General features: G+C 40.8%; 1 protein-coding gene across 2 annotated transcripts; it reads right to left on the bottom strand.

Moving 5' to 3' along the window:
• Positions 1 to 17,327: 17,327 nt before the first annotated feature.
• Positions 17,328 to 56,477, bottom strand: ACP3 (acid phosphatase 3). Of its 2 annotated transcripts, none has more exons than XM_079794506.1 (11): positions 56,291 to 56,477; positions 46,818 to 46,913; positions 45,255 to 45,341; positions 44,647 to 44,799; positions 39,302 to 39,400; positions 38,000 to 38,092; positions 36,263 to 36,395; positions 31,957 to 32,039; positions 29,073 to 29,176; positions 26,982 to 27,151; positions 17,328 to 17,827 (listed from the first exon to the last, which is right to left on the bottom strand). In XM_079794506.1, exons 1-11 carry the CDS (start codon positions 56,402 to 56,404, stop codon positions 17,709 to 17,711), a joined length of 1,251 nt encoding a protein of 416 aa, XP_079650632.1. In that variant the 5' UTR covers positions 56,405 to 56,477; the 3' UTR covers positions 17,328 to 17,708. The 2 variants fall into 2 exon arrangements, with proteins under 2 accessions (XP_079650632.1, XP_079650633.1); XM_079794507.1 differs by lacking the exon at positions 17,328 to 17,827 and adding an exon at positions 20,510 to 20,918.
• Between the last annotated feature and the right edge of the window lie 15,612 nt (positions 56,478 to 72,089).

Below are 72,089 nucleotides of genomic sequence, written 5' to 3'. Positions count from 1 at the left end.
GTCCAACGTAACCCGAGGACTGCCTGTATTTAAAAAAATATATCATGAATAAGCCCAGGTTTTGCAAAATGTCCCTGATGAATAATATAGTAAGAAATTAAAATAGACTATGGCTCCATGGTGCCTTAGTTCTGAAACAAGCAACATGTGGTAAATCATTATTTAGCACCTTCCAAAAAAAAGTATTAAGTTTTTCTAAACTACCTCAAATAGCCCAGGAAAGTTAATCCAAAATTCTGGTTAACTTCAGACCAGTTTTCAAAAAAATATCATGTCATATATCATCCTGTCTTATATCTATCATTTATTGAGAAATTATTTTTGTACTATTACTTTGTGTATGGACTTCAATGTATTGTCTCATTTAATTTTCATCATAACCCTTAAAGGAGCACATTGTTATTATCCCATTTTAGAGGTCAGGAACCCAAGGCTTTCGAGAAAGTATTCATCTCGAAGTGTCTTATCACTAGTAAGCCACAGAACCATTCAAACCAGGTCTCTTGGATTTCAAAGTCCCTGGTCTAAACCACTTATATTTCACTTAACCCACAAGCTCTAATAGCCATGATTTTATCTTTCCTTGATCATTCGGGAGTCACTTCTGGTTATACTTCTACTAAAAACTTATATTGAGATTTTTAAATGAAGGAAAAACAAATAATTTTACTCACTTTGTTTTCAGTGCATTTTCATGAAATAACATGGAAGGGCCTACAACTTGCGTTTTTTTTCTTATCAACTTTATCATACTGATTATCTTTTTATGAAAATTTGACCTAAAGATAAAGTATCTCCTCCAAAAATACCATGCATCTGTAATTTTAAGTAACAGAAATATGCCTTAGCCTCATCTGCAGTCTCCCTCATTTCCAGCCCATTTGTGGCCTAAATCATGAGTAACCGAAATGGAAAGTAAATAGCCTGTTTCTATGAAATCAAATAAATCACAAAGGGGAAGTGAAACTGCAAAATAATACAGAGTCAACTGAAATTAAACTGCGTAGGGTGGAGAGTAGAAAGGTCATATATCGATTGGTTGCCTCCCTTACTCAACTCGACCAGGAATCAAACCTGAACATAGGCTGTGACCTGACCGGAAATGGAACCCTCAGCCTTGTGGTACACGGGACCGCAGCGCTCCAACCAACTGAGCCACACTGGCCAGGGCAAATTTTTCTTTTCTTTAAAAGTAAAGTGGCTGTCTCTTAGTGTTAATTTATTACATTATCAGTTGACTTGGGTCCAAGTCTATATGGTACCAGGAGATTAAGAAATCAGATCCTGGGAGCTGGTGACTCTTTGTTTCCCTTAGTTTCACTCCTTTACTCCACCTGTTCCTCCATTCGGTAAAAGATATCTTAGAAAATGGGGAAAAGCCAGCTCAACATTGGGGAAAATCTTCCAATATTTTAAGTGAGCAGACAGATATATTACACATGGGCAGTTAACAGTGGAGATGACCCAAACAAAATAACTGGTTTTATCTCCAGATATGTTTAATTGATCTCTCTCTCTCTCTGTCTCTCTCACCCACTCTCTCTTTCTTTCACTCTTCAGCTTTAATTTTTTCTTTTTGCTTCAATTTTTATCACTCCCTCAACTTTACTCAAGGAGTCTTTTATATAAAAGATGACCAAAAGGCATTCACCCATCAACAGGGTTAAAGAGGCCTCATACATAGTCCATTCATTACTCACCCAACATTTATCACAAAAGCACCCTAATTAATGTTCTTTGTCAGAGTCTGTGTTGCCTTGAGTGGCATTTTGATTATCCAATTTCAGACTGTTAGAGTGGTTTTTGTTGAAAAATGCAACTGACCATTCCTTGCTGCTGTCCCTTTGTGACTATGATCTCGATTATCTTTCCCACTGCAGACTTCCTGGAAGATGGCAAACCCAGTGCCACAAACTAGACAGGATGGGTGGTGACTTGAATGTCCCAAAGGAAGTTTGATTCCCTCCAGCTCAGAATGCTTTAACGGTTAGTATGAATCACCACTGTTAACTCATAGTCCTGGGGGCTTACTCAAGCTTCTAGCAGCTTGGACTGTGAGAGCTGAACTTCAGTTCTGCCATTTAAGGGGCCAGAGTGAACCATGTACCATCCCCCAGACCCTAACATGCCTCTGGATTGGGGGCTGCTTATCTAATTTGAAACCTTGACTGTACTTATTAGGCAGAGTCACTACAATCTTAAGAACCAACCAGTCAAAATTTCCAAAGAGGTTATGAAGATAGCAAAAGGATGTATTGAGAATGGTCAAATGCATTCTGTTGAATGGGAAGGATGGGGATTTTATAAAGCATCAATTTATATGATAACAAGTAAAATAACTGCAAAACATGAAGTAGGAAGCTAATAAATAATTCCATTCGTGCCTCCCTGAGGAACTGATTTGACACCAGCCCAAATAGCCTTCAAAGTGCAAGTCAGTTTCTATACCTTTCTGATTTCTGTTACTCCTCTTTCCTCTTTGTGACTGTGCAAGACTCCAACAGAAACTGTCTAGGATCATTAAAGCAAGCTGTTGCAGAAGCTGGACTGTTGATTCAGCATTTGGCAGAAGTATAGAAGGCTGTTCGGTGAAAGCCTTGATTTCATTTTTGTTAGGCCAGCAAACAATAGTTGCACACAGGCCTTGCTGATAAAAAGAACAAAGAAAACAAACCAATACCTTTTGCTGACATTTCTATTTCTAGTGCAAAAAAAAGGGGGTGGGGGGTGGGGGGTAAGGGGGGAGGTGTTTTCTCCCTTTTTCACCCTTTTCAGGCATCACGAAGTTTTAAGTAGCCAGACCAAAAACATGGCCCATCTCTCTGAGTAAAGGCTTAACAGCAGAATTCATAAAAGTCAATAGATACAATAAATGTCTTTATCCCAGCTCTTCACTTTTGACTCTGTTCTGCTCAATACAACTCTCTTCATGAGCCACACTATTTAGAGAGGAAAGATGTTTATGCCTTGGGATCTTCCTGCTGCCGTAAGCAGTGTTCTGGCTCACGGTTCAGAGCTGACTGTGCTGAGAAAGGCCTTCAGTGAGCAAGTCCCCGTGCCCTCTCACAACAGTCTACCATTTTCTTGCTTGTGTTTTACTAAAATATCAATGCTGCATATTTCACAAGCCCAGGTTTTACAGGAGAGGGAGTCTGAGTCCAAAAACAAAGGGCAAAACCTCCAATACTCTAGGCAAGAGGTTTGCTCTAGAGAATAAGGAGGTTGCTAATTTGTTCTCTTTGAGTAAAATGTTTTGATAATCTCCCATAAGAGACATATCAGCATTAGGATATTTCATAATTTTCAGAATTATGCCCATTCTGAGCCAGCCCTGTCCTTATTAAAAGTAGAGAGCTATGAGCCTTAGCCAGTTTGGCTCAGTGGTTGGAGCATTGGCCTGAGAACTGAAGGGTCCAGGGTTCAATTCCAGTCAAGGCACCTACCTCAATCCCCAGCACCAGTCTGGGCATATGTTGGAGGCAACCTATGGATGTGTCTCTCTCACATCAATGTTTTTCTCTCTCTCTCCCCCTCCCTTCCACTCTAAAAATTCATGGAAAAAATATCCTTGAGTGAGGATTAATAATAATAAAAAAAGAAAGTAGAGGGGCTATGAAACAGTTTGGCTGGGAGAGAGAGATAAGGATAAGAGATGGATAGAGATAGACATTGCTGGTTGTCAGTGGGAGCTATTATTGTTTGTTTGTCATCTTTTTCTGTTTCTTTAGTCACTCCTTATTGTCTCTCGTGCCCAGGACCTCTCTTAGGAATTTCTGCTGCAGTTTTCCCTCAATTGGAGTTTTCTCTAGACTTAATGTAGAAAGGGAACTAGCTTTCCTAAAAAATGCATGAGATCCAAATAGAAAAAGGATTTTTCTTGTTTTACAAATACCAGACATGTAAATGGTAATATCACCTGTATTGAGATTGTAAGACCTTGTCTGCCTTAAGTATTTTAGAATCATAGAATGCATTTCATTTTCCTTTGAGATGTTAACACATTTCACAAATGTTCACCTCCCAGTGCTCAGTAAAGCTGTATTGAGGTAGGGTGATGCAGGCATATCAAATGCTGTATTCAGTGTGACCAAGAAATTTATTCTGGCAGGGGTCCTGCTGATTTAAGACAAGAACTTTGATGATAAAAATGGTACTGGCTGTCTGTTGTCCTTGATGAGTGAAGAAACACAGTCACCGTCCCCACTTAAGAGAGGGAGAGAGTTAGACAAGTAACTTAGTCTCCCTGTGCCTCAGTTCCCTCATCTTAAAATGAACAAAAGTAATATGTACTTCATAGAGTTATTGTGAGGATTGCTGTGCACTTCTAAATTGCATGAAAAATTACCTGGGACATAGCAATAGCTCAGCAAATGCTACTGCAAATATCAGTACTAATATTGGAGTTATAATTTGTTTCATTGAAGTACCAGTAAGGCTAAATTCAGACCCCTAAAAAATAACACTTAAGACTGATAGCACTTAAAATTTTCTTCGTGTTTTTTTAATCCCAGCTACTCTTTGGTGTTACAAGAATGAGAATTAGAAAGCATCAACTGTTCCATTATTCAGAACACCTTATATGCATACATAATATATATACATGAATAATGGATATATTTGTGTATATATGTCTATACACACATATATACACACATGCATATATCCATGTACAAATATACATGTTTGTATATATAGTTGATTTTTACATAAGTGGTAGTAAACTATAGTTTCCTAGTTCAATATCTTACATTTTTTATTCACAATATATCTTTGAAATTGGTCTGTATAATTTGCCTCATTCTTGTGAAAGCTGAAAATTATTTCATTGTATAGATGAAATGTACTTAGGCTTTTCTCCTATTAGAAGACATTTAGGTAGACATTTAGGTTCTTTTCAATCTTTTACAAACACGGCTGGAATGAACATCCTTGGATACAGGTCATTTCAAATAATGTGCAAGAATATCTCTTGACTTTTTTTATTATTCAATTTGCTATAGTTGTTTCTTATTCTGCAGTAAATTGTGGCCTTCCTTATTGTTTAGAGTATTTCTACAGTTGTATTTTGTAGAAATATGTATATGCAAGATGTCTACTATGTGTAATTTATTAGTCTATATTCTATATGCTAAGCACGTAACAAAAATAAAGTACATAAACACATGAGTAATGTCTGGAAAGATTTCCTGTGAATAGCTATCCCCAATTCTGGTGTTGATGCCTTTACGTTTCAATCTTGTGACCTAAGTTTCTTATCCTTTTAATGGCAATAGCCTCCAATAATGTTTTACCCAGATCTTCAGGCTCTCTTGGAGTTGGAATCGGCTAACTCACTTGATCGTTTCCCATTCCTTTTATTTTATAGTTTTTTTAATCTCCAGAAATGATGATGATGGGGTTTGTTTGTTTTTCTCCTTTTAACTCTCTCCAAAAGCAAGAAAGTACTTCAAAAACATTTTAAAGATCAAAGAATTTCCAACAGCATAAGAGAATCCTGAGAAATTCAATATAAAAAATCACTGTTGAAAACACAAATTTAAAGTCACATAGGAAAAAAGATTGTATTCCGTTGCATTGAAAAAGAGCATGATATGGGTTGAGAAGTCTCAAATTCAATGGAGGACAGTAAGTTCATGATGGGCATTGCTTAGGTTCAGTTGTATGCCTTTCCGGCAAACAATCCTACACAATATCAGCAGCTGATGCTTATTGAGTACTTACTTTTTTCTAGGCACTGCTCTGAAAACACTGTTCCTACTCCAGCCTCAGGCAACTTCTGATTTGCTTTCTGTCTCTATGGATTTGTTCTTTCTAGCATTCCATTTAAATGGAATCATTTACTATCCAGTCTTTTGAGTCTGGCAAGTGATTAAACCTCTTTATGCTTCTGCTTCCTCATCTGAAAAACATGGCTAGGAATACTATCTTTCATGTTTGATAGAAATTATAAGCCAGTTAATATTCATGAAGTACTTAGAACAGTGTATGGCATGTAAGAAAGTGTTTTCTATTCTTCTTCCAGGATTGTAGCAATATATTACTTAATGTTGCTGGAATCTGCAAACCCCAATAGGGAAGGAAGCATGTATCTCACATCAAATAAATATCATATTCATTTATGCATTCATTCATCAAATATTATTGAAAATCTAAGTTTAAGGCATGATTTTATGTTCTGCACATTTTGAGGAACTAACTCATAATCTTGAAAGACACATTTAAAAGTGCATGATATTAGTCAGCAAACCAGATGACGGTCCCTGGATCAGCATGGGATGGATAGAAAAGATAAAAATCAATGCTACATTAGAGAAAAGATTAGGTTTAACCAAAAACAGAACAGAAAATAAATGTAATACCCACCCCCATCAGTTAGAATTTCTAACCTTGTCTTAATTTCTTTCCCAATTACAATATTACTTTCCAGGCAACCATAGTGGATTAGTATATATTCTACTTTGGTTTTGTTAATTGTGCTTATTTAAAAGAAGGGTATGCAACCCAATAAAAGATATTATATCCTCTATTCAACTGATTTTGCTCTTCCCATTTTATTTCCACTAACTACTTTGCTTGAAAATCTTGGTGAATGGGTGGAAACTTTGCCTTTATGGATCAAAAGCTACCTCAAGATTTGGATTGTAGGGTGTCTTTTTCCCCTTTCTACCTATCCCTCTGATCCAGGTACCATTATCTATTCTGATTAATATAATTCATTCTTAAATATGGCTCTTAGGACAATGAGTTAGTACCTTGAAGTGTAATGTTTTAAGCCTATTATATTTTCATCAAATTTGATGAATGTGCAGATGAATGATGTGACAATTGTTTGATAGGGGATATATACTCTCCTATATACTTTTCTCTCATTTTACTTTTAATCGATGTGCATCATACTTGAACTGAGTTTCTTGTAGATGGCATGAAGTTGGGTTATATTTTCTTATCCATTCTGATAGTTCTTGTTTTTAAATGAGTATGTTCAGATCATATACATTAAGGTTAGTATTTATATATTTGAGTTTAAATTGTGGTATTCAGAATTCTGATGTTCTTTCCCAATCTGCCTATTGTTATTTACTTTTCAGACTAAAAAGTATGCTATTTCCCCATGCATTCTGTCCAAGTGTCGTGATTATATTCAGTAGGTGTGGAGTGTGCTTACTCCATTTTTCCTATAACTGGAATTCTGGAAATAATTACTTCCAGAGTTCCTCTGAATCTGGGGATCAGATTCCAAGTTTCTGACAGTCACATTAATGTTCCTATTAGATCTCAGAATATCAAATTTGCTATTAATCCAAACTATTCATATAAATACTAGAGGCCCGGTGCATGAATTTGTGCATGGGTGGGGTCTGGCCAGCCCACCCCAATCTGAGCGATCAGGCCAGGCAGCTGTGGAGAGGGGCCCCGGGTGGTTGATCGGCCAGCCCCGCCCCCTGGTTGAACTGAACTCCCTGTCAAGGGGACAATTTGCATATTAGCCTTTTATTATATAGGATGTTCCTTCAGCAATTACAACAACAAAAAAATACCCTTGAGGACTCCCAGGACAAGCAGCTCATAAAATTCTTCCCAGCTCAGTGCTGCCAACTCAGAAGGTCCCTCTAGTTCAGGGATGCTTGAGGTGAGCATTCATGATGCAGACTTTTCTAAGACCAAACCAAACAGAATCTCTAGGCTGGCAGGTGACTGATGTCACAAAATAATTGTATCTATTAAAATTTTAAACTAATATTATGTATCAGGTCCTATTCTAAGTATTGAGAATGTAGCAGTGAACAAGGAAATGGTCCTTACCTCTGGCAGGAGGTGAGGTGGGGTGTGGTGGAGGAGGACAATAGACACCTTGAAAAATAAGTGAATCAAATAGTTTCAGTTACGGATAAGTGCTGTGAAGAAATAAAAACAGGGTAGGGTGGAGGGAGGGCAGAAAGGCTCTCTAGGAAGTGACATTTAAGTTGAGATCTGAATGTCGGAACCTGGGGAAGATGTGGGGGGCAACAGTTTCCAGGAAAAGAGAAATGAAATTGCAAAGTCTTGGTCTACCTTTTTTGTATCTTCTCTTCTGCATTTGTGACCACAGAATTTAAATTTGGATGAGGAAAAGTTGTGTTTTTCCCCCAGGCAACAGCTGGAGGCCTTAATGAACCTCAAACTGTATATAGGTAATAAGCAACACCAGTGTTTGACTGATATAACCCACTTCCTCAGCAACATTTTTCTGCAGATCAATGAAAGCCCAAGTTCTGGCCCAATATTAAGGAAATAGTGATAGTGCATTTTAGCTAGATATGAGGTTTAGAATGAAGGAGGCAGATCATTGGATTGTGGATGAAATAATCCAGATTTGCTATTTCTTTCATTCATAGGAAACACTAAAATATAATTTGTATTTTGAATCATATTTTTCAACTATGAAAGCAAGCATGCAAAGACCACTTATGGACAGTAGGTGTCAGCCTATACCTACAAACTAGTGGTTGAGTCTTCCTGCAACCTCACAAGTATTTAAAAAGAAGAAGGGGGGGAGGAAGGAAGCTGGTGTGGCCGCTGTACCCTGGAGAAACAGAGCAGATGTTGAGGTGATGCAGGACTTACAGCACAGACATGAAGGGAAAATGTTTTAAAAGTTAAGGTCGTTCAAACACTCACTCAGCCAAGGGTAAAGTCCCTTCAGTTTTTTATATGTCCCTAGCTGACATACCACTTCCTGCCCACCAACACCACTGGGCACCTGATGCTATAACCCATCCTTATACAGAACCTCAAATCAGCCCTTCCCATTTAAGTGAGAGCATCTACTTCCAGTAATGGTTATGTGCCTTCTATGAGACTAACTTGCACAGATGACAACTATAAACTCTGAGCAAAATACATCTAATTGAAGATACTTGGAAGTGATCTAAAGCAGGCAAACACTAGAGGGGAATCAACAATAGGATCAAAGGGTGATTTTTATTTTTTCTGGCTCTTCACCTGCAGGCATGTTCAAGTTTGTGCCATGAAGCAGCAGAGAGTGGGGGTGGAATAGCTAACGTGTATGTGTGTGGGGTGTGGGGGGGGGAGGAATTCATAGTTTTACTAGTTTGAAGTACTAGAGGACAGAGTTTGAAGGCATCTACAGCCTCTAAAAGTGAGAAGAAAATCCCCCAAAATTGAAAGCCAGAGAGGGAAAACTATATACAAACTCCGTGGCTGACCCCCACAACTTGAACTAACCATACACAGGGAAGACTTCAAGCAGCCTAATTTAGATTAAAAGAACTGAACTGAGATTTGAGCTGCTGCCCTCTGCAGGGGAGACAGTTTGCAGTTTGAGTTCAGCCAACTTAACTGACTGCTTAAAACAAAAACAAAAAGAAAAAACACACCCAAATTTCTAGAGAAACACAATAAAATCCAGTCTTAAAATATCTCATTCACAATGTCTAAGACAATCCAAAATTATTCTATATACAAAGAAACAGAGAAACATAGCCCATACTTAGGAGAAAAGACAATTAAGACCAGTCCTGAGGTGACCAAGATATTGTATTTAGCATAAAAGAATTTTAAAGCAGTTATCCAAGAAGGTGTTTCTTGGGGAAATAGATATACAGAGCTAAAAGGGAAACAAACACTGGCCATTCCAATTAACTTACAAGGTTCTTCATTTGTGGATTATAATTCATACTAGAGGCCCGGTGCATGAAATTCGTGCACTTGAGGGGGTGTTGGAAGCTGCCCATTGTCTTCACTAGCAGAGAGGTGTGGACAAGGAGCCCTGAACGCTGGTGAACCTTGAACCCTGGCAAAGGTCAGAGCTATGCACTGTTTAGTCGAGATAATGGTAGCTGAAGCAATTTCCCGACCAGATAGTCATGTAAATCCTTACTGATAAGATAGTCTGTCTGTTACTGGAATTGCCTGCCTAAGGGCTATAGGTGTATCCCAAACTAAATAAAAGGATGGCAAGGCCTGAGCACAAGTGGAGTCCTTCCTCTTGCATTGGGCTCCTGCCTTGCCCCCCAATTTCCAAATCATTATTTATTGTCTCATCTCTGTCATTTGTGCGTGGCCCTTCTCCAGAGCCCGAATCCTGAACCACGCAGGACGTGGGTCATTCACAGAGGGGAGGTCCCTCAGCCTGGCCTGTGCCCTCTCGCAGTCTGGGAGCCTTGGGGGGATGTCCGACTGACAGCTTAGTAGGCCTAAGCCATCAGTTGGACATCCTTAGCATTGCCATGGAGGCGGGAGAGGCTCCCACCACTGCCGCTGTGCTTACCAGCTGTGAGCCCAGCTTCTGGCTGAGCAGCGTTCCCCCTGTGGTAGCACACTCACCACCAGGGGGCAGCTCCTGCGTTGAGTGTCTGCCCCCTGGTGGTCAGTGCACATCATAGTGACCGGTCATTCCACCATTTGGTCATTTGCATATTAGCTTTTTATTATGTAGGACATGCTGTAGATGAGACCTCCTAGAACCATAAGAAATGCAAAAAATTTACTGTTAACTCATTCTCAAATTGCCCCACTTAAAGTCAAATTTCCCCCTCTCTGGGGCGTGTGCTGCACCTTGGGAACCACTGGGCTTGACACTTTTCCTCTCTGAGCTTCATTTCTGAATGCATATGCATATACCATGGGAATTGTAATCTCTTCTCCGTCTACCTCACTGGGTTGTCATGAGGAGGTTCTGAGCTAATAAACCTAGAAATGTTTCATCAAGTAAGTGATGTCTAAGCGGGAAGGGATTGTTATTTTTAAGCTCATGGGCACCCTCACAGGTAGCAGGTGCTGATTAGGGGAGGAGGGCATGATTGTTTCCTGGGACTGTAGCTATGGAAGCTTTGCAGAGGGTTCCACAGGCCTCAGAGGGGCGGGCTCTGGCCAGCAGCTCTGTAGTGGTGGTCATTCCTGGAGGCGCTGGTGAGGGGCAGGGCATTAGGGGGGGCGCTAGGGGGACAGCGAGGCCAAAGGGGGAGTAACTGTCAAACCTTCCTGCTTGGCGCCATTCTTTAAATTGTACGTGGCTGTTTCGCAGCTGTACCTGCTCAGGTCAGGGCTCCAATCTCCTGGAGTGGGGTGGGGGCCAGACCAGGGCAGAGCCAGCTGGGCTAGGAGGGCAGGTTTAGCCACGCCCCCAGCGAGGTTCAGTGCACTTCTGCTATGGAGATGGCACTGCTGCTGTTGGGGGGAAGGGTCTGATCCTGGGGGGCCATTCAGGCCTGCCTCCACCCAGATCTGGAGTTGTAGGGAGGAGAGACATGCCTGGCCCCAGTGGAGGGGCCCGGCAGCGGTGCCTCGGGGGCGCTGACGGGTGGTCGCCGGCATGCTATTATTGTGGGTGCCCCTGGCGGGGGTGGTGGGGGAAGAGATTGGGAGTCGGAGGTGAGGGCTGCAGCTACCTCCGAAGCTGGGTCTTCTTCCCATCCGGTCAGCCTCCCCATCCCCCCGGGGGTGTGGGGGCTGGGGTAGGGTGTCGGTGCATGGGGATTGGAAGAGTTCCCTGTGGCTGCTTCCTCTTCCTTCTTTGCATTCCGGGCTCCTGTCAGGCACTCTTCTCAGACCCCCGGGAACTTGGCTCTGGCCACCCACCCCCTGCTGCGCGTGCAGCCTCCTGCTGGTCTGTCAATATGCAAATTGGTCATTACTGGGACACCGTACGGACAATTAGCATATTACCTCTTTATATATATATATATATATATATATATATATATATATATATATATATATATGAATTTGAGAAAAAATGAGGGCATGAAAGAAAAGGTTCAAAGTTAATAAATTCAAACAACTGAGCCCAGAGAAAATTTAGGGAGTACAGGAGAACTTGAAAAAATTCTTAGTAGTGTCTTTAAAGATATTCAAGAATAGATTGCATTCATAAGATACAAAGAGGCTGCTATGAAAAAGAAGCAATAGGTAGAAAAGAATTCCTGGGGAAAACATGAAAATAGATTTGCTAAAGACCAAGATGGTGTTCTAGAAAAAGGGATTTCTTAGGATGTAGAAAAGTAAAATAAAAAGCTGGAAAATATGAGAAAAAAATGGAGGCTTCAAGATAGAATCAGGAAATTCAAGTTCCAGAACACAATTTTCTTGAATCAAAGACACATGTAAGCCATACCGGATTAGACAAAACAAACAAACAAACAAACAAATACTTATGCCTAAATATATTCTAGCAAAATTCCAGAACTTCAAGATTAAAAAGAATATCTTAAAAGATTCAGCAATACATACACATGAACATATGTGTATACACTCACACATAAAATAAAATAAAATAGACAACAGCAGATTACTTACATTAGAATGAGAATCAGACTGATATCGGATTTGTCATCAGTAGTCCTATATGCTAGATGTCAACAGAATACTGCATTCAAATTCTAGAGGGAAGTGATTTTCAACCTGAAAAGTTTTATATCTAGCCAATTGACAGGTAAGAGGGCAAATATAAACATATTTTGTGCTCATGTATCTTTTAAAAATTATATCAATATAATTTAAAAAAAGAATACAAGAAAGAGGGCAATATGGGTTATATGAGCAGTGAAAGATGTAAAATTTCAGAAAATCCTTTCTAATAAAAGAGTAATATGCAAATTGACTGTATCTCTGCTACACCCACAAAGCCACGCCCACCAGCCAATCAGGAGCAAGTATGCAAATCAATCCAACCAAGATGGCTGTGGCCACGGAGCGAGCAGGAGCCTTGGTTTTCCCCGGTAATGGAGGAAGCCAAGCTTTCTGCACACCCTGCCCGGCCTAGGCCTCCACTCAAGGTACAAAGTTTCAATTATAGAAGATAAATAAATCCCAACAGAAATGGCTGCCAGCCATGGAGCAAGCAGGAGGCTTGGCTCTGCTCAAGGCTACAAAGTTTCAATTATAGAAGATAAATAAATCCTAGATATCAGGGCCTCTGCTTGGGTCGATGGGGGGCGTGGCCGGCCTGCAAACCACTACAGGCCCCTCGCCCAGATGGCCCCATGCCCCAAGGGAACCCCCACCCTGATCCAGGACACCCTTCAGGGCAAACTAGCTGACTCCCCCACCTGTGCACCAGGCCTCTATCCTATCTAATAAAAGAGTAATATGCAGATTGACCATCACTCCAACACACAAGATGGCTGCCCCCATGTGGTCAAAGATGGCTGCCCCCATGTGGACAAAAGATGGCCGCCACAAGATGGCCAGCAGGGGAGGGCAGTTGGGAGGGACCAGGCCTGCAAGGGAGGGCAATTGGGGGTGATCAAGCCTGCAGGGGAGGGCAGTTAGGGGTGACCAGGTCGGCAGAGGAGGGAAGTTGGGGGCGACTGGGCCTGCAGGGAAGAGCAGTTTGGGGGGACCCAGGCCTGCAGGAGAGAGCAGTTGGGGGTGACCAGGCCTGCAGGGGAGAGCAGTTAGGGATGACCAGGCCTGCAGGGGAGTGCAGTTAGGGGCAAACAGGCTGGCAGGGGAACAGTTAGGCATCAATCAGGCTGGCAGGGGAGTGGTTAGGGGGTGATCAGGCTGGCAGGCAGAAGTGGTTAGGGGCAATCAGGAAGGCAGGCAGGCAAGCAGTTGGGAGCCAGCAGTCCTGGATTGTGAGAGGTATGTCCGCTGCCCGTTTAACGGGCAGTCGGACATCCCTCATGGGGTCCCAGATTGGAGAGGGTGCAGGCTGGGCTGAGGGACACCCACTCCCCACGCATGAATTTTGTGCACCGGGCCTCTAGTAAAGGTATAAGTGTAGTTCATAAAATTCATGCTACTCACAGGGGAACAATGAGCAGATGTTGTTGACAGCACTGCCTTCGATGATTGGAAGTGGGTAGGAAGATCTTTTACTTTGTATTTTATGCTCTTCTATATTATCTGCACTTATTTTTGTTTTGAATATAATCACCTGTAACTGTATTAAAAATTACTTTAAATGACACCCTTCCCCCCAAATCTGGCAATACTTATTTTCTAAGCATGATGTCATTTTTTTCTTAAAATATTTGATAAGAAAAGGAACTTGTCCATTTAGTTTAGGGTAGTTTTAGAAAAAGTATATTTGCTACTTAGGCAAGTTTATAAAAAAAAACAAAAACATTTCAGAAAAATTTTTTATTGATTCAGCACCCATGCAAAAATAGTAAGAGATAGACATAAAAATTTGACTTTTATTTTTTTCACAATAACCTGAAAGTGGATTTTACAAATGATAACAAATACATTCTCTCTGCTTCAGAAGATTGCCATCTAATGGTCTAAAGTGGTACTGTCCAATATGGCAGCCACTGGCCACATATGGCTATTGAGACTTGACATATGCCTAGTGCAAATTGAGATGTGCTGTGTAACACTCATCAGATTTCAAATAGTTAGTATGAAAAAAACTGTAAAATATCTCATTAATAAACTTTAAAAATATTGATTATATGTTGAAGTGATATTTTAGATGCACTGGCTAAATAAATTTTATTATTAGAATTAATTTCATTATTTTTACCTTTTGAAAATTTGAAATCCCATACGTGGCTCTCATTTGTGGCTTGCATTATATTTCTATTACTCCTTTATTGTATATATGTAGCCCTTATTTTTCAAATAGAGTTTCTATAAAAAAAGTTTTAAAAGAGAAAACTAACAATTGGGCTTTCACTCACCAAGAAATCCCCCCTGGCTATGAAGAGAGAATCAATGCCAACAATATTACAACAAGACAGAAAACAGAACATTGAGAGAATAGGGAACATGATCAGGAGAAAAAAAAATGCCAATTTTAATATTAAAAACTTTTCTTGTTTGAATGACTTCCAGTAAAATGTTTGCCTCTAATGCTTGTACTCTTCTAATGCCACCAATTATTCTTTTTGTAAGCATGTTCTCTTAATACTTTCTTTATGCAATGCCATTCTAGCTAGGAATATTCTACCTCAACTCGTCCTTAGAACTTTCCTACATATACATTGCTGATAATTTGTATGGTAGGGAATGTCCCTATATTGATATAGTAATTATTGCAATATTCTAATTCTGCTCAAAGGCCTCTCCAGTGGTTCAAATGTGGGGAATACATTTCAGAGCAGAGCTCATCTCAACCCTAGCAATTGTCTTTCATACAATATTTGTCATCGTGTCAACTGGACCCATCTTTCCTGACCCACCTGAAAAAGTCCCTTTTATCAGTAGAGATAATTTCCTCTGGAAATTGGATGATTAACTTATTTCCTGAGGAATGTTACAGTACATTTGTGCTCTTTGCTTTATCACTATAGATCATTTGTCACTTTGAATTTTCATTTGTCACATGGGAATTCTTCCGTAAAGTATGAAAAATAGTTACAGCATTGATCAACAGCATAGTTCTGTGGAAAGTAAAAGTAACAGCTAAGTTGGGAGTGAGAACTTTCTTTACAGTAATCTAAAGATGGTAGAGGAAGAGAACGGGGGATGTTAAAAATCTCTCAGAACAATAGAAACTAGAGGTCCTTTTAGCCACTTATGGTAAGAAAAGATAAGAAGAAAAGGTTGTGAAAGCTTTTACTTTCACATTCTGTCAACCCTGTATAAGATAGTTGTTGGGCCAAACACCTTAATAAACACATTAGGGATGAACAATTTAGCATCTAGGCCAGAGATTAGCAAATAGTAGGTCTTCCATAGATGTTGGTTGAATGAGTGAGAAAATCCATGACTTGCAGTTCTGTTCATACTTCTATTTTAAAGTCTCATCACTTATTACCATAGGATATTGTGACTTCCTTAGTGATATGACTGGCTACTTTGTGGAGAAAGAAATGTGTTCTTTTTTCTTGCTGCTATAGATGTTTTGCCTTTCCCCAAGTTGAGAACGTAGTCAAATCTTGTATTTCTTGCCTATGTGCCTCCTGTATTCCCACAGAAAGCAGCAGGTGCCAGGCAAGAGAAGACAACTTCTCAGGCTTTTGTTTGCAATAGCCATATCTCAGTGAGAATTAAGCAGAAATTGAGGATGAGAGGTAAGTGCTTGGAGTTGTGGAAGCTGTGGAATCCAAGGGAGAGGAAGGTTTCTGAGACTAAGACCAAAAGATGGGGTAGGATTCTGGGGGCAGCGCGTTCTATGCTGGTGGGAGATCCCAGCAGGTAACACCGAGTAGGGGACTGGACAATGCCAGGCTGATGAGCTCCAAGTGTGTGACCTTGGGAGTCATGGCACCGATGCCCTCTGCCTACCTTCAGAGCACCACGTGGGCATGGAAGTGAGCTGATTGAAGACCAGTGTGGACAGCAATCTAGTGGACCCTTACCTGACTCCACTAGGTACACTCTGGGACTTTTAGTTGAACCTGAGGAGGTGAAGAACGCTACCAATGAAGGAAATCAAGTTTTCCACCAACTGGATGGTTGAAGCTCAATGCAGAAAATAATTGTTAAGAATAAATTTCAGACTCACTACAATGGTACCATTCATGGAAGTGTTTGCTTGGACAATGACCAACCCAGAGTACAAAATGAAGAAACACATTGTTCATAGACCATGAGAACTAGATGTGACTTCTGTGAAGAGTCGGGACTCTCATTTCGAGATTATGAAGCCACGGTTTTAGATTTTAAAACATTTGTTCCAACTTGGACTAAAGCTGGCACAGACCTGAGGCAGTTGGTAATAATCTTTCAGTCTACTTTTCTATCTACCTCACCACTTGAGAAATCCAGATCTATTTGCAGCAATTAAAATACATTATCATTTCACCATGGCTATGAATAGCCCTTATCAAAGTGAAATCTCTTAATTTTAAAATGAAATAAAGAAATCAGAACTTTATAAATATCAAGCTCTGATAGTTGAGGTAAAAGAAGAAGAAGGAGGAGGAGGAGGAGGAGCAGGGGGGGGAGGAGGAGGAGGAGGAGGAGGAGGAGGAAGAGGAGGAGGAGGAGGAAGAAGGAAAAAGGAAGAAGGAAGAAGGAAGAAGGAAGAAGGAAGAAGGAAAAAGGAAGAAGAACCACCACTACCAGGGGTACATAGATTTTCTAGTTATTCCCTATTATAAAAATTATGGGGAAAATGACCTGAGCTACAACTAAAGCAGTTGATATTATAGTTTCTGATAATTAAATATAGGCATTTTTAATATAGATATGTGTATGTATGTGTTGGCTATCAAACATTAGGTAGGAGTTTCTTTTCCAGAGTGTGTGTGTGTGTGTGTGTGTGTGCGTGCATTTGTATTAAACCTACTTAGTGGCTGAAAAAAACACACTACACAACCAAATTTATTAAACCTTCTGATTGGGTCTTATTTTATAAGGATCATCCTATATAATTCTACTGCTAATCTAATCACCGCCCCCCCCCCCCCCCCCCCCCAATTATCCAGGCTTCTTTAATCTATGTCTTTGCCACACCTTGTAACCTTTTGATCTTTGCAGGCTAAAGGTTGATTGGAGTTTGGCTTCTTGTTTCTGTCTGGACATCTGTGCCAGAGAATACAACTGTTTGCAGAGAACTTCTTCCTAGACGTAGCCGAATGAGAAGCCTGCACTGCGATGAGACCTAACCAAGCAACCTGGGTGTTCATTCATCAGTCAGTTCAGCAGCTGTCTCTGGGTCACTCACTGTGAGTTCCTGCTCTAGGCAGACTCAAAAAGAAGAGTGTGGGCAGGGTTGCACCCACATGGTGAAACTGTCCTTTGAATCCTGTGTCATTGAGAGATGCTGCTTCACAGAAGGTTGGCATGTCCGCCCTTCTTCAGCTGTCTGTTCAGATGTCCCGATAGGAGTCTCTCTGCCAGCAGGGCCCATGGCGGACAAGGGTAAATAGAAGCACCACTAGAATACCAGACACCAGGCAAAAGGCAATGGCAAGGACGAGCCTTAGGACTGTGGGAAAACAGGAAAAACATTAATGGGTTAGAAATATATGAAGATTACTAATCAATCAGTGTTGATTTCTGCCTTTAAAAAAATTCATGTTTTTATTGATTTCAGAGAGAAGTAGGGAGAGGGAGAGAGAGATAGAAACATCGATCGCTTGCCTCCTACATGCCCCTCCTGGGGATCGTGCCCCCAAACCTGCCATGTGCCCTGACTGGGAATCCAACTTGCAACCTGTGGGTGCACAGGATGACACCCAACCAACTGAGCCACACCAGCCAGGGCTCTGCCTTAATTGTAAATGTCAGTGGCATTTCTGAAGCAGCCTTGAAATCGGCATAGTGTGGTGAAAAGAGCAATAGACTAGGACTCAGGAGAGGACCTAGGTCAGTGGTCGGCAAACTCATTAGTCAACAGAGCCAAATATCAACAATACAATGATTGAAATTTCTTTTGAGAGCCAAATTTTTTAAACTTAAACTTCTTTTAATGCCACTTCTTCAAAATATATTCGCCCAGGCCGTGGTATTTTGTGGAAGAGCCACACTCAAGGGGCCAAAGAGCCGCCTGTGGCTCGCGAGCTGCAGTTTGCTGACCACTGACCTAGGTCCCAGTTCCAGTATGATTTTGAACTTTGTGTCTCAACTCCTCCAGGAGGGCAATTGACTGAAATATTTCTAAAGTCCTCTTCCAGGACTAACTTCATGTATTTTTCTACAATTAAAATTATTAATTGTTCCTGGTCTCAGGGTCAAAGGAATTTCTGAATACTCAACTGCAATCATTAATTGGATCTAAAAGAAATGGAATATCATCTTTCAACCTTTGAATTTGATTTTTGGTAAATATCTTTTAGAGAGGAAACCTTGAGCACAGATTGACTATGGCAAGCATTTTTTAGGATAACTGTGTACTGCTGTTAATCTGTACCTTTATTTACACATATCCCTTTGACAGCTGACCAGGCATGATACAGATATATGGGGTCATTTTAAATTAGATGCTATTCATTATTTCATCTGGAAAGTTATCCTAACCCCACCCACACATACATCCTAGTCAACTATAGTATGTATATCATATTTATATAAATGTGTCTGATTTTCATTATACCATCTCTAGTTGTATGTCTGTTTTTCATTGTAAAAATATGGATTTCTTTTTGGCAAAGGCAATGGGAGAACAAACATCTCTGATCCTGGAAGCTCTGTCTACAGAACCCTAGTTAGTGAGTGTTCCACGGAACCCAGTTGAAAATCATTTATTTAGCCTAACTTTATCATTGTAAAGATGATAAAAATGAGAAGTGGAGAGATTAGATAATTTGGCTAAGTTAAAGCAGATATTTGAATTTGGATTGGAATACATAGGATCTTATCAGTCGTATAATTTTAAAAGCCATCTATTCACTAATGACTTCCAAATTTAAATCTTCCCCAAACTCAAGACTCATATATCCAACAGTGTCCTAGACATATGCCCTTGGACATCTAGTAGGCATTCCAAAACTGCACTCCCAACCTCTGTTCATCCCTACCCCCCACACCCTGCCAAATCTGTTCCTCCCGCATCCTCCCCACTTCAGTTGATGGAAACCTCCTTCTCCTAGTGTCTCACTCCAAAACTCTTGGAGTTTTCCTTGACTCTTTCTCTCACATCATATACCCAACCAGTCAGGAAATCCTGTTCTTCTATAAAAAACTGTTTTTGGAATGCAATGATTTCTCCCTTTCTCTGCCACCACCCTGCTTTGAGCCACCATCATTTTTTTGGCCAGGATTACTACAATGCCCTTCTGTCTTGCTCCTTAGCTTCTATCCTTTCTTCCGTACAATTATTCTGTTTTTAACCCAAATGACTTCAAGTCAAATCAGCGTACTCCTCTACTTAAAGTCTGCAGTGAATGCTCATCTACAGGAATGAAAGCCCAAACCCTGATTAAAACAGTTGATGAGACTCTTCATCATCTGGCTTTTTAACCTCTTGGATTTCCTCTCCTGTCCCTGTCCTTCTACTTCTTCTCTTTTGGCCATACAGGCCTTCTTGTCTATCCTCAAACATGCCAGGCACGCTCCCCCTTACTGCCTTTGCTATATTGTTATCATTGTCTGGATGCTCTTTTCACATATCTCTGCATCAGGCCACTGCATCACATTCTTTCTCAAATCTCATCTTCGAATTGAGGGCTTTCATTTAAAGGTGCAATCTGTATGTCCTCTCCCCAGATCCATTTCCAGTCTGGTGCTAATGATCTTCACTTTCCAAAGTACTTTCTTATCATGTTTATTAATTATTGTCCATCCTTTTTCCCTCTCTAATAGAATGTAAGCTTCATGAAGGCAGACAATTTTGTCTCTTTTGTTCATGAATATATCTAATGCACTTATAACAGTACCTGCCCCATAGCAAGTGCTCAATAAACATTTGTGGAATGAATCAATGATCTAGAACTCCTGGGTTCCTGACTATTAGTCCAGTGCTTTTCTCATGATGTCAGGAATTCTATTAGCAACATGAGAAAGTGAATATTAATAAAATTAGATCCTGGGAGTTGGGTGCCATTAGGATTGAGGATGGAGTTAATGTCAAGTTGGAGGGAACTAAATGGAATTGAGGAAGGAAGGAAAGGACTAAATGGAAATGAGGAAGGCAGAGACTAATGATTCTTAAAAACTAATGTTCATGACTGTCTGTATTTGGAAATTATTTTCTTTTTTTTAAATATATTTTTATTGATTTCAGGGAAGAATAGAAAGGGAGAGAGAGATAGAAACATCAATGATGAGAATTATTGATTTGATGCCTCCTGCACACCCCCCACTGGGGATTGAGCCCATAACCTGGGTATATGCCCTGACCGGGAATTGAACTGTGACCTCCTGGTTCATAGGTCGACACTCAACCACGCCAGCAGGGTGGAAATGATTTTCAGTGATTTTTTTTGGCTATGTTGTCATGGTGGTTCAATGGAATAGGTTTTTCCTCTTTCCTTCCTTCATGCCTCCCTAGGCATGCAGAGAGCACACACCATATGCCAGACCAGCTGTGTGTTAGGTTCTGGGGGTCTATGATCCCTTCTCTTGAGGAGATTCAATACCTAGAGGAATAATCAGATAGATAATTATGAGATAGTGTGATACATAGTAAAATAGAGTCATAAAAAATATGCCTGTCTTGCAATTGACACAAGGTATTCTATTTGGAAGAGAAAGAGTTTGGAAAGTCTTCTGAGAAAATGATAAGATCTGAATGGGCCTGTGTGCTAAATAAGATTTTGCCAGGAGACAAGATGAATAGCTCAAGAGTATGTTTGGGAAAATAATAAGCAGTTACATGCAACTGGAGTATAGGTTATGGTGAGGTGAGACCAGATACGTAGGTTGGGGTTCAGGTTTTAGAAGGTCTGGTTTGCCGTGGGGCAAATGGAAATCATTAACATTTATTACACATGGAAGTGACATGGCTTAATTTGTGTTTTAAAAAACCTCAAAACTGCCTGGCTGACGTGGCTCAGTTAGGGCTTGTTTATTTCTGTCTCCCTCTCCTCTTACCTGCTTCCCCACCTCCCTGCCCAGATCTAAAAGCCACAAGAGACAATTTTCTTATATTGCTGCTGTTTCCTCAGCAAACTTAATGCCTGTTACATAGGGACATACTGTGTACATAATAGGTATTCAATAAGTATCTATTGCTTATTAAATATTCATGTACTTTGACCCACTAATCCCATTTTTTGGAATTTGCCCTAAGGAAATGGTGCACAAGACAGTGTGGGATGGAAAGGAACTTTGATATAATAGAAATATGGTGTTGGAAAGTGTTAGGCTTGAATCCAGACCCTACCACTTGTGGCATGTGATTTTCTGAGGTTCAGTATTTTTTTCTGCAAAATGGGGATATGTGAAGTTGTCAGGGAAAGGAAAAGAGGCTGCTGAATTAGGCACTGATGGCTTTCAAAAAGGAAGTTTCAAAAAACATGAAGGATCGGGGTGTGTAAGGGAGGCAACCAATTGATGTTTCTCACATCTATGTTTCTCTCTAAAAATCAATAATCATATCCTTGGGTGAGGATTAAAAACATGAAGGAAGGTTGATCATTTTACAGAATAGTTCCGGAGAGGGAGATGAGGAAATAGAGTTAGTGCAAATTATTAGTTTGAGGAAATTGAGATTGAAGAGAATGATAGAACAGGCACGGGAGGGCATTCTCTGATGAGAAGATTTGGTCATTTTCATCATAGAAGGGATGGAGCCTTCTACTATGGTACAAAATGAAGCTAAGAGACTCATTGAGGTCCAAGGAAACTGAAGTGTTGGGGACCATATGAACAGGGAAAGGAGTTAGGTTACTCAAGGAGGAACATGTTTTCAGAGGGACAGCAGTAAAGGCAGGTTCAAGCTACTGAGATATTTTGAGGTAGGGACGGAACTTAAAAGGGCTTTCAATGTATTATCTTGGTCTTCTTAGGATATATCATGAGAATTAAAGAAGCCAAGATAGAATTAGAAATTTCAGAAAAACACACACAACACAATGCCTTTCTATAGAAAACGGGAAAAGTGTCCCATAAGGGTGAATACCAAGCATGGTTGAAAGATCCAGCTGCAGTTGGAACAGAAATTTCACTCATAGTTTGAAATGGTGACAGCAGGCTTAAGCTTCACCCAGCAGATCAGAATGGAGAAACTGTGTGATTGATCTGATGTAAGGTTGGATATTGGTATGGTGGGTAGGGTATGAGGTGGGGCATTGTTAGGAAGGTCCAAATTGCTTAGATTGAGGGCAGAAGTGGAAATGAGGTGTGAGTTGGTATATACCAAAGCAAGTTTCCAATGTCTTTTTATGAATGATGAGACATGTCTTGGGAAAACTGATGATAATGGCAACAAGGATGGGAAAAAAATATTATAATCAGATGGCCTAATTTCTGAGGTAGGAGAGGTGCTGGGATGGGTATCACTGAACAGGCCTCTAAATAGCAATGGGGGAATAAAAGAATACCATGGTGATTATGCTGAAATAAGAGGTCAAATAACACAGACATGTTGATATATACATATGGATATACTAGTAGCCCATTTGCAGGAAGAATCCTGCAAGTGGCTGCTGTGGCTGCACGCCACTGCCACTGCTGCTGCCATTGCGGCCGCTGCGCCTACACCCGCACGCTGCTGCTGCCTGCCCCGCTCCGCCCTGCCTGGGCTTTCCCTCTGGTAGCCACCTTGCTTTCCGCTTTTCCTCCCTCTTCCTTCTAAGTTGTCTTCAGTCTTCACTCCTCCCTCCCTCAGTGTATGCAAATTAACTGCCATCTTTGCTGGGTAATTTGCATACTCGCACTGATTGGTTGGTGGGTGTGGCTTTGGCTGGTGGGCGTGGCTTGTGCATAGTGAAGGTTCGGTCAATTTGCATATTACTATTTTATTAGGTAGGATAGTCCATGACGGTGTCTTTATCAGGCAGTCACATTTGAGGCTCATTCATAGCTTTCCTCTATTTATTAAACAACTGAGTGCAGGCTTCTGACATCTGGGTCCGGCCATGCGGAAGCCAGGCTGGGTATGGACGGCTGAACATTTATTTTATTCAATTAGCAAATATTGGTTGAAGGTACCAGGTTCTAAGCATTGTAGACTGCCTGGAGATTCAAGGAGGAAAAAAGTATGGATCCTGCCTTCAAGGCTCATAGTTGACTCTTGGGCATGTGTATATGTGCTATAGAATCTCAACTTTACAAGGATTATTAGGGGACATGGGAACTGCCTACCAATGCATCTCCTTCCTATGAAATAACTGGAGTGGAGATTGAGGTAAGGGTTAGGAGAGTGCTAGTGAAGAAGATCTGATTGTGTTAGTAAAATTTGGGAATTACAAAAGCATTTTCTAAAAAAGAATTTTTTTTAAGTAACACAGTATGGAACTTAGACTTATCATGAAATTTTCAGCAAAGGCTCTGGCTCATTTAATTGATGTGAGAATTAAATTAATTGGTCTACTAGCTGAAAACACTGCCTACAAGTATGAGTAGGATTTCATGGGTAGAAATCCCCTCAGGAGTAGGGTTGCCAGGCATTCTGTATATCTATAACATGTCCTTATTTAATGACATTGTCCTGCTTCCTGTATTGGACTTCTCAGAACAGCCTAAATGTCCTTAATTTGGCCTTTTAAAAGAAATATTATAAAAATTCAGCAGCTAGAACTATTAATTATATTTATCTTGGCATCTTGTACTTTTATTTGCTAAATTTGGATGCCCTATTAAGGAGCCACTCAACCCCTACCCTCTTCAGTGCTTCACCTTGCTCTCTAGTGTCTCGTCAAAGCAAGTGACCACCAGCCCAACGGACACTCCCAGTCCCAGAAATTTCCTAACACAGACACAATCTGTCTTCCTGAAATGTTTCCCTGCTGCATTTACCATCACTGTTTGAGACCCTATAGAACAAATGCAATCCTTTTTACTTACAGAAGTTCAAATATTAAATTCACTTTGTTGGAGACCACCTCATGTTATAGAATCTTAACAAGCTTTCTTTGAGCTAAAACCAGTTGTGTGCTGGTAACTGGATATCATAAAACAAAACAAAACAAAAAAACAATAACACACTGATTTGTGGCATATGCTTATTTCTGTGGTGAAAATACTCCAGCTGTGACACCATGACCAATTTCAAACCACCAAAAGGAAGTCATTGAATCATAGTTGAGGAGCAACGCTCACGCTCCTCTCTTGATCTGCTTGAACTCACCAGTACCTGAGTTTTCTCCTTCTTAACATATTTTGCTGCTTAATTATATTTCATCCTATGTGGATCTTGAATTGTTGATAGTGGTGTTTTGAGGAAAATATTTACAAACATACTACAGGTAGATTTGATAAGAGATGACGGATTAGCTGTAGAGGATGGAGAGGGTGGGGTCAAAAAAAACACTCCCAAGTTACTTGGTGTTGCTGCCAATCAAGATGGATTCTAAGAGTAGGTTCAGGGAGGAAAGATAACTAATGTATACACTCATTGAGCAAATGTTCATTGAGCACCAATCCATGCCAGGCATAGGCACTTCTAGGTGTCCAGGACAGATATAGCAGAGAACAAAATAGAATCCTGGCTATTGTGGAGATGACATTTTATTTCTTTAGAATTGGCCCCTTAGGAATCTTCTGGGGAGTAACTCCCCTATCCATTCCAGCTTCAAGCCAATAGGACATTTGGTACATGCCTTTCAAGTACCTTGTACCACATTTTCAGAAAGTCCCATCCAAACTGATTTCAGGTGGGTCAGTTGTCCCTTCCTGCAAGAAGCCTGCCTGACATTCCTTACTACCTCCCGCCCTCCAAATCCAGGTAGCTCTTGTTCCCATAGCAACCCTGGTAGACATAAGACATAAACCCTAGTTTTTCTGTGTAATATGTATCTCTTTAATTCGTACTACCTCATAACTTGCCCAAGGATGTTTTCTTAGCAAGTTTTATCCTAAATAGATGAAGCAGAGCCATCCATCAGCTTAGCCTTTATCCAAAGTAGTAAAGTCCAAACTAAATACATTTTCAATGTATAATGTTAATGTAAGCCAGTCAAATAATTTTACTTTATATATTTTTCCTCCTGTTACATTAAAATAAAGCCACAAAACAAAAAAAGTCCCTAAAATCTGTCCTTCGGGAATTTTATTATCATTAAACTCACACTCTTTTCATCATCCATTATAAAAATGTAATGGTATTGAACTTCCTAACAATGACTTTATTCACTATTTTACACTTTGGCTCACTTCTGGAGGAAAGTTACATGCATGGAGGAGAAAGAATAATTAGATGATGTCCCCAAAGCCACATATTTACTTGGGAAAGAAATCATGCAAATAAGTATGTCAATCAGTATCACCTGTCAGTCATCCCATGGCCAACTGGGAGGGGGAACGGCCTAGCTCTAGACTCTGGCACCCAGTAGAAACCATCTCTAGAAACCATTTCATTTTTAGCTGTAAGCATGGCATAGCACGTTGTTCTCTAGATGTATGGCATCTACCACATGGCAAATATACAGGACTCCAAAAAGTCATCATTTGAACATGATTTCTTCTTACATAGTGAGTAGTTTCAGCAGGACCTGTGGGTGCTTAGATTTTTTGCAGAAACCAGGACCAAAGCCTTACCCGTCGCTGTTGTTGTCAGAACAGGTATCACAGCCACACTTTCAATATTCCAAAAAGCTTAGATCTTGGAGGCATTTAGGACATTCTGACATTTCTAATTTTGTTCCAGTTTGAAACTGTGTCATCATACTTCCTCTTTTATATCAACTTCACATGCAACATGTCTTACCATGGAGCTTTGAGAGCAACTCCACTCTGCAGGGCTCTCATCTTGATGTGTTGGGCCTGAGTATCTTGTTCTCAGCAAATTAATAATTTGCTATTATGTCTATACATATGCATTATGTACAGCAAAGTTTGCTGGCAAGATTGCTTTTGGTTTCATCAAAAGTAACATGAATTTTCCCGTGCCAAAGTGTACAAAGAGGTATTTATTTTTCAGCTCTGCCACCCAATACGTTTTTACAGAAACATTGAAAGATAGGATCAGTTTCCTGGTGTAGATTACTTCTCCAGATCTCTGTACTGTAGCTCATTTCTTTGCTTCTTGTGAGAAGGCTGGAAGTAATGGGTAAGTTGGTTCTCTGCCCATTAGCCTAGGATTAAAGTCTTCCCGTCTTTGCTGTCACCAAGATTTGTTTGACATCTTTTCCACTTCAGACACTTAAAGAATAGCCTCATTTAATTCTGCTTAAATAAAATCTTGGAATCTTGAAACAACAAAAGGTCCTATGTGGTCAATCGTGTAGCTCATGGGAGCTCCAGGAATTTTGATCGAAGTCTTATCTCTGGTTATATGTTGGCATTGATGCCCTTTTATATTAACACTGAAATAAATCAGGTCAGGGTTTATGGCAAGTGGGGGCAGGGGCAGGTAGAGAGGTAGGAGTTGTCTGAAATTGGGGTCCCTGAAACATATGATTATCACCCAAAACCTGTTTCTTTTAAATCTGGGGGTAATGGCCATGTTATATTCTCAAAGCATTGTCCACCCTAAGGCAGGGCGTCCTGCCCTTTCTGCAGGGCTCTGCCTGCACCCTAATCCCCAATGTCCTTAGTACCTTCATGTTTGCTTGTGATTCTACACTCCGTGGACCAGTCTTGGGGGATCACAGGTGCAACCAGCTCAGCAAACTTTGTCAGTGGGCAGCTGGGGGTGCAGCCTGGCAGCGTGAGGGGATATGGCTCATGGTGAGTCTCATTTCGATAGTACATCTCCACGAAGTAGTCCCTGGTGGAGGAAGGTAGAGGAGAGAGCTCTGTTAGTTTTGTATTGTTGAACTTGCCATTGATTTTCTTTCTACTTAGCTTGTAAACCACCAGCTGAGGGACTAGTAGAAAAATATATGGGAATAAGTAGATTTTAACCAATTTAGGGGTGAGAATGGGGAGATAGTGCAGGTGGGCCAGATCAAGAGGGTGGAAATGGGGGAGGGGGTTGGTTTGTTAGAAGACCAGGGGCATAGGAGGTGGAGATCAGAATACTTAATCAGAGAAGAAGCTGAAAGGCTGTGGTTGGAAGAGTTGGGGGTGATTTGATGAGTTTTTGAGTAAGAATTGGGGTGGGATGTTGGGGTTCCTTTCTCCTATTTTTTTCCTTTATGCTTCTCATTTGCTCCTTCCTTTTCTCTCTTTTCATCCCTCAGTATTTTTCAGTCTTTCCTCTGAATGAATCCATCTCCCCTCTCCTTAACCAGGTCTTAAACGTGGAACTGAATAATACATAACATATGTGTTTGAATATAGCAAAGACTTTATCAAAATTATACCTCAGAAAGAGGAAGTGGGGATATATATTCAAATCCTTACATTCTCTCATATTAAAGAGGGTTCTCTCCATATTTGATTTCAAAAAACAGTGTACTTTTTGGGGGAAGGTGCATTGTCCTAAACCAATCTAGTAGAGTTAGTATGAAGTGCTTATGAAAGTCATTTGCCAACGAGGCCAGAGAGAAGTTCAAATAGGATTTAGTGATTTCTTTTTTTCTTTGGAAGTGGAGTATAATAACCTCACAATTGCACATTTGGATGTTGTTATAAACAAGCCTTTAAACATTACTTTAAAAAGCCATATAAACAAATATGTAATCACTTATAAGTTTTTAAAAATGTCCCTAATATTATGGGAATGAGTACTTATATTGAGGGACAACTTTTCCAGTGACAGCATTTTTATCTGAAGATGATATGGCAGTCCTGTTCGGTTTGACTCAGTTGCTTGAGCTTCGTCCCGTGCACTGAAAGGTCGCTGATTCGATTCCTAGTTAGGGCACATGCCCAGTTATTGGGTCCAGTCCCCATCAGTATACATACAGGAGGCAGCCAATCAATATTTCTCTCCCTCCCTCTCTCTCTCTCTCCCTCTCCCTTCCTTTCTCTAAAATAAATAAAAACGTATTTTTTTTAAAAAAAGTAGTTTTAAAAAAAGATGATATGCAAAGATGACCCAAAGTCCTTCAAAATTTGTGATTCTCTTTCCATAGAACAGAGTTAAAGCTGAGGAGTGACTACATTTCCCAGAACCCCTGCACCTCAGTGGGACCAAGTGACTAATTTTAGCCAGTAGAATGTAAGTAGAAGTGATAGGTTCCCCTTTTGGGCTGAGGTGGTTCATAAGCAGGTTGCTTTCTCCACCCTCTTGATCCTTTCTGCAAGCTGCCTGCAGATGAGCCCAGCACTCTTAAAAACTGTAGATCCAAAAGATGGAACCCTGGGTCCCTGAATCACCATGTGTGGCTCCTACTGACTAGGAACATCTACATTGAACTGTCAGATGAATGAGTGAGAAATAAATCTCCATTGATTAAGTAAGCCTCTGAGAATTCGAGGTTCATTTCTACAGCAGCCCAAATTACTCTTATTAGTTAATACCGCTGGTAAACAGTTTTAGGGGATTCAAAATTGGCTCTAGTGGTGAAGACAAGTTAAGATGCATACAGAAGTTTGGATATAATTGTTTCATAAAATGTGAATGGCAAACAATATTTTTAATTTAGTGAATTATTTAATATAGTATATGATTTTTAAGTTTATGTACCAATCTAAAAATTAAATATTTTAAGAATACAGTTAATCTAACAATAGCAATAATAATAATAAAAAACTTCAGGTCCAATGATACTAATTTTGAAAAGCACCTCTTAGACACTTACCCCTTCTCAAGGTACAATTCCATTAAGTGGCAGGAAGCGTAGGGAGGAAGGATTCCGTTGAAAACATCTAGCGCCATCTGCAGGCCACTTACAGTAGTGTCATGCTGCAGAGATTTGAAATAAATCATTTTTTAATCTTTACCTTGGTTTCAGATTTATATTCAATAGGTATATATTAAGCATTTGTAAAGCTTAATGATGGTTTGTGATTCAATTAAATTTCCTATACCCCTAATGACTATAGAAGTAGAGAGGAGAAGAACTAATTTTGGTTGAGCATCTGCTGTGTGCTAGGCAGTCAGATTTGCATACACATCATTACTTCCAATTAAACGATGAAAAAACAGACCCAAGAAAAATTAAGTAGCTTGCTTACTGTCATATAATCCCACAAAGGAAGAAAGTACATTTAAGCCAAATCTTCTGATTTTTTCCCAGAGGCATCTCTCTTTTAGCTTGTGTCATTTTCATTAAAATTTTAAAATATTTTGGAACATATTAATGCTAGATTCTTTTTGTGTATAGGATAATCTGGGGTTTTAAAATTAGAGAGGAATATATGAGGTCATAAATGTTTAAGGAGAATAAAAAATAAGGAAGTAGAGTATATAGCTTAAAAATAATTGTTCAGCCCAGCCAGTGTGGCTCTGTGGTTGAGCATCAACCTATGAACCAGGAGGTCACAGTTAGATTCCCAGTGAGGGCACATGCCTGGGTTGTGGGCTCGATTCCCCAGTGTGGGGTGTGTCGGAGGCAGCTGATCAATGATTCTCTCTCATCATTAATGTTTCTATCTCTCTTTTTCTCTCCCTCCATCTCTGAAATCAATAAAAAGATATTTAAAAAAAATAATTGTTCTGCTCCAGCTGGTTTGGCTCAATGGATAGGGCGTCAGCCTGCAGACTGAAGGGTCCCAGGTTCGATTCCGGCTAAGGGCACATGCCTGGGTTATGGGCTCGATCCCCAGTAGGGGCAGTGCAGGAGGCAGCTAATCAATGATTCTCTCTCATCATTGATGTTTCTATCTCTCCCTCTCCCTTCCTCTCTAAAATCAATAAAATATATTTTTAAAAAAGAGAGAGAAAAAAATTGTTCAATATTCATCCCAGAGTGGCTGAGAAGCATAGGGGACTGGTTTTGTCACTGATTAGCTATCTAATTCTAAGATTTAGAATTCAACTTTCATATCTGCCAAGTGGGTATAACATTTGTTTGCCTAAGCCAGTGGTTCTCAACCTTTCTAATGCCGAGACCCTTTAATACAGTTCCTCATGTTGTGGTGACCCCCAACCATAAAATTATTGTCGCGACCCACAAGTTGAAAACCGCTGCTGTAGAGCCTAAGACCATCGGAAAACACAGATATTTACATTACGATTCATTAACAGTAGCAAAATTACAGTTATGAAGTAGCAACGAAAATAATTTTATGGTTGGGGGTCACCACAACACGAGGAACTGTATTAAAGGGTCGCGGCATTAGGAAGGTTGAGAACCACTGGCCTAAGCTATATTGCAGTGTACAAATATTCAAAAGGGGTTAGAACTGTTTTACTAGAGAAAGAAATGGATTATAGATATGTGATGTCCCAGAAATCAGACAAGTTAGGACTGGAAACCAGATTAGAAACTAGGGAAACTTGTGCAACTGACTTTCCAGGCCTGCCTCTCTCCAGGAAGCTCTACACTGCATGAGCTCTTCCTCTGGTCTATGCCATTTAGAACCCCTGATGATAAGCAGAGTTCCCTGTACCTTCAATCACCTCTTCCATCTGTGTGCAGAATGAAAGCGTGCCTTTCTCTAGCCACACCACATCTCCAAGATCCTCTGTCATGGAGACAGTGGGTGGAAGACTGAGTCAGCATGCTATGTCCAGTTTCCCTGCTTGTCCCAGACTCCACGGACGGGCATTTCAGGGCATGGTCCCTGGAAACTCCCCTCCACCTGTGTCTCTTCCCCTGTCTCTCCTGCTCCAAGGAGGAAGTCTTCTCCCAGATGGCTCCCTTTTCTTTCTGTACCCAAATGCAGCTCTAACTTCACGTTGCAACTCTCTTTCCCTTTCCTCTTCTACCTGTCCATTTGCCATCTGGAGTTTTCAACTTGGATGCCCCCTGGCATTTCAAACCCGGTTGTCGAATTGGTACATTCCCCTGGCCTAAAACTACTTCTGTTAATGGTTCCATCTTCCTCCCAGTCATCGAGGCTTGAAACATTGCCTTTACCTTCCACATCATTGCCTTCCACCCACATTCCAGTTCATCACCAAGTCCTGCACTCAGCTTCTCCTCTCCTATGGTTTGGAAAAGTGAGTGCTTGTCTTCTCCGAGGCACCAAAGCACTGGCTTGATGGCATTTCTGTACTGCTCTGTAGGGTGTTTCTGTATACACTCCTCTTATCAGTGTTAGATTGCAAATTCCTCAAAGGCCAGAATTATGTGTTTAATTTAAAAAAAGCTTTGAACAGGTGCTTACCACCTACTGGGCAATAAGGAAATGATGATCAAGATGAGGCCCTGCCCTGCCTGGTGTTACAGATATGTGACGTCCCAGAAATCACATAAGTTAGAACTGGAAACCAGATTAGAAACTAAGCAAAACTTGTGCAACTGACTTTTCATTTGGTTGGGGCATCGTCCTGTGCACTGAATGGCTGTCCCTTTGCTTCCTGGTCAGGGAACATGCCTGGATTGTGGGTTTGATCCCCAGTTAGGGGGCGTGCAGGAGGCAGCTGGATGTTTCACTCTCACATGGATGTTTCTCTCTCCCTCTCCCTCTCCCTTCCTCTCTAAGTCAATAAAAATATTTTTTAAAAAATGAGGCCCCCACCTTCAAGAGATCACACACCTGAACAAGTGGAGGTTGAATGGAGACAAAAATACTTACTGCAGAATACATGATAAGCTTTCTGTGGTTCCATGGTTGAGCTGCTGTCTTTATATGATTGAGGATTTCACCAACCAGGACACCTAAAAGAAGATAGAGCAACCGTGGAGCTGGACCAAACAGGGGCTTCTATTTTAGTTGATAAGCTTTCAGTTAATTCATACTTAGTGATTCTCTCTGCCATGATTCTCAAGACTTAAGAGAGGAAAAGAACTAATTTCGGTTGAGCATCTGCCATGGGCTAGCAGTGTGATTTACATGCATTATTTTACTGAATTCTGACTTGTGTAATTGACTGTGCAAGTTGGGAGGCCGAGCAATGTGGAAGGGATTTCAGATGGCTTTTCCCCAGACAGTTGTTAGCCAATGGTCCCCTCCAGGGCAGGCCTGAAGGGACCGCATGGTGTGTACTTCTCTGTCTTCACCTCTCTTGCTTCCACTCTCTGGCAGTCAGACCTGTTGGAGACCATGGGAGAAAGCAGCGCTCTGGTTGTCTGTCCAGTTCATGGACTGATTCCTGCGGACCATTTCTGTAGGGTCCCTGGGTGTCACTATTAGGGGGGCATGCAGCATCTTTAGCTTCATGTGCCTTCATAGCTGAGAGATTCTGCCCTTCATAGTTGTGGCTTCTGCGGTGGTGAAAGGCGGATGCACAACTCAGTCTCCATCCTGTTTTCAGACACCGAAGGCTGAGGGTACCTTGCGGTGCCAGGTGCTGTTTGGGGAGCATGTTGCCTCAGGGATTCCGCCATCATCACCTGAAGACCCCTTGTGTCTCTGTTGGTGGTCTCTCTACTCCATTACACATGTGCTCTCTTGTCTTAAGAATGAGCAGTTTTTGCTTTTTTTTTTTTGTAATGAGCAGGGCATTGATGTTAATAGACACATACTGAGCAGCTTCAATGGGCCAGATACTTTGTTAGGTGAATCACACGTTTCCTGTCCCCAGAAAGCTCATAAAATAGTAAGAAGATACTTTATTGGTCTGTATACCAATAAGCACGATAAAGGAGAATTATGGGGGGGAGGTGACCTGCTTTCTGTAGATGCTGGGACTTTTTTTATTAAAAATGGAAGGAGCTGGCCAGGCCGGTGTGGCTGAACATTGACCCAGGGTTGATTCTGGCGAGGGCACATGCCCACGTTGCAGGCTCGATCCCTAGTGGGGGGCATTGCAAGAGGCAGCCGATCAATGATTCTCTCTTATCACTGTTGTCTCTCCCTCTCTCCTTTCCTCTCTCTGAAATCAATGAAAATATATTTAAAAAATAAAAAACAAAAACAAAATGGAAGCAGCTGGATGCTACATCCTCAACAGGCCTACATCTTTCTGTCCCAGGGAAGGTTGCCTTCAGGGAGCCCTTAAGAACTTTAGTTTGATCTTCATGCCACATAAGTACTAAACCCTGAAGCCAAATTTCTGTGAGTCATGACAGCCATCTTCAATCAACTTGTCCCTTGTCAGCAGGTGCCTTTGCAGCAGGCTTCAGCGCTGATAATGGAATGCTATTAGCTCTTGGCTGGGAGTGATTGTACACCTGGTCTTCGGAAAAACTAGGGGAACTATCTCAAGTATCCCCAGGTTCCTAGTAATGATGTCTTATGGGAGGGGAAACTGAGACTCAGAGAGTTCCACGACCTGTCCAAGATTACACAACTCTGAGCAGACAGGCTGAGCTTCTCTGAACCCAGCATGTCCTACTTCACAACCCTGGCTCTTAGTCATTAGACCATGCTGCAATATAAGCTAGCTGTTGAGTACTCCACTGCATCATTTATTAACTGCATAAACTAGACAAAATGCCATTGACTGAAAGACATAAACGCCACTTCCCTCACCCTTGGGCCACAGCACGGATTGGCACACTTTTTCGGAAAAGGGCCAGATAGTAGATGTTTTAGGCTTTGTGGGCCATAGGGTCTGTCCCAGCTGTTCACTCTTGGGTAGAAGCACAAAGGCCACCATAGGCATGACCGGAGAATGCGTGTGGCTGGGTTTCAATAACATTGTATTTACCAAAAAATAGTCAGTGGGCTGGATTTGGACTACAGGGTGTGGTTTGCCAGCCCCTGATCTAGAGCACACAGAGATTTCCATCAGTATGAGTATGACCAGCCATGTATTTCTAAATGAACTGTAAGGATTTTCTTGGTGTGTGTGTGTAGCAGGTGAGTTGAGGGCGTATATTACCCAACAGTGTCACCCCGGAAACCAACTGATAGAACAAAAAGCTTTGGCAGAGGTCCGAAGCTGCTGCTCAAACTCCTGATGTTCCCATGTGACTCTGTCACCCAGACAATACATGTTTTCTCGGCAGGATGGCGTCCAGTCACTTCATCATCCAACAAGCACGCAGCTGACAAGTCTCTCTTGCCCAGCCAGATCGGAACAATAGGCTGAGCTAGTGTTTTGGCAGGCATCACTCAGGAAACAATTTCCTGGCTCATCAATAGCACCGGACTTCCTCCAGAAAATGCAGATTCTGATTCAGCGGGTTTGAGGTGGGGCCTGAGATTTTGCATTGCTAGCCCCATGATAGGTGATGTTGCTGGTCCTTGGACTGCATTTTCCGTGGCAAGGGGCTGAATTCCTGAGCCCATGACTAGGTTGGAGGAAAGAAATCAAGAGTGCTGCCTCCACCATCTAATGGGACTTGGTATTAAGTCATAATGCTGGCACCCGGGGGTCCATGTATGAGGCCTGGTGCTTATATAGCCAATGAGACCCATCTTTCACCTCTGCATCGTTTCGTTATTTAGTGCATAGGATGAAGCTGTTTCCTGGGCTCTGTCCTTTATGCACAGTCTGTATCCTGCCTGATGCTTTCCCCCAATATACCAGATCTCATCAAAGACTCATCTTTGGATGCTCTCCCTTCCCAAAAGGCTGGATCTTGCTGCCCATACGCTTAGCATGAAGTAAGAACTTGTATATTTCTACCATGTCTGCCTCTGTGCCATGCAATCAAGACTTCTGTGACAGTAGGCCTGCAACTTCCTCACATCACTAATGACCACTGTCCTAAGTATTTGCCACAAGCTACTTTGTACACCTCATATGAAGTTGCTCTTGACCATCCGGACTTTATGCCTCATTAGCTGCTCTTCTGGTTATAGCTTCCATCACTCTTTTTTGGTAGCTGTAATTGACTCCTCTCCTGGCTGGTGATTTGCATTCTTTCTCTAGCTATGCAGTCCCAAGCAAACTTCCTCCCAGTGTGGTCCAACCACCAGGATGCTTTGCTTCTCTGTATTCTTCTGGGGTTCTGCTGAACTTGTCCTGACCCCATGAAAATAGAGTCTGTCCATGGATGGAGTCCTGTTGTGATTGTACTGTTTTCCTCACACTGTGTAGAGGATATGACTTGAACCATCTCCTATAGCGTAGGATTGCTTCATTGTATGTCAGCCTGACATAATGGACCTTCTCTTGCTCTCCATCCTTAGTTTTAATGCCCATATTAACAACACCTGAACCTGACACACCCTTTGGTGTCTTGGACCTCCTATTGATGCCCTCAGAGGCCTCAGTGTCTATCTCCACCCTGTCTGGTCCTGGCTTCTTTCTTCCACCCACCTGTCCTGATTATAAAGGCTTGGCATCCTCTTGCCTAGGTCTACCTTCATTATGATAAGATGTCTCACGCTACGAAGGGCCATATCTAGCTGAGGAGAAGCATCACTGAGAAATAAGCACTTTGTAACACCAATGGAAAAATTTCAGCTGAGTCAGAAGCTTGCCAATTGCAATAGGTATTAATCTAAAGGCTATAATCAGCCTGCAAAATATGTTTGATTAACTTTCAAAATAGCTACCGCCAAGGGTTTCGGGAAAACAGGCCACTTTTGTCATACTGCCCACTTGAAAAAATTCATCCTCTAGGCCACTGGACACATTGATTTTCATGGGGGCTCAGATACAAAATCCTTGATTCTTTGATCTGAAGAGGATGAAAAGTATCATTTAGCTTTAGCCCAAAGCCTTCATTTTCCAGATGGGAAAACTAAGGCCCAGAGTGGGTAATGCTAGTAATTATAATAACGCATAACATTTATCCTCAGCATATTATGTACCAGGTAGTGTTTGTCCTAAGCCTTTTGAACATATTTGTTCATTTTAATCCTTATGACCTATGAAGTGGATATCATTATTATCCTGGTTTTGGATCATGGAAACTGGTAGGTACAAGAGTGATCAAGTGATTTTTCCAGTCACATAGCTGATTAGTGGTGGAACCAGGACTTAGACCTGTATCGTGCAACCACAAACTCAATATGCTCCTATCATTTTAAAAAATGTACTTACCCCCCTGTAGTCTAGATTTCTCTTTCTGCTTGTGAATTCCATACAGGGACAGGAGGGACAATTCTGACAATTCTTTCAACTTAGTCATGGTGTCCTCTGTGGCCCAGGAGGGTAACGTGAAATTGTGAACACTCTGCAGCAAAGAAAAAGGGAGGAAATGTGTATTTTTATTTCTCAGTGCCCTCTTTGTTCTTTCACCCATTGAACTACTGGGTCCAGCCTTTCGTGTCCTGTGTTTCCGTCTAGGAAAACTTCACTTTGTGACAAATAGTGGCATTGATTTTCAGAAGAAAAAGTCACAGAAACGAATCTGCCCCCTCCTACCAAGTCCATAGCTTTGGGCTTAACTCTGGGTCAAAGGATAATTCGTATTTTGAAGAGTAAGGTTGTGGTAGGGCAGGAATATACCTTATTCTCTTATGAGAGGTTTAGAAATATTTTTATTAACCTAGGGGTAAGACCAAGCCAACAGGGTTAGATGATGTTTCCTTAAAAGCTGAATGAGCAGCCTGAAAGGATGGATGGGAAGGTAAGATATTTCTAGAGCCTTTGATAATATACTCCTACTCCCATCAGCTTCCAGTTCTCTGCCTCTTGAGGAAAGCCTGCACCTTGCACACACGGTGGGCATTTGGTAAATCGATGACTGAATTATACAGCAGGGCAGGCAGAGATGCTGTGCCAATATTTATTATCTGCCATGAAAGTTAATTAAGCTTGCCTGAGTTTCAAAGGCAGGAGAGAGAGAGAAAAGAGAGAGAGAGAGAGAGAGAGAGAGAGAGAGAGAGAGAGAGAGAATAGACCAAAGAAAAGTGAGTGAGGAAACAAGAAAGAGGTGAAAAAGAACCACACACCATGACCACATTATGGCATAGCTCAGATCAAACTGTAGTAAAGAAGAAAGAAAAAAAAAAATCAAGACTGGAACCAAAATGTGGGCTCTTGTCTCCATTGAAGAGTGTTTCTAAATAGACTGACATAGCTTCCTTGAAACAGGTGCTGCTGAAAAAGTAAGAATATTGGGGACGTAGTGTGTGCTTGGGAGAGGGGCAAATGGTGTCATCTGTTATTGCGATGGAACTATGAAAGTGATCGGTGCCCTGTAGACACTCACGAGGACCGCAGAATCAGGAGTGGGCATGAGTTGTGGGGGTGGTCAGACTTTTGCCCCAGGATTCCGTGAACTGGTTGGGAAACCAGGATTGTAGAGTATTCCTTTTGGCCAGCAGGTGGAGCACGTGAGTGCAAAACATCACATGTTCTTGAAAAACTCAGTAGTTAATTTAGCTTCAGAGGCTATTTTGTATGCATTACATGGCAAGGAAGAGATCCCTTCCTGATAAACCATTTTCAATAGTGGCTTAAAGTTGGCTTGCTTTTTTTATATCCAGAAATCAGATTAATATTTTTTCTCTTACTGTACAATAAGATTGTGTTTTTCATTAAAATCTATGACAGGAGCCCAGCATTCCTGAGTGACTGAAAAATAAGTGACAAAGCACAGAAGAAAAGCAATTTTGTTTGCAATTTTCTAAAGGGTGAAAAACATAAATAATGGTGAGAAGAAGTCAGGATGTTCAAGTTAATATAAAGAAAGCCTGAATTATGTTTCAATATTAAAGAAAGTATAAGTAATATATCTGCAAAAAAGCAAAAGAAAATGTATTAATCTATTTCAAAGTAGGCATAAATCAAAATCAGATTTCAAGTTCATTTTTAATATATTTTTTCTTTTACCTCACAAAATAAAGGGTCGTAGACTTTACTCCAAATTCCGAAAAGGTCCTTGCCATGGTGTCCTGAAAGTTTGGGCAGCGTTTCTATAAAATCCTGAAACACATGGAGAGGGAAAGAAATTTCTATGCCAGGTTTCACGTCAGCATTATTGCTATTTTGGGCTGGATAACTTCCTGTTGTGGGGGGCTGCCCTACATATTATAGGATATTTAGTAGTATCCCTGGCCTCTACTGACTAGATTATCCCCACTGAGAACTGTTATTCATTACAAAAAAGTGTGCCAGTATTACTGGCTATAATGCCAACCCAGCCAGAGTGGCTCAGTGGTTGAACATCGACCCATGAACCAAGAGGTTACTGGTTCAATTACCAGTCAGGGCACATGCCCTGGTTATGGGCTTGATCCCCAGTAGGGGCGTGCAGGAGGCAGCTGATCGATGTTTCTATCTCTTTATCCCACTCCCTTTCTCTCTCTAAAAACAATTAAAACATATCCATTTTTTTTTTTTTACAAATACTAATTGATCATTTCTCATTACTGCATTCAAAATATGAGCAAAGGCTGGCTTACCGCCACATGCTCCTTGTTTGTCCTGGAAGCAGACTAAAGTGCACTGCCTCAAAATTCTTTTTGGAAGAAGGTTACGTATAACTCACATATAAGTCAGTGGCCAAGGTGAGAAGGGAAAGCATGCCCCAGGTCAAAGGACCCCAGGGCAACACAGCAGAAACAGGATCTGGTGTCTGGCTGTGAGTGTGAGATTTGGATGAGATGCGAACATTCTCTATGTTCTATAGGATTCTTAGGTTGCCACGTTAATGAGACCCACCATTCAGCTATCTGCCTGATGAAACTGGCAGCAATTTCTGAGAAGCATTTTGGAAGATAATTTACCTTTTGCATAGTCTTGAAAGGGGCATTTCACAAAGTGGAAACATTAAAACACACACACACACACAAAACACACCTATCCTTTGTATACAGCAGGCCTAGCCCCTCAGCCTCACAATAATGCAGATCATCTCAGACTTGCATTTATTCTGAGCCAGCCACACACTTTCACCTGGTCCTGCTCAGGGACATGGGTATAAGATTCCAAAGGGACTGGCTTCTTTCTGCCTGTGGTCCCAGCGCAACGATGGGGAAGAGGAAATGATGGCTGACCTTCATTAAGGAGTCTCACCGATTGCCTAGACCAGCCACCGCAGGCCCGTTCCACCCACACTTTCAAGAAGCCGCAGCCCCGCCCTTTGACTTGGCCCTCATACTCAGGCACACACGAAATGACACCATTTTTAACCTTGTAAGGCTGCAGCCTCTTCTGGAATTCCTCCGATTTCAGAGTCTCACTCTCTAGTTCTTGAAAACGAGGGCAGTTCCTGAAAGGCAGGAATAGCAACTGAGGACAAAAGAAAAATCATAAAACCTTTGTTAGTCAGAAGAACTTTGCTAAGGAAGCTGCAGCCATATTTTAGACATTAGGTGCCAAGAGACATTCATAAGAGATTCAAATGTGTTTTGAGCTGAATGGAAATCCTAAAATTGAGGGGAAAGAGGTAAGTGATCTGCTGGTCTTAAAAAGTAGAATAGGCACCCACCAATGGACACAAAACTCTGGGGGGTGAGGGCATGTATGGGTGTGGGGTGGGGGGGACAATGGTAAAATATGTACACATATAATACCTAAATAAAAAAAAGTGGAAAAAAAAAGTAGAATAGGCACCCAGAACTGAAAATCATTTTTTTTTCCATTCATGAACTTGCCTAAGAGAACTGTGCTATTGGTAAATATTCATACTTCCTGGTTTTTCCATGTGAGATAATAACCCATCTCTTGCTTCCCTCCCAACCCCTTTTATTCTCTAGGTGCACATGAGTATAGAGAAATGAATTACAGGTTCTGGAAAGAATCTTGAGAGATCAATCCAGGGGTCCTCAAACTTTTTAAACAGGGGGCCAGTTCACTGTCCTTCAGACCGTTGGAGGGCCAGACTATAGTTTAAAAAAAAACTATGAACAAATTCTTATGCACACTGCACATATCTTATTTTGAAGTAAAAAAACAAAACGGCAAAAACACCCGCATGTGGCCCGCGGGCCATAGTTTGAGGATGCCTGAATTAAACCATTCATTGACTTAATTCTTGCAAATTCACAGACTGTTAAAATAAGGGCACATATTAAATCCATAGAAAAATATACTTAAAGACCTATTATGAGGACATGCAAAGTGATCATGCAAAAATAAGTTTAAATCCAACAAGCTTTTGTAGCTTTCACCATACTCCATAGGCTGGTGACTCTGAGTTGATTTTGCTGCTCTTGTTTTCCCTCTGTGGCTAGTCCTGAATTTCTAGCCCTTGGTCGATATCACTGCTTGGATGGTTCTCTTCTTCCCCAAATGTAACATGTACAAAGCTGAGCTCAACTTCTTCATTTTTAACCGTTTCCTCTTCGCCATCTCTCTACTTTTGCTTCATAAGCTCATCCCTTTTGCTTGCTGATTTCAAAATATTTCCAGAATAGACCCCTTTTCCTGGTCTTCCTTGTCCCTTTCCCGTCCAAGCCACCTAATCCTGTGTTTCAACCACTGAGAGTTTCCTGTTGGTTAGGACGGTGTCCACCCTTCCTAGCTCACATGCCATCTCCGCAAGCAGCCTCACACATCCTTTTTGTTTGATTTGTGTAAACACGAATCCTCTTAAAGCATCAGTCAGATCATGCCGTCCTGTGCTTTATAACCCTCATTGGCTTTATCTTACTTGGAACAAAACCTAAACTCACGGTTGGCCCCTAGTGTCTGCTCTGCCCTGCTTCCCACGGCTGTCCTCACTCACTCCTCTCCAGCAACACTGTGGGCCTTGGACGTCCCTTGGACACACAGGCTTGAGGTCTCTGCGGACTGTTCCCTGCTTGAGACACTCCCTCACTTACTCCCACCCCGGATTTTCTAACCATTCTGCCCAGCCACCACATTGCCTTGTTTTATTTCCGTTAAGGAGCTCATCACCATCTGAAATTATTTTCTTTCCTTCCTTCCTCCCTCCCTCCCTCCCTCCCTCCCTCCCTCCCTCCCTCCCTCCCTCCCTCCCTTCCTCTTTCTTTCTTTCTTTCTTTCTTTCTTTCTTTCTTTCTTTCTTTCTTTCTTTCTTTCTTTCTTTCTTTCTTTCTTTCTTTCTATTTCCTATAAAATATAAACTCGAGGACAACCAGATCTTGACTATCCTGTTCACTCACGTGTTGTCAATGCCTGGAACAGGGCCTGGCATATGAATAGCTACTGAGAAAACACTTTTTTATATAAGTTGCTTCCTGTCATTTCTGAGTCTGTGTACCACTTGTCTTATCTGTCTTTCCTTCCCCTAACGTCTTTGCCATCTAATTTCCAGCCCTCATTTCCTTATTTCTGAATTGCTTCAACCATGTCAGAGGCTCAAGTATCTTTTCCTTCTAAGTCACTGTCAGACAAATGCCTCAAAACATTACTCATCATCCATGTATGGTATTGAAGAAGGTATACTTTAAAAATTTTTTTTAAACTTTAAGTTTTCTTTTTTTTTTTAATATATATTTTATTGATTTTTTACAGAGAGGAAGAGAGAGGGATAGAGAGTTAGAAACATCAATGAGAGAGAAACATCGATCAGCTGCCTCTTGCACACCCCCTACCGGGGATGTGCCCGCAACCAAGGTACATGCCCTTGACCGGAATCGAACCCGGGACCCTTGAGTCCGCAGGCCGACGCTCCATCCACTGAGCCAAACCGGTTTCGGCTAAACTTTAAGTTTTCAATTACAGTTGACATTCTGAAAAAGGTATACTTTTATATCTACTGCTTTATGTCAAATTTCATTGCATGACTTTCAAATTTTTCCATAGTTAGAAATGACATTATTGAGGGAAAAAGCACAAGACTGTTCCGTTAAAGGTCTAGATTTTAATGAATTATTTCACCTTTCTGGACTTGTTTCCTCATTCCACATATTGAAAAAAATCAGGCTGAAAATATATAGAACTAGAGGCTCAGTGCACACAATTTGTGCACTGATAGGGTCCCTAACTGCTGCTGGCTACCGGCTAGGGCCTCCCTCCCTTCCCCCAGCTGGCCCCGCCCCCTAGTCGAACTCCTGGACAAACTCCCAGTCGAGGGGACAATTTGCATACTACGCTTTTATTATATAGAATAATACCTAAACATCTGCCAAACATTTTGCAGTTTACAAAGTCTTTTCCATTTCTTAACTAACTTAGTTTTCTCAAACCCCTATGAAGGAGTTAGGGGGCGACTGTTGTTCTCATTTTACAGAAAAGGAAACTGAGGTGCTGGGAGGTTACTCAAGGTCAAGTGTCTGAAGTAGTTGGCTCTCAGACCTAGCTTTTCCCAACTTTAAATCTAGCCCTCCTTTTACAGGACACTGCTGTTCAGCCTCATGATTCCTTCTGGCTATTAAATTTGGATTCTCTAATCTGTACCCAAGACAGATTCATTCTTTCTAAATATGAACTCAGAACACAGGGGCATGTTTATTCACTCACTGCCTTCCGGCTGCCTTCCTCTCTTTCCTACCCCTCCTCCAAGGTCTGGTTCAAGTTCTCACTCTCTCCACGAAGACCCACATACATCTCATTCTCTAACTTCCTTCAGCATGTACAGCTTGTATTTGAAATCACTGCTCACCATCTTGCATTGGATTCTACACATTTCACACATGTGAATCTTTTTCATCAAATGGATACATAAATTAACAAAGAAACCTGGCATCATATTTCTCTACAGAACTTAGCACAGCTCTGGGATAACTTTGTATTGCTTGATTTTATTAGATTTCTTAGTTGATGTTAGAGGACTGTTTTATCTGAGAGAGCAGGGAGCTGGAAGCCATAGGTAGGTAATCTTACTTGTTTCTCTCTTCCTCTCCCTCACTCTCCTTGTTTTTCTCTTTACTATTCTCTTTACTATTTAATTTACTTACTACCTTTTAGGATTAAGGATTTAACAGCTACCTTGGTCTATCTTGGCTAAATTTAGTGTTGCCGTCCACTCTTTAACTAAGCAGAAAAGGCTGTATTGAAAGTGACCTTTATTTTTTCTTTTTGAAAGAATATATTCACAAACTCCTAAGAATACTGATAGTCATAATACTTCACTCCTGATTATGTGATGGAAAGAGGCATAAATAAATAATCCTGACTTTTCAGGAAACACTAGAAAAATTGTTTGGAATAGATTTCCTAGAGTAAGGTTAACAGGGTTGGGAAAAATTCTTACGTCACCAGATGCAGCAATTGAATCAAATTTCCAGGAGCACTGGCAGGGCAAAGAGGATAGCAACCCACCCCCGAGGTGTTTGGGCTACAGTCAGTGGTCATGCTGAGCCTCAGAGAGAGATGAGATGGTCATGCTTTTACTGTGACTGCAGAGGAATTAGAAGAGTTCCTTGTCCTAAACTATTTCCTTCATATAGTCTTAGATTCTACACCTGGGAGATGAGTTAGATTTATTACTATTAAAAATAGCAATTTCTCTGAAAAGGTTAAAGAGTTCTTGATCAGTCCTACCCAGTGTAAATAAACTTGAGAGTTTCTCTCAAAGCAGCTTGCCTTACAGTACTGGTTCTCAGACTTGACTGTCTCTGGAGTCATCTAGAGAGATTATTTTAAAAACACTGCTGTCTGGCCCTGCTGGTGTGGCTCAGTTGGTTGGAGTGTCATCCCATACACCAGAAAGGTTGTGGGTTCGATCCCTGGTTGGGGCACATATGGGAGGCAACCTGTCAATGTTTTTCTATCACATTGATGTTTCTCTCTTGCTCTCTCCCTTCCTCTCTCTCTAATATCAATAAAAACTTATCCTCAGATGTGGCTTAAAAAAATACTGATGCCTGGGTTCCAACCTCAGAGATGCTGATTTGTTATGGAGAGTCCCCTGGGCATTAGGAGGTTTAAGAAATTGTCAGGTGATTCTAATATGTAGCTAAATTATGAGAAGCACTGGTTTTCAGAGAAGAAAATTGTTCTGGAATTACCTGGTTTCAGCTGTGATGCCTACCAGTTGTGTGGCTTTGGGTCCATTTTGTTTAACTTCTCTAAGCACTTATTTCCCTGGCTATCAAAGAACAATAATACTGTCCATTCAAAAGTAAATATAATGACACATAAAAAGTGTCCAGTACCAATCATATATTCAATTCAATTCTTTTTTTTCCTACCTAGAAATGGGGATTTTTTCATGGAGGAGGGGTACTTTGTAGGTAAAGAGGTCTTAGGATATTCTGTGATGGAGGAGAACCTGTGTGGGGCACCAAAGAATTGAACACTGGGAGCCGTGTGTATGTATGTATGTATGTATGTATGTATGTATGTATGCGTGTCTGTGTGTGTGTAGATAGATAGGGACAAATTGCCAAAAGTTGAAAGAGTGGCAAAACAAAATAGATGATAAAGATCCAAAGAGAAATTCTGTTCCTACTCTCTCTTGCCTTGGGCTTTCTATGTCCTACATTGTCCTTTGCACCTCTATTTAGGAAAGAATTAAGGCTGCACAGCCCAAGAAGAGTCCAGGCTCACAAATCCACAAGTATTGAGCAACCTGATGCCTGCCTTCCAGGCCCAATAGAATCTCCTGGTTTTCCTAGAATACTGACCCGATCTTCCACAAGAGGGACTGTGTGCACCGGGATGGGCTGCCAGGGCAGGTTGGGATTCCAGAGGCTAATACCCTCGGGGGGGAACAGGGCTGCAAGGTTTGTCATGGCACTCATCAATGTCCGGTCAATGTCTGTGCTGCGAACATAAACCTAGAGTGGGAAAATCAAAGCAGAATCCAACTGAGAGGAACCCTGGGTTTTTCCTGTGCAGCTAGTACCTGAGAAAGGACAGGATATCCACACCAAAATATTAGCAAACATTGTGATAGCATCATGATCATAAGATCTGTTATGGAAGAGACAGTATTATGAGCATGCCACGCTATAAAGCAACCTGCTATGCCAATAATTGAATTGACAAAAGAAACCAATTAAGTAGAGGCTACGTGTCACTACTTGCCAAGCTAAAGTCTTTACCATAGGTGTCCCTAACATTGTAGCTCACTCATATTCATAATGTTTTAGGAATAAAATATTTGTAGAAAGAGGAATACATATCTAAGCAAGGTATCTGTTGGGAAATAGGCAAAGCACGTTGAGAAATGCAACGTTATGTTAAATTCTTGCAGAGGGACAAGGTTCCCACTTTTAGCTCCCCAACTTGCCTGTTGATGTTTATAGGACTCATTCAAGAATTTTCCATATCTTTTCCTTATATACTCTCCAAGTTCATAATGCTGCTCCATGCCCAACTAGGGGAAAAATAAAAGCACAAATTATTGAAAGTAAGTTCTGTGACTCTTATCTATGCACCTCATCTCTCCTCATTAAATGAATGAACAATGGTGTACTTTAATAGTTCCACAATAACACATTTTTAAATGAAAACAAACAAGAAAAAAAGCTGTAATTTTTAGTCATGACTCCCTGAGAAAACTCTTTACCTTCATTACCACTTAACATAGAGCCTTGTACAGTTAATAATTGGTGATGAATCTGATTTACATAAATGATTCATCCCTGGTGTGGTAGGGCATTCAATGGTCATCTTTGTTGGCAGAACATTCAAAGGGCTGGTTGACCACTTTGGGGGTTGGTGGAAGAAATTCAACCATTAAGAGGTTGGATTTGATGAATCTGAAGATCACATTCAATCTCTGAGTGCAATGTTTTATTATTTGCGTGGTACATGAAAAAACTAGAGCCTGTTACTCAAAGTATGGTCTGTGGATCATCAGTATTAGCATTATTTCAGAGTATGTTAGAAACCAAATTCCTGGGCCCCACCTAGTTTGAGGATGAGCTCAGGAATCGGTTTTCAACAAGCTCACTAAGCCTGTGATGGCCAGTAATCATTGAGAAGCATTACTTAAACTCAATGATCCCTAAGCCTATCTGTGCATCAGAAGCAGAATGTATCTAGGGGTGCTTGTTGAAATACAGATTCCTCAGCATTTCCCCCCAAGATTCCTGCTCATTAAATCCCTGGGTGTAGCCCTGGAATCTGCATTTTAACAAGTGTCCCGAGTGATTCAGATCCATGTAGTAGAGCACCATGCTTTGAGAAACACTGCATTCAGGTCTGTCTTTAATCCAGACCTTCACCAGAGCTTCAGGAGTCAAAGAGGATGTGGTCCCTGTGGCTTCTGCTTGGCCCCACACGCTCATTTGCTTGTCTCTCCTGGCCACCACTATCACCACCACCCCTCTAGCACAGGGAAGGAGGTAATAGGAGCAATGTGTGCTTTGAGGTTGAGTGTTGAGTGTCGACCTATGAACCAGGAGGTCATGGTTTGATTCCCAGTCAGGGCACATGCCTGGGTTGCATGCTCAATCTCCAGTAGGGGGCGTGCAGGAGGCAGCTGATCAATGATTCTCTCTCATCATTGATGTTTCTATCTCTCTCTCTCCCTCTCCCTTCCTCTCTGAAATCAATAAAAATATATTTTAAAAAATTGAAACAGGAAATTCTATATACTTTTGGTACAATTTATTAGTCACTAAGGCTGACTTGGACATGACCAGAAATTAACAAGGCTAACCATTAGTTCCTCTTTGTTCCACAATTGAAACACATTTTAGACTTTTTAGATCCCAGGTAATTGTGCAAAATATTTTCTCAGATCTGAGTAACCAAAGTGGTTTTATGGTTTCAATGGATTACAAACCCCACAATGTTTAGTTTCCCTTGAGACGTATCACCAACTTTAGCTAAAAATCCAACCAACCTGAGTGAGTTGGCCAAATCCTTGTGGCCATGAGGTTTCTTTAATGGGGTCATTCGGAAAGGTTTCAATGGGACTTCGGTCTCCATGCCTAAAAACCTGAAAATAGATCAAGACAGTAATGTTACAAATGTCATTTTGGTATTTTTTGCCTCTACTCATCATAATAGATGTTTTTCTAAACCACTGGTTCTCAATCGTGGCTGCTCATAAAATCACCTGAGGAGTTAAAAATATTCTGAGGATGGAGCCACCCCTAGTGATTTTGTTTTATGAATTTGGGATACGGCCAGGGCATCAGGATTTTAAAAACCTTCCCAGGTAAATCATAGGTTAAGAACCACTGTTCTAAGATCTCTAACACTTTTCCTGTGTTTCAGGTAAAGCAAGTAACAAATGATTAGCCATTAGGAGGCAGACCATCGCACATGGAGACTGGTTTGTACATCGGATAGGACGAGAAGGAACACAAAGCTCAGTAAGATCACTTTATTGCAGATGAACTCTGATGAGAATAATCCTTCCTTAATTGTGGTTACAGTAATAATGGTGTCAACATTTTTTGCCTATAATAAAATGCTACATAGAAATTACAACTATTTTGCATCAATGATTCTTCAGTTTTTAGGAGGTTGGAGGTAAAGGAATTGTGGTGTGGAGATGAGAAGAGCAAATTCTCTATACTTTAAGGACATACTTTGGATGTGTACACGTCATGCTATTTTTTAAAATGCTTTTAATTTTTAAATTGATTTCAGAGAGAGGATGGGAGAGGGAGAGAGGGATAGAAACATCAACCATGAGAATCATTGATCCATTGCCTCATGCATACCCCGCAACTCAGACATGTGCCCTGACCAGAAATCGAACTGTGACCTCCTCTTTCATGGGTTAATGCTCAACTACTGAGCTTCACTGGTTGGTATGTCATGCTATTTTGATTGCCCATTTTACTCTTTGGGAGGGTGTAGCCTGAACTTTTGAAACCTTGATTATAATATGTTTTCTGAGCAGTATACCAAGCCAAACACAAAGTTATTTTATAAGCAAAAGATAGGGAAAGAAAAACACTCAAGAAGTACAAGATGGCTCCAGCCTGTTTGGCTCAGTAGATAGAGCATCGGCCCTCGAGCTGAAAGGTCCTGGGTTCAGTTCCAGTCAAGGGCACAAACCTCGGTTGCAGGCTTGATTCCTGGCCCTGGTTAGGGCTCATGCGGGAGGCAAGCAATTGGTGTGTCTCTTTCACATTGATGTTTCTCTCTCTATCTCTCCCCCTCCACTCTCCCTAAAAATCAATGGAAAAATATCCTCGGGTGAGGATTAACAACAAAAAGTACAAGATGAAGTCTACACTGATGCCAGTACACATATTTAATTGCACTTTTCACTTATGCTACCTGGCTAAGATGCTCCATTGAAAAGAAAGCCAGGAGGCTGTTCTTTTGAAATTCTGTAAAAGAGCTCAGTAGATGCTGAATAAGAAAGAGTATCAAAGCTTTAGCCATCTTTGAGGCAGTGAGGGAGGATTCTAAGATGTTGGTCGTGTCTCTGGTGTCTGAAGAAAACTGATCTTTTGGTCCCTAAACCAGCAATTTTCAACAGGTGTGCTCAAGAAATTTTAAACCATGCAATACCTGGCTATTTAGTCAGGGACACTGACCTCTTTTCCCTTAGATTGTCAAATAAAAAATGACAATAGCCAACACAACAATAGCTGTTTGGTGTGAATGAATCAAAATTAAAACCTTTTTTTAAAAAAAATCAGATTGGCATGTGCTGCAGAATTTTAGTAATTAGTTTATGTGTGCCATGAGATGAGAAAGGTTGAAAATCGCTTCCCTAAACTAAAATCTCATTAGAACAGGCTACAGCAAACAGAGGGCTACTGGGGCAGTGGGTCTTAAGAAACCGTCTGGGCCAGGTAAGGCATTACTGTCCTAAATGGTGCCCTGATGGCAGGAAGAAGGGCCACATAGTCTCTGACGAGCACCTACAGTTATTTGTCACCAAGAGTGACTTGGTCATGACCAGAGATTATTGAGGCTAAACGGTAGTGCTTCTCTTTTCACAATGAAAACACACTTTAGACATTTAGATCCCGAAATAGTGCATGCAAAATGCTTTCCAGATCTGAGTAACTAAAGTTGTTATATGGGTCAATAGATTATAAACTCCACATGGTTTCATTTCCCCGGTTTCTCAACTTCAGTACTGTTGACATTTGGGTTGGATAATTGCTTGTGAGGAGCTGTCCTATACCTTATGGGATGTTCAGCAGCATCCTTAGCCTTTGCCCACTAGATGACAGTAGCATTCCCCACTTGTGACAACCAAAGAGGCACGTGCCCTGCCTGGGAATTAAACCGTGACTCCTGGTTCATAGGTCCGCGCTCAACCACTGAGCCACCCCGGCCAGGCAGACCTCAAGTGCTTTTTAAAAAAAGTCCATCAGAATGTGTTACTTGGTTGCATAGAATCCACGCATTCTGTTAAAGTTTATTGGGCAGAAAATCGTAAAGATATACAAAAGTAGAGATTTTTATAGTGAGCCCCTGCCTACTCTCAGACATTATATCATTTCAGACATTATATCATTTCCTATTGCTCTTTGCATAAAATTATAATTTCCTTACTCTGGCTCACAAGATCCTACCTGATCTGGCCCTGCCCTCCATAATGTTCTCACCTTACATTTTTGCTAAACATGGTTAGTCACCAAGCCCTCCTGCTGGCCTATCCATCCGATATAATAAATTTGTTCCAGCCTCAGAGTGTTGATGTCCTATCTGCCTCAAATGTCCTGTTTCTACTTCTTCCCCTGGGGCACACCACACACACTTGGTTGCTGAATTCACGTCTGTCCTGGGAAAGGCAACCTCTGTGGAGAGGCCTCCCTTGACCACAGGCTACAAAGTAATTCCTGCTCCATCTCTCTCTCATCCCTCGGCTCTATTTTTATCCCTATTTTCTTGTGTTTTGTGTGTATGTGTATCTGGCATCTCTTCTCCCCTAAATTCCTTGAGAGTAGAACCCTTGCTGTCATGGGCATGGCTATATCCCCCAAAACAGTGCTGGCACATAGGAAGCACATGCTCCCACACAGCAAGATGCCCTGCGCTCTGCCCAGGGAGATGCCTTTGAAGGACATGCAGGCCTGGGGGCCAAGGATTCCAGGAGAGCCCCTGGAGGGTTGTTTGTGAGTGGAGGCCGGAGCCCTGGCTTTTGTTTGCCTGTAGAGAGTTCTCTCTGGTCCCTCTTTTATATGCCAACCAATTTGTAGGCGTGGCTCCTGACAGTTACAGCTGGAGTCCCCAGCACCCGGTACGCCACAAAGAAGTTCCAGTTCCTCTTTAATACCAAGATAACGTTACACGCCATGCTGGGTCATTTGGGGGATTCAAAATACAAACATAAGAGCCTGGCATCTAGTGGATGCTCACAATATGGTAGCTGCGATTCTTACTTTGATGGGAGCAGAGGAAAACATTTATAGGCCTTGAGAAGTTCCTGCCTGTGTTCCAAGGTATTGTTCAAACATGAACAATTAAGATGAAAGCAAATAAAAGGGCAGTCACAATTCTTATTCTAGAGAAAAGTTATGAAGGAAAGGACCAGTAAGTCCATGGATCAGTAAGTCAAACCGTGGTTGAAGTGAATAAATTCTGTTTAACTCTTGAGTCACATTTTAAATTTTTATTTTTCTCATTTTTATTGGGCCAGGGACCCAAAGCTGGGAAGAAAAATGATCAAACTTAAAAGAAAAAAAGACATGTAAATACTTCACCCTTTTCAGAACAGAAAGAATAAATAGGAACACACACACACACACACACACACACACACACACACACACACACACACACACAAAACAAACCCTGGCATTTTAATTAAGTGGTTATGAACATTATAAAAAGCACACATAGGATAATTGTATAAGTGTACGTATGTTAATAATAGTTACAATGTTTGGGGCACTTTCCAGATAGGCTTATAAGTACTTCTATGTATTAACTCAATGAAATCTCACAACAACTCCAGGAAGTACTATTATCCCCATTTTACTGATGATGAAACTGAGGCACAGATAGGTTAAGTTACTCATCAAAAGCCACACAGCTAGTAAGGGGTCGAGCTGTAATCAAACTCAGGTGGTCTGCACATTTAAACACTATGCTATAGTGTGCTGTGTAGTACACGGTATTGTAAGTTTCTTCGGTGTTTATAGTTCATATTAATTTTTAAGAATTTCAAATGTTTAATGCCTTGTATATATCCCACCTCCATGACATCATCATCTTTCCGGCAACCAAAATTAGAAAACTCAGAGTCATTTTGGTTTCTCTTTTTTCCTTACTATTCAACCCACAGGGATTCTGCCTTTGCAATTTTTTTTTTTTAAAGAAATTCATCCTTTATTTTCCAAGTCAGGTCTTTACTGTGCTTTTCCTGAACTGTGGTAGCATCCTCTCTCTGTTCTCCCCTCCAGCTTTTTCCCTCCTCAAACCATACTGCACATGTGTCACCCCCAAGAGAAAATGAATTAGAATTCATAGTGGGTAAGACTTGAGTACAAAGAGGTGAAATAGTTAGTCTAAGGTTCTAGTTAGTCTAAGGTTCTAGTGTAGATAATGATCTAGTTACTAGTACCTTATGTTCTCTTTTCTTTGCTCCCTTTCATTTACACATGTGCCTAACTACGAAGTTTACTTGTTAATTTTATAAACTAGAAAGTACAATTTGTATTTTATTAAATTTATAAGCTCAAAAATAACAAAGGATTATTTAGAACCGTGAGGACATCATGCTAAGTAAGATAAGTAATTCACAAAAGGACAAATACTGTATGATTTCACTTCTATGAAATATATGGAGTAGTCAAATTCATAGTCAGAAAGTAGGATGGTGGTTGCCAGGGGCTGAGGGGAGGGGAGAATAGGAGTTGCTGTATAAAGGGTATGGAGTTTCTGTTTTCAAGATGAAAAGAGTTGGGACATATGTAATCCTTTCAACAATAAAGATTTTTTTAAAAACAAAAAATGAAAGAATTAATGCCACAGAAACAAAAAACAAATAAAAAACTGAGGTAAGAAGTAATCTATTCAATGAAAAATACATAACATTTATCCAAGCTTTATAATTCAGAGCAAATAGATATATTATCAACATGTCCCTCCAAATTTTATAGCAAGACAAATGTGTATCAAGAGAGATATTATTTGTAATTGTCTAAAAATACGTTATCTTAGAGACGTGCCTTCACTGGAAGAATTTTTGTGATAATTAAATCAATTGCTTTCGTGTTTTAAAAAAGAAAGATGAAAAGAGTTCTGGAGTTGGATGGTTTTAAGAGTAGTACCGCAATATGAATACACCTAATGCCACCGAACTGCACACTTAAAATGGTTAAGATGGGAAGAATTTTATGTCCTGTGCATTTTACCACCATTTTAAACAATAATAATTAAAGATCAGCTAGGTTTTATCCAAAAAGTTGGAAAGGTTCTGTTTTACCTGATGACTTCACATTTGTATCGTGGTTACTCTTTCATCTGGATGTCATGACATTTGAACCTAAAGACAACTCTGTGAAGTAGGAAGTATAGTGATGGTCATTATCCCCAGCTTTAAGTTTGGGGAAAACTTGAGACTCAGCTGGATTAAGTGGCCTGTCTGTGGTTCTGGAACTCATACCTGGTAAGTGGTTCTGGAACTTGAATCAATGAAAGTTTAATGTTTTCCTAGGTATGGCTTTCCACTTTTATTTTAGCTCATAGTGCTAGAAAATTTAGAACAGCATTGGGCTGTCTGCCTGAGGAGTAACTTGCCAATGTTTCCTTTCCCGGAGGAATGAGGAAGAATCCTGAAGGTCTGATGTCCATGGAAAAGTGTGATGGCCAGCCTCATTTGAATTTGCCCAACCACAGTGTGCAAGTTACTCATCCCAGTATAGTGATAATGTGCTTAAGATATGGGGACTATTTTCTTCCAGAATATTCCATGGCCTGAGTAAGAATTTTGCAAGGTTAACCATAAAGAATAAGAAGAGCTTATACTGTGTGACTCATCACCCCTTTTTTGTTGTTGTTAATCCTCACTCAAGGATATTTTTCCATTGATTTTTAGAGAGAGTGGTAGGGAGGGGGGAGAAGGAGAGAGCAGGCAGAAGAAGAGACATGGATGTGAGAGAGACACATTGATTGGTTGTCTCCCGAACTCGACCTGACTGGGGCCAGGAATCGAACCCTCAACCCTTTGATGCGCAGGCTGAGGTGACTCATCATCTCTTTCTTTGTAAAACCTGGGTGGAATGAGGAGTTTTTTATCTCTGTCTGAGATCACCTGAACTTGTGGTTTCCCCTTGTTTGGGGAGAGAGAATGCTTTTAAATGGCATCTCCCTATTTATGGATGGAATAATGATGTACAGAATTACAGTAGGAGTGTGTGAGCATACAGATGAAACAAGATTGCCCATGAGTGATAATTATTGAAGCTGGCTGATGGGTACATTGGGATTCACCTTACTTATTCTCTGTCTATAAATTTAAAAATAGCAATTCTCTAAGGGTTTCCTACGGTATACTCTCTGGAAAAAGGGAGGTAGATTGTGTAGTCAAAATTTAGGAAATACAATTTACAAAATCCTTTCTTTGAAAGCTACAGTATAAATTAGAATGTTAAAGACTGGGAGTTCTGCATTTAAGAGACCTTTAAACACAGTTTAAACCATGTTCAATCCCCAATGCTGATTTGACTATTGAAACCCACTTCACCAAGCAACGTCTATCAACAACTAGTCCAACTAGCATTCTGTGGGACACACTTTGGTGAACCTGTTTTAGAAGATCATGTGGTGACCCTGCTTATGAGACAGAACAAGGACCAAGGACGGCCTCCTGCTCTTCCTGCCAAGAACAGCTTTTCAGAGTTGTGGGAGATTTCTTTACTTTGGATCACAGAGGAAAAGTGAGAAAACCACCTGTGGATTATGAGTTAAGCCAACACACCAAACCTCCATAGGCCGATCTCAGCTCCAGGTGCTGGGTTTTCTGCACATACCAGGAACATACTGTCCAGTGATTAAGGGCATGACCTCTGGGATCATACAACCTGGGTCCAAATCTTAGCTGTGTGTTCATGGGAAAGTTGCTTAACCTCTTTGTGTCTCAATTTTTTCATCTATAAAATAGGGATCATAAAAAACCTTATAGTGTGGTTGCCAGATTTAGCAAATACAAATACAGGATGCCCAAATATCGCATGGAACATACTAACACTAAAAAATTATTTGCTGTTTATCTGACATTAAAATTTAACTGGGCATCCTGTGCTTTCCTGGCAACACTACTTTATAGGGTGGTTGGGAGGATTATATGAAATAATCCATTTTGAACTCTCAGAACAGTGCCTGGCACCTAATAAGCACTCAATTAACTATGGGTTATTGTCATTAATATTATCTCTTTAATCAGAGGCACCTTTCTTTTGTTCTGGTTCTCCTGATAATCTTCCAAGCATTTTCTTGGGTATATAATGGAACTATTTAGTCAAATATTTGCTATAATCCACAGAAAGAAGAAGGTAGTATCTTCTGGCTTAAGTCCTTGGACAGAAGTTGTTTTGTAAGGGCCAAGAAAGGTGTATTAAGTTGCCTTTCATCTACCATTAATGGAAGGAAGCTGTGGTAGGAGAAATTGTTAACATTGGCTTTGTGTGAGAATTGTTCATTGTTTTTGGCTCCCAGTGAACTACCTGTGTAACGTTTTTCTTAGGGAAAACTTAACTGAGACTCCCTAAACTTGTTAACTAAGAGTGGAGGGGAAGAAAGGAAACCCAGGAGAGTTTGGTAGTCAAGGGAAGTTAGCCTAGGCCAGTGGTTGGCAAACTCATTAGTCAACAGAGCCAAATATCAACAGTACAACGATTGAAATTTCTTTTGAGAGCCAAATTTTTTAAACTTAAACTTCTTCTAACGCCACTTCTTCAAAATAGACTCGCCCAGGCCGTGGTATTTTGTGGAAGAGGCACACTCAAGAGGCCAAAGAGCCACATGTGGCTCGCGAGCCGCCGTTTGCCAACCATGGGCCTAGGCTGTAGTAAAACATGGAGGAGACCCGACCACAGGCAGTTCACTGAGGTTTGACTGTAATATCTCAGAGAGGGTCACTACTCAACTGGCTTGTAACAGGTTTACAGCATTGCAGGGCAATTTCTGCAGTTCCCACACTTGCTCAATGCACATGTTAGCAAAGGAACCCACGCACAGAACTAAAAGTCTAACTCGCATGGATTTCCCTATGTAACTGAAAGTCTAACTTCCCATGGTAGGTGCACAATATTACACAGCTTTTCAGCACAAAAACCTGACAGCTGGTGAATCATCTGTAAATAAATTGATGGTATATTTCTCTGGCTCTCTCTCTCTCTCTCATTGTTGACTCATGACCTAGTAAAGATTTATTGGACTAAGAATCATGACTTGCATAAACACATGGTAATGACTTTTTTTTTTTGTAGAAGGAAAAGGAGTTTTGACTACATTTAAGCTGACAAAATAGGAACTCCATGTTTAATAAGAAAATTCTAAAAATAAATAATGAACATTCTTACAGAGAGAAAAATCTTCGTATTTATCAGCATACTTTCACGATTAAATGAAAAATGTGAGAAAGAGAGGGAGAGAACCTGTGAAAGACAAGGAAAGGGTCAGAGGCAGAGACAGATCAAAGTGAAACAGAGATACAGAGAAAATCAGACACAAACAGAAACCAACAGAAGGATTCATTCCAGAAGTCGTATGTAAAGTGGTAAATCCCCTTTACTTTGCAAACTCTTTCTATTTTTAAAACAGTGCCAACAGTATATTTTCTTTCCCTAACATCATGCATTAGGCAGCCTCTTCTCCCTGCACCTCCCCACCTTTTCTCATAACTTGTCACACATATGGGTGGAGAAAAACATGATTTTAGTGGTCAACCAAATCGATGTATCAGGAAGTCATCCTAGAACGCTTGAGTTTAGTTTCACTTTTCCGTTTCAAACACTATTTATAAACTTTCTGATAAACAGAAGGGTTTCTTTACTCAGAAATGACTGTTTTTTTGGGTTTGCAAACAAATAATCATTAAACATAATGAAGCTAGTTCAGCCCCTGGTACTAAACAGCGCCAGCTGTGGCTTCTTCTCCCTCCCGGCTGGATTGGCTGTCAAAAGGAATCTGTATTCAAGGCAGTTGTGAAGAAAGTGGATAAATGAGGAACATGGGCAAAGGCAAAAATACCCAAACCAAACACCTTTGCATCCGCACACACGTACGTTAACACTTCACTCCAAGGAACTTGCGAAACCTGATTATTCACTCGCCCAGTTTGGTCTCGCCAAGACAACAAACAGAAGGGTAACCAGGAACTTGACACTCGATGTTCAGACCCTGCTGGTCACAGTTTTGAGAGAAAAGCAGTGAGAAAGGAGTACTCACCAGTGTCACAAACTTCAGCTCCTTAGCTTCCACACCTGGGTCCCGCCAGAAGGAAAGCAGGAGCAAGAAGCTAAGGCTGGCTGCCCTGGCCCCCAGGCTCGGGGCAGCTGTCATGCTGGGGAGAGCTGCTGCTGGCAGGACCTAGGAGGTGCTTCGGAACTTCCCCCGAAAAAGCCATTAAAGGGGAAGCTATTTAATGAAGAATTAAAAGAGAAGGAGGAGCTAGGAGGAGCCAGACTTCTCACTTGTAAAACCTCCAGGTAGCTTGGGGCGGGGTTTGGCACGGTCAGCTTAATTTTGGGGCTGGGTGTTGGAGATCACAATCTTCTGGATTTAAGTTGCAAGGAGACCCAGGGAGGGGAAAGCTGGGGCTCAAGGTCGCAGAGCAAATTCGCAGGCATTTCTTTTTGAGTTTACCTTTATCCTTCTTTTCGATGGGGTGTGATCCAGCGTTTGCTTTGTGGCTGTCACTTGGGAAAAGGATTTACCCCGACTTTGGAAGCATTAGGCCAGTCATGATTCATCTCTTGGGAATCCAGAATTATAAGGGGTGAACCATGGAAGAAACTGGCAGTGTAATAGAATAGTAAGAAGCTAGGAAAATTCCAGGACAAGTGGGATAGCGAAAGCGGTAGCAAGAAGTTAAGGTGAAAGCTTGCTGCCCTGGCCACCAGGAGCGGGGAGCAATGGGCAGTGGTAGCTCGTCCCAGGCTCACCCCCTGAACCTGTCGCCAAGGCCCCCTTTTCTCTGACTTCCCAGTGAGCCAAAGCAGCCCAGCCTGAGCTCTCCTGTTGCTTCTTCTATGCCCTTCCTTGTTTCACTGACCTAAGTATATTTTTGCTGTGGCCAATACATTCTTGCTTGCTTGTCTATACTTGGTCTCTTGATTGAAATCTTTCCTTCAAAAAGTCAAGAACCAAGGTCTCCTCATTTCACGGGTAACACAGGTACTGGCATATTTTGGGTCTATTACCCAGGCTACACGTGACTCCCTTTTCTAAAACTCCCATGTAGCCCACAGAGGTATTCTTAAATTGCAGAAGAGCAAGAGCAATTTTATACTCACACGTTAAGTTATTTGGGGCTCGCCTGTGATGTTTCAAAATTAGGGTTAAAAGTTTATTTCCTAACATGACACAGTCCAACAACAACAACAACAAACTAACTCACAACTCTTTACTGTCCATCACCAACTTTGGCCATGAGCCTGACATTCTGGGTGAGTCATACCTTGGCCTCTCCAGCCATGATCTCATCGGGGAAGCTATGGAAGAGGATAATCTGGACTAAGGAAACTTAGCTTCCACTTTTCTCATCTTGTCAGCCCCAATCATAGGCTAAAGTGGGATTTTCTAGCAGAGCTCTTGTCCTGCAAGCAGAAGGAGAGCAAATGCTTTCCCCACAACCTGTTGCCCAGCACACGGTGCTCACCTGTGACAGGAGGGTGCTGTTGCGATGTGATCAAGGATGACCCAGAATGCGGTGTGTGGGAGAGCTGTTCTTCTGTATGTGAAACATGAAAGTATGTGTGGTTAGGGTTAGACATTTAAGGAGACCTGACCTGTGAGCCTCTCTTTGCCATCACATGCTCCACCTGCCAGTTTCCACTGTCATTTCTAATGGGTGAGATTTTGAGGAGATGGGTGCAGGGAAAAGGGGTTGTCCAGGGCAGAGCTGAAGTTGCCACACTGATCCCTGGGAAAGGAAGCTCCAGTACCTGCTTACTGTTCACAGGCTTAGTTCTGAACCACGGGCTTTACATTGTGCCGGACACCTGATTCTGTTCAATGTCTTATTTTCTCAAGGATCAGCCCGGCTCCTTGTTCTCTGGTCTTCTTCCCTGTCTCACTGTTAGATTGATGCCGGTACTATTCTGACTACAGCTTTAGTACTTCCTGATAATCACACTGGTCCTGTAACCTACCTGTGTTAGGTTGTGCTAGGTTAGATAAGCCCTCCTTCTAACCCAAACCCTACTATCTCTGTCACCTCCTCTGGGCTCCTTTTAGCCCTTCAAGTAACAACAACAACAACTTTTTATAGAAAGAACAACCACAAAAAAAGCTGCTTGAATTGAACACATCTCAATTCAAACTTAATTCAAGTTGGAGTAAGTGGGTAGTTTATAATTCTGTCTCAGTCCCCATCCAAACTCCTACTTCGATCATCAAATTAGAAGGGGAGGAGAAGGTTATAAATGCAGATCTGCACACCATTAAGTAGGGTTTGAAGAACCTCAACTCAGATAAAACCTATTTTAGAATCTTCCTTGGTTTTTTGAACCTTGAATGCACAAGGCCTTTGTAAAGACTTAAAGAGTCATCTGGAATAAACATATGGATATTATAGCATTGAAAGTGAGACTTGAAAAAATATTGAGATGTCTTCCTTGCATAAAAGGTTGCCAATCAATTTATTGTCAAAGATTAGCAGAACTTACTGGCTGAATCACCTTAGTTTCCTTGTGATATTTCTTTCACAAGGTATGTTCAACCTCTAATTAGTATGTGTTAGGAAGTCCCATAAGTGGAACAGGCTGTGTTCATCGGAAAGCAGACACCCAGATGGAGATTTGCATGTGTGAAATTTATTAGGGAGTGTTCTCAGGATCAGCAAAGGTAAGGGGAAGAGAAATGAGCAGGGTTGAGAAGGAGGAAATCCTGCTGATCCTGCTAGGGTTCTAAAGCGGGGACGGCCTTTGGAGTTGTTCTGAATTGGGGTGAAGGGACAGGACTTTTTACTCCGACCTTAGCCAGTCATTGGGTGCAGGCTGCACCTGGCAGGGAGTTTGACCCTGTGTAAGGTGGCTCCCTTCTGCCAGGACACTTCTCAAAGGAGTTGACAGCGGAGTGATATCAGACAACAAGTTCCCAAGAGCTGGGGTGAATTACTCCTTCAGCTCATAAAGGGAGACCTGGGTGGTGTAACATAGAATCACGACAATGAACAAATATTTATGAGGAAAAAATTCATGATTTTTGGTAGCTGGTAGGCTATAAAAGTACTAAGTATGCCTCTGATAGCAAGAGACTGGTTTGGAGTTGAAATCCATTAACAGGTATATTGGCTGTTCACCAGCTAGAAAGCCTATGTTTGAACTCTCTGACTTGCTACATCTTCACAATTGTATTATTTGGCTTTCAGTGCCATATGGACTTTGGGCACTCAATAATATTGATTGATTAACAGTCAATATAAAAAGACCAATTATCGCTTTAGAACCTTGTTGCTATGTTAGCTGCTTTGAGGCAAATTTAATATGAGTTTAGAGTAAAAGTTCTTTTCCCCTAAACCAGTCACTGTGTATGTGTACTTCTATTTGCCCTTGCATAGAATGACTATTGTTTAATATTTAGATAAACACCCCCTCATATCACCAGTGACTATGTCATTGGAAAGTATCAAAGTAAGCTATAACTGAGGTCATCTTTCCTGTATCTCTCTAACTATAACACATGTAAGAATCACTTGGGAAGCTTAATGAAATACAAATTCCTGGGCCTCACTCCCAGAAATTCCAGTTCAGGAGATTCAGATAAGATCAGGAACAGTGTCCTGCCAAGCCTTATTGGAGCATGAAGTGAAAGGGAAAAACAGTAATACTGATCCTGTCTTTATTTAAAATTTTGATATTTAACAATGACATTGTTTAACATTAATTCATTAATTATTTTAATTCGAGAGAGAGAGAGAGAGAGAGAGAGAGCGAGCTCACAATATTGTTCAGTTGCCTCCCGTTTGTGCCCTGACCAGGGATCGAACCTGCAACCTTTGGTGCATAACACTTCAACCAACTGAACCACCCACCCAGGGCGCAAATGATTTCTTAGTGTAAGTATGTTCCATGCAATATTTGGGCATCTTGTATTTTCATTTGCTAAATCTGGCAACTACTCTACAACATTTTTGTAAAAACATTATGATCCCTATTTTATAGATGAAAAGAATGGAGGCACAAAGAGGTTAAGCAACTTGCCCATGGTCACACAGCTGAGATTTGAACCAAGGGTGTATGACCCCAGAGGCCATGCCCTGCATCATTGGAGAATATGTTCCTGTTGTGTGTATAAACCCAGCCCATGGAGCGGAGCTCTCTCTGTGTAGGTTGGTGGGTTAGCTTAACTCATAATCAGCAGGTGGTTTTCTTGCTTTTCCTCTGCTGGAGATTTGTGAACATGGTGGGAGGAGATGTAGTCAGAGAGGTGAAAAGGTGTCAAATCACACAGGGTCTTGTTTGCTTGGTGAGGAGCCTGGATTTATTTTAAATGCAGTGGGGAGACCAATGAGGAATTTTAATCAAGGGAGGGATATGTGTTAAAAATCACTATGGCTACTTGTGAAGAGAGAATTTCAGAGGAGCAAATGAGGGAGCGAGGAGAACGGCCAGGGGTTATAGCATTGGCACAAATAGCTTAGATCAAGGTGAACCGAGGAGAGGTGGAAAAAAGAGAATGGAGGGAAGAGCTGATCAGTCTTGGATATGAGATGTGAGGGAGAGTGGGAATCAAGGAGCACTCCCAGGCACTGGGCTTGAGAATTGGATGAATGGTTGTGCTGTTACCAAGGTCACATATCAGAATGCTTTGGGCCATGAGTTGCAGAAAAACCATCTGTGTTTTCATATAACAAGTAGTACAGTGGTAGAATATTCCAGGTTTGGTTAATTTAGGGGCTCAACGACGTCACCAAGATCCTAGGTTACTTCTTTCACCATCTCTCTCATTTAGATTAGCCCTATTTATGGTTTCAAGATGGCTGCCACTATTTAGGTATAGAGTAATTCTGTGATACCTATAAATATAGCTATAATACCATGCAATAGGTATTCTAATTAAACTTTGTTTTATAGATGAGGAAATTAAAGCGCAGAAAGATTAAGTTACTTGCTTAAGGTAAGGTCACACGGCTAATAAGTGACAAGCCAAGATGCAAATCCTGGATGTCTTGCTGCAGACCATGCTCTTAGCCTCTACACCAAAGGGAGTAAACAAGCAATATTTCAATCTAAGTAGAGATGTTGAATGGCTATTGGATATGTGAGTCTGGAGTCTGGAAGAAAGACTGGGACTATTGACATAAATGTGGTTATCCTGGACATAGATGTAGTATGTAATGCCACAGGCTTATATGACAACACATATAGAGAATGCATCAAAAGAGAAAAGGAAATGCCAATCTATGCATAGAGAAAGCTGATCAGAAGTTACCTAGGCTGGGGGTGGATACCAGAATTAGCTATAAATGAGCAAGAGGGATCTTGCTGGGACAAGAAGAATGGTCTAAAACTGGATTGTGGTGATGGTTGCAACAACTCTGTATATTAACCAAACATCATTGAATTGCACACTTAAAATGAGCGTCATGATATGTAAATACATGTACCTCAATAATGTTGTTTTTAAAAAGTAAACAGAAAAGGACCAAGAACAGAGCACTGTGGCATGCCAACCTTTAGAGTGTAAGCAGGAGGGACCTGGAAGCGTGTGATGAGGACTTGAAAGGGAACAGAAGAGTAGTGTCATGGGAGCTGGCAGAGAGTATTTCATGGAGGAAGAAGTCAACTGTTTCAAAAGCCCTGAGTTATTTGCACAAGAAGGATGAGGACAGAAGCAGTGGCCAGTGGATTGGGCAAGATGAGGTGGCGTTGACTCTAACAGGAGAGTGCCTGTGGAGTGGGGAAGATGGAAGTACACTCAGAACTGACTGAGAAGGGAATGAGAAATGAGGACACAGACGTAGCAGCCACCAAGGACTCTTTGGAACAATTTTGTATGAAAAGGAGCTGAAAATGGGGAGCTAGATGGAGAAGTTGAGGAAGAAGATGTGGGCTTTCCCCGCTCTGTGTTTGTGTGTGTTAAGTATTGAGTTTATATGATGAGTGAAAGCAAGGAAGGTGGAGAATGTTTTAAAGGCTTCGGGAGCAAGGGGTTGTGAAATACATGTCTTGGGTAGTGGAGAAATGAACACGCCACAGACGTATAGTGCAATGACCAGGCAGTGCCAAGGGCCCACTTGAGGTCTTGGCTATAATAGTTCAACATTCCTTTACTTTCATTGTTTGTTCATTTACCTTTTATTCAGCCCAAGTTTGTAAAGAGTACATTTCCAGTTGTGTGGGGTATTTTTTTTCCCTCTTATTTCTCTTTTCTGATTTTAATTGTTAGTACTTAAAACATAACTTTAAATGATAGTTGTGATATAGGAGCACTTATAGCCCATTTATGACTTTATAGGAACTACTTCTAATGTTTTACTGTTAGGCAGGAAGCTGGATTTTTTACTTAACACACACACATATACAAACACACATTTCTTCACCATCCCCATTTATAGAATTAAAAAATCCTGCTTTATTAAGAATCTCTAAAAATTAAGAAAAATATATTGAATAGATATTGAATATGCTACAGATTTTTAACATCTGTGAAAAAATTATTTTAACTCCTTTGATCTTTTAATATGTAGAACTTTAAATTTCTGCAATAATTCCTTTTGCATTTTTCTCTCCATGTGCAACTGTGTTCCATTTCTACCATTTTATTTTTAAATAATATTCATAAAATATTGGTCTGTATTTTTCTGTTATGGATTTCAGATTTGGGTGTCAATGTTACACTGGCTTTGTAAATACTGCTTGAATGCCCTCCTTTTCTTTCATGCTTGGGAACTATTTTAATAGCATGTGAAACCTTGTTCCTTGTAAGTTTGACAGAAGTCAATTTGCCTGTGAAATTGTCAGCATTTTGTAGTTCTCAAAGGGTAGCTGTTTGACAATTTTCTCTGTGGTTTTTAGTCTCCTTGTTTTTTTTCCATTTCTTTTACTGTTTTTGTCATTTATATTAATATATAATTTATATTTTATATGAGTTTGAAAATTTATATTAAAATAATCCATTTCATCCAGCTTTCTTATAATATTTTAAGTTCCCTTTATATTTATGTGTAATTGTAGTTTTTTCTCACATGTAAATCTGGGAGTGACTGAATAAAGAAGGTGAAGGGATTAGCTAACAAAATATATGCATACCCCATGGACACAGACAATAGTTTGGTGAAGGCCAAGGGAGGGGAGGTGAGGGGACACCTGCAATAATGTCAACATTAAAATTTTTTAATAAAAAATAAAATAAATATAATTAGAACAGTAAAATCCACTCATTATGGATTTATAAAAACAATAAACTATAAAGAAAATAACATGATAACAATATCATAAAGGAATAGTATTTCACTTAATTTAAGCCCTCATTGATTTTAGGTGAATCCTAATTTCAAAATGTAGAAATGGATATCTTAGGATCAATGAAATATATACATGCACATACATATGTTCATGATTAGAAACACAAAATTCTATGAAAATGTCCCAAATTCCAAGAATCAAACAATTTTTTTGTATTTCTACTTTTTTTTTTCTGGATATTTGCTTAAGATATTATATATATCGATGTCCCCCCAAAATGTATACACACTTTGAATAATTATTCATTCCAATGGGTTTAATTTGGAAAGCAACATCACTTGAGCTATCAAAAAATGTATGTGTATACATATTTTGGGACACCCTATATTTTAAAAATTATGTTAACAACTGCTTTTCTTATCCTCTATAATAAAAGCCTAATATGCTAAGTGTCTGACCAATTGGTCGACCTTTCTACCAGTCACTATGACACACATTGACCACCAGCGGGCAGACGCTTCTACCGGTAGGTTAGCTTGCTGCTGGGGTCCGGCTGATGGGGACTGAGTGAGATAGGCCGAACACGCCCTGGAGCCCTCCCACGGTCCCTTCCTGGCCCTGATCTGCACTGGTGGGGGACCCGGCCTGATCTGCACCGGTGGGGTCCCTTGACCTGGCCTGAGCCCTGTCGCAATATGGGACCCCTTGGGGGATGTCAGAGAGCCGGTTTTGGCCTGATCCCAGCAGGCCAGGCCAAGGGACCCCACCAGTGCACGAGTTTGTGCACCGGGCCTCTAGTAGTATAATAATTTAACATGTATATATTTTTTACTTTTTCCTATTTTGAATTACACTGAAATGATTAATGTTATAAATCTTATGTAATTTTGGATTATTTTCTTAGGATAGATTTTAGAACAACAGCTACTGAATCAAGAGTGAATTGTTTAAATGCTCTTCATAATATTGCCGAATTGTTTTTAGAAAACTTCTTTCAATTTTTATCACCACTGGCCATATTTTAAATCCCAGTTGAAAGCATATAATTTCCACATCTTAGTATTTCTCCATTCCCTTCCCTTCCTTTCCCTTTTTCCCTCACTCCCTTCTCTCTCTCTCTCTCTCTCTCTTCTTCCCCCCTCTTTCCCTCTTTCTCTCTCTCTAATTTGATATACCAAAAATTAGTATTCTATTGTTTTATTAAGTATTCCTTCAATTATTGGCAAATATAAAAGCTTTATTTTAAACTTCTGGTTTCTCAGCCATTTCAATTTCTCCTTTGATTATTTGCTTGTTAATACTGTTTACCTTTTTTTTTTATAGGGTTTAAGTATTTTTCATATTGATTGTTTGATCTCTTTAAATATTAATCTTTATTTTATGTATTGCAAATACTTTTCCTAGTTTGTTATTTGTTTACATTTTGTTGATGATATTTTTGACATGGTAAAGTATTCAATTCTTACATAGTTACTATATATTTTTTTTCTTTCAACGCTTTTAAGCTCAGAAAATGGTGAGCCAATTATTTACCAGAGCTCCAACAAGACTAATTGTCTGAGGCTAAACTCAGACAATTAAGTAAAAACACATTCTAAATGTTAAGTAGGACACGAGTCTCAAGGTCTGGATGGCCCTTATTAAATGCCATCTTTTTTTTCTTTTAAATGCTACTTTTGCTAAATGTTAAAACGTAGCACAGTATTTTTCAGGTGCAGCTGTTACTGAATGCGCTTGATGGGAATTCATCAGGTAAGTTTAACAACTGTAAAGAAGAAATCAACCTGTAATTAACCAAATAGTGGATAGTGAACTCTAAGCCTCCCTTCAGGGAGACAGAGCTTTGGCTGTGAATTCCCCGTCTCCCTTGTAAATAAAACTACCTAACAACAAGCACACCTTGTTCTTGAACAGAACATCCCAAGTGATGAACCCCTTGAGCTCGGTAACATAAGGGTGAAACATAGCATTTTCTGAAAAAATTCTGTTGTCAGACCCTGTGACAAGGGCGTTACACCATTCTCACAACAACCCTGAAAACGTTGGTGTTTGCAAGCTGGGGAATTTCCCCGGTGAAATCTGAAACTGCCCCGCCTTCCCCACGAAGGGCAGGGAGAAATCAAGAAGGAGGCTGATGACCGCTTCAGATTGGTAGGTGGCAGGGGTGACCAGCAGGGGAGCTTCCCTAGGAACTTGCTCAGGCCACTGCAAGACCAGTAGGTCCCCATACCTTGCACCAGAGCCTTAAAAGTTGATAGAGAGACCTGAACGGGGTTTAGTCACACATACCGTCCAGGTGGTCTCAATCACACACCGCTCTCTCAAGGCTGTGTCCTGGACAATAGCCCCCACTGTGGGACTCGTAGGCAGAATGTATATCCCAAGGAGTGAGGATATACATGGTCTGGATGGAGCTCTCAGGTCAACCAGAGGTCATGCCCTCTGGATGACCTCTCCCAACAGAAAGGTAGCTGTTATCTACAAGGAGCAGACGATAAAAGAAGAGTTTGGAGGTTAACAGACCTTCTCAGGACTCAGAATGTTAGGAGTCTGAGTTAAACCCCAGATTTCCTGAATATAAAACCGGTCCTTTTAAGCATTCTGCCATATTTCTGCTAAAAGGTATGTGTGAGCCACGAGTTTAAAGTAATGACAATTTTTTAAAAAACTATTATCTTGGTATTTAAATTAGTAAGAAATAATTTCGTTTTCTATCACAAACTTATTTAAGAACTATTTATTGGAATTTGAACTTTACTGGTCATGGTGGTTGGTGGATGTTGGTGACACGGAGATATTTACTTTTGGAAAGTATTTCAGAGTGAGGCAAGTGAAATCAGATAAACTAATCACCTAATATGGGGTGGGCATGATGTGCTCAGAAAAGAAAAGAGAGGAATTGGCTGTGTGTGCGTGTGTGTGTGTGTGTGTGTGTGTGTGATCTTCCCTTATTCTCTGAAAACCTGGGTCACTTCTAAGCAAACCTACCCATATCTTGGAGTTCCTGCCTCACAAGACCAGCCACTTGCTTCTTAAATTTACATAAAATTGTTTGCTCTCCACTCCCTCTGTTCTCTATATAGACTCTCTTTCCTGAGGGATAAATCTACTGTGTGTACCTTTTGGACAGAAACAGAACAGGTGGTTTGGAGCAGAGGAAGTTTCTTGAGTTCCCAAATGGGCCTTTGGAAGGTCAATCTACGTTGGCTCCAGTGGCCGAGTTAGAAGAATAGGGCCCCTTTTAGTTCATGTTTGCTCTGTAGCCCTCTACTTGAGTTACACTTCCTAGTGAGGCCAAAAGGAGGGCTGGCAAGCTTACTTCCTAATACTTAAAATGCTTTACATTTTTGAGTTAGCATAATGCAGTGATCGGCAAACTGCGGCTCGCGAGCCACATGTGGCTCTTTGGCCCCTTGAGTGTGGCTCTTCCACAAAATACCACGGCCTGGGCGAGTCTATTTTGAAGAAGTGGCATTAGAAGAAGTTTAAGTTTAAAAAATTTGGCTCTCAAAAGAAATTTCAATCGTTGTACTGTTGATATTTGGCTTTGTTGACTAATGAGTTTGCCGACCACTGGATAGTGTAAGTCTTCTGAACGTTTTCCCATTACCGCAGACTTGGAATTGGCGTTAAAAGCCCATTATTCTAATCACCTGTCCACTTTCCAGCTCTCCAGAGCGGGATGTGCTCTAGGGACTAAGGGCACAGGTGGAGATTTGGCTCCTGATCTCACTTCACGCAACCTGTGTGTCTCCGGGCCAGCTCCTTGAGCTTGTAAACCCTTAGTTTTCTCACCTATAAAATGGGGATGATAATAGTGATTAACTCATAAAATTGGGGGGGGGGGGCTGATTTAAGAAATAAAATATAGGGTGGAGCAAAAGTATGTGTACAGTTGTTCGTATGGAAAATAGTACAAGAATAAACTCTGTGTTTCATGTACTCACCCTGTACATAACATGTATTGTCTTAGACAACTGATTTTTTGACGTTTGAAATATTCATTGAGCATCTGCTATGTGCCCAGACAAGTTTTAAGTGCTAGGGATACAATAATGAATGATGTTTGCAATAACATAACAAAACAAAACCTCTGTCTTCCTAGAGTTTACATAAGAATAAGAGAAGCAAGACAATACCACAAAACACATAAACCTATTATAGAACTTCTAATAGCAATGTTGTATGAAAAAATTAAGCAAAGTAAAGAGAAAGAAACAGATGTTATTAGATGAAGTTGAAGCATCCATCTTATATAAAAACTGCTGCTTGAAATTTTAACCCTGCTATTTTGGTTTCCGTAAACGTTTGCTTGCTTAAATAATAAGGAAAATAAGACTACTCCCATTCCAGAGAGGCCGTGGACCAGGCCCCAGACAGAGTTTTCAGTGCTGACACCAGGCCAGGCCTGGAGATATGGTCTCATGGCCCCTTCCCAGCATGTAGGCCTTCTTTCCCAGAAGGCCCGAAGTCTCATTCCAAATTTGGGAGACAAAAGAGCTAGGAGAAGTATAAATAGAAAAGGTTTCCTCCATGTGCGGGGGCCCAGAATTTGAAAGGCACATTTTTCTCTGGCCCTGCCTTTAATAAAATGTAACTCCCTTTCTCTAAGCATGGCTTGTTTTTTTTCCGGTCTTCTGTAACAAAGTTATCAGGGAGGTCTCTTTGTTTTGTATTGTATTTTTCCCCCCACTCTTTTATATTTTATTTTTATTGTCTAAAGTTTTACATATGTCTTCTTTTTGCCCAATCGATCTCCCCCACCCCAACCATTCCCACCCCAGGCAAGCTCCCACCGCCCCAGTGTCTGTGTCCATTGGTTATGCAAATACGCATGCATACAAGTCCTTTGGTTGCTCTCTAACACCCCCCCTCCCCTACCATTTGTCTCTGGATTTATTCTTATTCATCAAATTATGTTGATCATTATATCCCACATATGAGTGAGATCATGTGATATTTATCTTTCTCCAACTGGCTTATTTCACTTAGCATAATGCTCTCCAGTTCCATCCATGCTGTTGCAAATGGTAAAAGTTCCTTCTTCTTTTTTTTTTTTTAATTCTGCCCAACTTTAACTTTAATGTGTATTTTAAAAAAATATATATATTTTTTACATTTTTTTATTGAGGTATTATATGTGTACATATCTTATCATTGCCCCCCCCACCCACACCCATACATGCCCTCACCCCCCAGAGTTTCGCGTCCATTGTTTATGCTTATATGCATGCATACAAGTCCTTCGTTTGATTTCTTATCTCCCCCACCTCTCCCTAACTTTCCCCCTGTAATTTGAAAGTCTGTTTGATGCTTTACTGTCTCTGTATCTATCTTTTTGTTCATCAGTTTATAATGTTCTTTATTATCCATAAATGAGTGAGATCATGTGGTATTTTTCTTTCATTGACTGGCTTATTTCACTTAGCATAATGTTCTCCAATTCCATCCAGGTTGCTGCAAATGATGAGAATTCCTTCTTTTTTATGGCAGCATAGTATTCCATTGTGTAGATGTACCACAGTTTTCTGATCCAGTCATCTGCTGACGGGCACCTAGGCTGTTTCCAAATCTTAGCTATTGTAAATTGTGCTGCTATGAACATAGGGGTGCATATATCCTTTCTGATTGGTGTTTCTAGTTTCTTCGGATATATTCCCAGGAGTGGGATTACTGGGTCAAATGGGAGTTCCATTTTCAGTTTTTTGAGGAAACTCCATACTGTTCTCCACAGTGGCTGCACCAGTCTGCATTCCCACCAGCAGTGCACGAGGGTTCCTTTTTCTCCGCATCCTCGCCAACCCTTGTCGTTTGTTGATTTGTTGATGATAGCCATTCTGACAGGTGTGAGATGGTACCTCATTGTTGTTTTGATTTGCATCTCTCTGATAATAAGTGACTTTGAGCATGTTTTCATGTGTCTCTTGGCCTTCCTTCTGTCTTCTTTTGAAAATATTCTGTTTAGGTCCGTTGCCCATTTTTTTATTGGATCATTTATCTTCCTTTTATTAAGTTGCATAAGCTGCCTGTAGATGTTGGAGATTAAACCTTTATCAGTGATAGCATTTGCAAATATGTTCTCCCATGCAGTGGGCTTTCTTGTTGTTTTGTTGATGGTTTCTTTTGCTGTAAAAAAGCTTTTTATTTTGATGTAGTCCCATTTGTTAATTTTCTCTTTAGCTTCCATTGCCCTAGGGGCAGTGTCAGTGAAGAATTTCTTTTGGCATATGTCTGAGATTTTGTTGCCTGTGGATTCCTCTAGTATTTTTATGGTTTCCCGTCTTATGTTTAAGTCCTGTATCCATTTTGAGTTTATTTTTGTGTATGGTGTAAGTTGGTGATCTAGTTTCATTTTTTTGCATGTATCTGTCCAATTTTCCCAACACCATTTATTGAAGAGACTGTCTTGACTCCATTGTATGTTCATGCCTCCTTTGTCAAATATTAATTGAGCATAGTGGTTTGGGTCGATATCTGGATTCTCTATTCTGTTCCATTGATCTATATGTCTGTTCTTGTGCCAGTACCAGGCTGTTTTGAGAACAGTGGCTTTGTAATACAGCTTGAGGTCTGGTATTGAGATCCCTCCTACTTTATTCTTCTTTCTCAGGATTGCTGTGGCTATTCGGGGTCTTTTTTTTATTCCAGATGAATTTTTGGAGAGTTCTTTCTAGGTCTGTGAAATATGCTGTTGGTATTTTGATGGGGAATGCATTGAATCTGTAGATTGCTTTGGGTAGTATGGACATTTTAATGATGTTGATTCTACCAATCCATGAACATGGTATGTTCTTCCATCTGTTTACGTCTTCCTCTAGCTCTTTTTTCAGTGTCCTGTAGTTTTCCGCGTATAGGTCTTTTACCTCCTTAGTTAAGTTCATTCCTAGGTATCTTAATTTTTTTGGTGCGATGGTAAATGGGATTGCTTTTTTAGTCTCTCTTTCTGTAAGTTCATTATTGGTGTATAGAAATGCCATAGATTTCTTGGCGTTAATTTTGTATCCCGCTACATTGGCGAATTCATTTATTAAGTCTATTAGTTTTTTGATGGAATCTTTTGGGTTTTTTATGTACAATATCATGTCATCTGCAAATAAGGATAGCTTCACTTCTTCTTTTCCAATTTGGATGCCTCTTATTTCTTCTTCTTGCCTAATTATACTATGTCAAACAGGAGTGGTGAGAGTGGGCATCCCTGTCTTGTTCCTGTTCTTAGTTCCTTCTTTTTTATAGCGGCATAGTATTCCATTGTGTAGATGTACCACAGTTTTTTAATCCACTCATCTGCTGATGGGCACTTAGGCTGTTTCCAAATCTTAGCTATTGTAAATTGTGCTGCTATGAACATAGGTGTGCATATATCCTTTCTGATTGGTGTTTCTGGTTTCTTGGGATATAGTCCTAGAAGTGGGATTACTGGGTCAAATGGGAGTTCCATTTTTAAGTTTTTGAGGAAACTCCATACTGTTCTCCACACTGGCTGCACCCGTCTGCATTCCCACCAGCAGTGCACAAGGATTCCTTTTTCTCTGCATCCTCATTAGCACTTATTGTTTGTTGATTTGTTGATGATAGCAATTCTGACAGGTGTGAGATGGTATCTCATTGTTGTTTTGATTTGCATCTCTCGGATGATTAGTGACTTTGAGCATGTTTTCATTTGTCTCTCGGCCTTCTGTATGTCCTCTTTCAAGAAGTGTCTATTTAGATCCTTTGCCCATTTTTTGATTGGATCGTTTATCTTCCTTTTGTTAAGTTGTATGAGTTCTCTGTAAATTTTGGAGACTAAACCCTTATTGGAAATATCATTGTTTTGTATTTTGTTTGATTTTAAAAAATATATTTTTATTGATTTCAGCGAGGAAGGGAGAGGGAGAGATAGATAGAAACATCAGAATCATTGATTGGCTGTGTCCTGCACGCATTCCCACTGGGGATCGAGCCCACAACCTGGTCATGTGCCCTTGACCAGAATTGAACCCGGGATCCTTTAGTCCACAGGCCAACACTCTATATACCAAGCAAACCCAGCCAGGGCTTGGAGGTCTCTTTGAATAGGGGAGACCTGAACAGAGAGACCTGAATAAAGTAAGGGAGTGGAAGCTGTGTCTTTCTGAGAGAAGAGTGTAGCTTGTGAGTAGGGAGGGTGGGGGTATGGGGAAGAAGAGCTAGAGAAGATAGGAAAACATTTGATTCTTCCATTTTATGTTTCCTGCTGAGCTTGATTGCTTTGATTACAACTGTGGTTTAAGACTGTATCTCATGGTGGGTTGTTTTACCTGGGTTATGCTTGTTGAGGAACTGATTGGGTTGAATGACCCTAGAAGGACAGTGGAGATTTGATCTCAGGTCTCCTGGTTTAAGTGCAGCTGTCACTCACTCTAGCAGGCCCTGCAGTGCTTGGGAGCCCAGAATGAGATCCTGCATAAGACATTAGCCGAGCTATGTGGTGGATGACAAAGATCTCCATTGTACTTGGAAAGTAGTTGCCAAGACTGAGCCACACCGTACAGGTGATGAAAATGTACTATGTAAGCCCTGGCTGGTTTGGCTTGGTGGATAGAGCGTTGGCCTGTGGACTGAAAGGTTCTATTCCAGTCAAGGGCTCATGCCTG

This window comes from Cnephaeus nilssonii, assembly GCF_951640355.1.
Source record: "Cnephaeus nilssonii genome assembly, chromosome: 17".
NCBI classification, from domain to species: domain Eukaryota; kingdom Metazoa; phylum Chordata; class Mammalia; order Chiroptera; family Vespertilionidae; genus Cnephaeus; species Cnephaeus nilssonii.
Note: the sequence above shows the minus strand (reverse complement) of the source record. Positions and strands in the feature narration are given on the sequence as shown.

What these genes read in the sequence shown, in the direction of transcription:
- ACP3 (XM_079794506.1), bottom strand. Translation starts at nt 56,404, where the DNA reads ATGACAGCTGCCCCGAGCCTGGGGGCCAGGGCAGCCAGCCTTAGCTTC. An exon ending in ACGACCCTTTATTTTGTGAG is followed by an intron (nt 36,396 to 37,999) that starts GTAAAAGAAAAA and finishes TCTTTGCTGCAG; the next exon opens with AGTGTTCACAATTTCACGTT. An exon ending in AATCACAAGCAAACATGAAG is followed by an intron (nt 17,828 to 26,981) that starts GTACTAAGGACA and finishes GTTTTCCCACAG; the next exon opens with TCCTAAGGCTCGTCCTTGCC.